Here is a 72,089-nt window from a genome sequence, read left to right as displayed (position 1 = left end):
GGTTCAAATCCCCGCACAGGCATGGAATCCTACGTAATATGTATCATGTTCGCTTCCATCTAGCGATCAATAACCTGAATAACCATTGTGTAATTCAATTCAATGCACAAGCTCATACACATGTGGTTGTTTGATGTCAATCGCATACAATATAACCCGTGATCAATAATGAACGTTGGTCAAAAGACGAGCTTACTGAAGTGAAAAATTATGTACATGCAGATTCATCATTTATGCATATTGCCTTGAAAATCATACAAAGCAACTGCTTGATCAACCCAAATGATTTTATTAGCGTTATTTCTAAACCAAATTTCAAAACCACAAAGTGTTTTACCTGACTTTTGACCCAGAAATGTATGAATTTGATGAGAAATCGTGATGAAAAATAATATTTTACAAGTCAGATTCAGAAAGAGAAAATCTCATTACACACGTTAATTACATCACAATCCAAACAGATGGTTAAGTTCATGGAGAATGTTACAAACTGTTGTATCTTTTGCCATATTGTTTTTCTATAGGGAATAATGTTTTATCGTTAAAATCGGACATGAAAACCTATCAAAAACGCAACAAAAACGTGCATCGCTATTTGTATGCATGAAACAAATTATAAGAATGGTACAGAAGTGACCTAACACTTATGAAGGCTGTATCTTGAGAGAGCGCATGGTCTGATGCTAGAATCTTGGCAAGGACACTCTGGTGAAATAAAGAAAAATATATGTGATTGATTTTGTGTGACTTTTGAGCGTTAAATGTTTCAAAATTTAAAAATGAACAAAATGCGAGTAACTATGATGTTATCAACATGACAATAATATTCATGATAAATAATTATTGCTCCCTAAAAAAGAAATGGTTAACAAATGGTTTGAATACATCACACGACCTTATAGTAACTGTATCTAGAAATTTGTACAAGTTACTTGTCAATTTTCGCCAGAAACGAGCTTTTTCTACGGTTACTGCCCAGCTAATTAGCGCGATATGGGATATTCTTTACCTCGCGTTTACTGCCCTCTGTTGACGACAAGGCTTCGAACTCTTATCAAGGCGATCTAAGAAGTGCAGGGCCGTGGCTATACATTGAATAATTGTTAAATGATTGATTATCGATTATTGATTATCTATAATCGATAATTGATTATCGATAATCAATACCCACTCACCCCCCCAGTATCCACAAGGATATCATCCTTAGCCATTTGAACATGAGAGTCTGTTTCATCATTTGCGTGTTAGGGTTTAGAATTTAACTGAACGTTGATAACTGATTGATCATTGATTATCGGTTATCGACTATCTATAATTATATCTCCTCCCCACCCACACAAACTCAAACACTACTTAACTATGGCATCTACTAGCGTGGTCGGAAATGGTTCTGCATTATGAAATTTTGTTTTGGGGGGGGGGGAATAAATAATGGGCTATTACAGAAATTAACGGCACCTACCCTATAGAAGACTTGGGATTCCCAAAATAATTTTTTTTTGATTTACGAGGTTAGATGTGTCAAATTTGTCTTCTATAGGGTATGTACCTTTTATTTCTGGAAAAGCCCATTAGACAGCTTTATTCAGTAAGCTGTACATGTATAATCCATGTCTTTACTCTGAGTATATGCTTTCAGCTGCTTACATTGTAACAATGAATAAGGTAATACCTGAATTTACTAGTTCAATGACGGGGGATATTATATTACTATCTTTTCGATTTTGTAGGAATTGGAATTATGTGATTTTCGGATAAAGTAATCTTGATTTTAATCTTAAAATCTTAGTCCTCACACACGAATCTGGCAAACTATGAAGATATAAAATTGGAAGCATGATGCAGTCATGTCTACAGTAGAATTCACCTCGACCTTTACAGGACTTAAACCCCATTAAAAGCTATTAAACCAAGATAACACTCATTGAAACAGCTCAACTGATTAAATCGGATCTTCTCTGGCTGTGCACATGTGTCTGTTTTATATGTGCGATATAGCAATGAGCTGCTATAATACAGCTTCAGTTGGGTAACCGATTATAAAGGAAACGCAAGGAAACAATGGTAGTGGACCTTTGTTCACGAAATGAGACAATGGCCTGCTTTTTGTTAACCAGCATTCTTGATAATGAGCATTATAATGATTGTTGACTTAACACGGTTTGGAAATAATTTCTTCATATTTTTGGTGTTATCTGTCGTTTACATATCCTTCCTAAAACACAAAAGTGCGACCCTTTGTCAATCACCTACAGTACCCAATTTCGGCATACTATATAAGAAACTCATCATGATGATTGCCAGAGAATAGTTTAAATGTAGCTTGTACCGTTTTTTTGTGGCATCCTTCAGAAGTGAGCGATCCGATACCAATATTTTCGGTCAAATCTACATTCAATTAACACGGGGAGTTGGCTAGCTATGCCTTGCCCTCACTCATATTTTACAAAAGTGCGACTATTTCTGAACATCTAGCCTAGCTGTAATTTTAGGTCATGTTAGAGAAATATATTTGCTAGAAGTTTGGAGAATAAGTTAAATATTGGCTGGTTATTTTTTACACAGTGATGTTAACTAGGCAAGTGCCCATTCTTCCAACATACATCATTTGTAGAGGTCACGCGTCAATGGTGAGAGCACTGTGTATTGTGTATAGGAAAACGGACAGTAACTGCAGTATGGGCCGCTTTTTCTCTTTTCTTATACATGTAAGCGAAAGATACTTGGTGGATAAACATACATACACGACACATCAGAAAAACATGTGCTGCATGTCAGAGGAGAAATTAATGTTTTCCTAGGAATAGGATATTGATTATTGACCAACTTGTCCTTTGTGAGAGTGGGCTTTGGTTAGAACGCTGTTTGGTCGTTGGCAAGTATTGCTTCTCTTTGTTCAGAACCTTGTGTGGTCATAGAGGTGTCGGTAGACTTGAATATCCATGTTAGTTAAGTGTGGGATGGATTTTTCGGATGGTATCTTGTGTCGTGGAAGAGTGTCAGTGAATATTTGACTATGTTGGGTGGGCATGTAGGCCTATTCTACAATCAAGCATCTAGCTGATCTTTTCAGTCACCGTACTCCCTGTGTTTGTTAGCTTCCCAAGTGGATTTTTTACTCGATCTTACGCGACCAATAAACCGGTAGATCCCGAAATCAGAATTGTTCAGTAAGTGAGCCCTCTCCCAATGTGGAAAGCTGTTATATGGTTACCCTTTTTGCTAATAACCTTTATCCACCCTCCAACTTTTAGGTAAAAAAATTGCAAAATCAAGATATGAGAAGGCAAGACCAAACTACCTTAATAATTCTAAATGTGTTTATTTTCATAACAAAGAATGGGCCATCGACTCTCAACCGTGAAATGGTTTCAGTTGCCTGAATCATTTAAAAAAAAATTTCCACTGGAGGAAAGTAACATGATAAATGAATAACTATTTTTTAAGTAAACGTTATGTTAAACACAGACATGACATCATGCATCAAATAGTTGCGTCAGTGGCGTTGTCCCCCATGCTCATCAATGCCGTCGGTAGATCTGAGGACCGTCGGTAAATCGACAATAATTTTGTGTGAACTGCATGTGCTTGTGAAGAAACGAAGTACATGTTGCCCCCCAAACTAATCTGCCGGTTTGCTCCATAAGTTAATATAAACGTGTGTTGAAATTTTGTTGCTACATTGTACCACCACCTTTGTTTTAGATGTTAGAGCACACTGTGCCAAAAATGTGGTCAACAATTCAAAAAACAAATATTTTCCCGTCGGTACATTAACATGTTTGTGCCCCCGTTCCGAAAATCTGGCTACGTATTGCCTTATATTGATGTTGTCTGTTGCTACTGTTGTTGTTGTTGTTCCTGCTGAGTGCTGTTGTTGTGTTGTTGTTGCTGCTGCTGCTGCTCAGTGCTGCTGTAGGCCTAACTGTTTTTATTATTATCTACTTTTATATTTTAAAATAACCAATGAAATCGATGGATGAAAGCAAATGATACAGTTGACCCTTTCAAAAGATTAGTTCACTTAGTGACGATCGTGATTCGAGGTAGACTATGCCATAGTCGAATTTTATTAAAAATATGTTATTATTAGTCATGATGAACCTATTTCGTTGAACTCAAAATTATACCGATGTTTATTAAAATTAAAGTATTCAATAGTAAAATGGTCATAAAGAGTTAAATAATATCAGATGATTAGTGACAATAAAAGTAATTGAATGCAACATTATCTTGCATAATTATAATGGCTCACTTTAATACTGAACAATTCTGATTTTGGAATCTACCAGTTTATTGATAGCGAACCCCGAAAATCCGACTATGGACTTTGAATTTTAAGCAGAACTTTACCCCGGGACTTTGCTCTCTAAAACACACTGTCAAGCACACTTGTTTATCAGTCCATTAACCACAAGTACTAAGCATGGTATAGTACAAGACGCGCTAGATGTTTGATGAGAGATTAACTTTCGCGTCAACACAAAAGCGCCGTCAACAAAAAATCATGGCCAATTTTAGTTAGGCCAGAAATTGGCCTAACTCTCCATAGAGTCCCGTGTTAAAAATCTTAACCGCAAGGCAAAGTCAGTAGTCCACTTGGGAAGCTAACAAACAGAGGGAGTGCGGTAACTGAAAAGATCAGATACAGATGTGAAAATCTATCAGTTTTGCACACAAATCAATATAAATCAGAGCCAGAGTATGCAAAATGGGCAAGTGGACTACGGAGAAGTCTAGATTCGAGGTGATCTATGCCTATTCAGGAAGAAATATGCAATAACACAGATTATGATGCTTCTTTTGGCCATGAACGTTTGAAATAAATTGTTGCCCGAATGGTGCATGACTTGGCTGCAATGACAATGATTAATAATTACTTCACTTCACTTATATTTAACCGGATACTGTGTCGATCATGGTGTGGCTCATGATATAGACAACTGATTTATTAGTTTACAAAGGAAGCATTTTGCACATTGGCTGTACTTTAATATAAATTGTTTTCCTTTTCAGTTTAATTTATGTGTGGAAAAACTGTCTGTCTAATGGGGTCTTCAATGTTTCAAAATGACTTGCAAAAATCTTCCTCTATAAAGGCGACACAAAAGTTTTGCCTCCGCCCCTATGCACAAACCACTTGCACTATCCACAACATGCTCATCTATCAGGGCACAGTTCTTTAACCCCAATACATTTTCACATTAATTGAATGACCTTTTGAAAATTTGGGTATAAAACTCATACTCTGCAACTTGAGGTCAAATTTGTCACTTTGATTGTTTAATTGAAGTTATTGAACTATGCCACATCGATGAGGCCATTGTGGTCCATTATAGTGTTGGTGAAACCATTATAATCAAACGTTATACATGCATGTAAGAATCGCAGAACGCTCAAACCACCCTTAAAACTATGTTCATTCATCACACAAAAAAACTAGGTAAACAGACAGATCCTACTTATAGAAAAGGTAGAAAACCACCCTGTTCCATTACATTAGCCAATACATTTCCGTAAGTTAATGAAATCGGAACTTTGGGTTTAGGATCGATAACATGGCAATTATGTGTAACATGATAAATGTACTATATTGTACAAAATGACATTTCAATACCTTGTACTCAAAGATAACAAACTTATCACAGTTCTTAAAAGAATATACCTGTTTTGAAAATACATTTCTTACATTTAGTCTAAAATACACAATGACTTGGCTAAACTATATAAGCTGGTAAACCTTTCTCTTGATCTTAGTTTCCAGACTTTTCAATAATTTACAAATAGGCCTAAGTCAACGAGATAAACAAGATAATTCATCAATATGATCCTGTTATGTTTATTTCACCTGTTGTGGTTGATCAAAACATGACATACATGATATGAAGTTTTAATTTTCATATTCAATGTATACTTACTTGAAACGAGTTGATATCATACTTACTATATGGTTTTTGCAATCCTAAGACTTTCGAAAGAATTTATTACCATTTTGGGTTTTTAATCAATTATACGTTGTTTTTACACCAAATCTGTATTTATATTCAGATTCCTTTATGTCTTTTCGTTAAAAAAATGTATAATTTTATACGTCTTGCGTGAATAATTACAAAGTTATGGCACTTTTACTATATGCATGTCTGAGAGTACACAACCACCTTAACGATATTTCATATAAATAACGGGTAAATGTCAAAATATTTCAAGTTTTGGCTATTGAGATGAGACGCAAACTCGATATTTTTTCCAACTTGTTTCAAACAAGAAGAATATCAGTTCTATGCACATGAAATATCTAATATAATTTTTTATTTTGCATGCTTGAAAGTCGAGTGTCTTTACATTACCGTAAAGAAAATGAGTAGTAGATTTTGCACTTCGCGCGTGAGGGGACCTTTCGATCTATAACATGTTTGCATGACCATGCAGAAAGCTTGAAAATGATCCATTGCGCACCCCCATTCCCATAATTCCCAACTGGGGCAATGCAGCTATTTCAAAATTTCCCGAGGCGGTAAAAGTAAGCCAACCATGGCTATCACTTCAGACATCCGAATTGGTCCCTAGATCGAGCCCCCGTCGTCGTTGACCCCAGGTGAGGGGGGCTCCTGGGAAGCAAATAGACATGTGACCCGGATGAGACTTCTGATAAGTTGGCTACGGGTACTTGGAAATCTAGGATTAATGTCATTGCTTAGTTTAAATTACCGACCAATGAAATCAGAGTAGCAGTTAGTTTAACCTAGAATCAAAATCAAACTCCAGGTAAGAAATGGATTAAAATAGATTATTTATAGAGAGGTATAAATTGCGACTGATCATGCTGATTTTTATCTCATCCTTGCGTATGTCACCGGTTCTAAAAATGTTTTGACAAGAAAGTATAGCACGCAACCTCTTCTTTAAAATATGCCTATATCATTAATTCTATGATACATTATGAGTTTTTTCAAACCACTCATAATTTATCAAGATTATAGCCATTGATCAAATAATATTGATATTTTTGCTAATTTCTTTTGTCAGCTGCAGAAGACTAAATATTGTACTCCCTACGAGTGCGTCATTTATTTTCCATTGCACGCGGGCACGCCCCAACTCCAGTGATCAACACACTAGAGAGGTGGCGATTTCTAAACGTACGTATCGTACGCCCGCCCGTGCATCTATTCAAAATCACTCTCGGAGACGGGGTTTTGAATAGATCTACAGGGGGCGTACGATACGTACGTTTGAAAATCGCAACCTCTACTGTATATACTCTTCATATCATGCGTGGATGCATCAGGGCGGGAACTTTTCTTTCCATTACTGTTATATTGTGAAATACCATATAAGCCTATAGCAGTGGTGTTAGGGCAGTAGTATTTTACCTGATGAACCCCATGTTGACATTGGCTAAATAAGCTGTATTTTCACTCAAAAGGGTGGCAATTCTTCTCGGTGTTTGACCTTTTGAGGTCATCTAGTAGACTTTCTTACCAGTCGTGTTGCGAAAATTCTTTCCTCGGCGATCGGTGTTTTGAGAGTTTCTGATCCTGTGGTTCGGCGATGTTTGAACACCGGAGGTGTATGACATGGAGCAGTAGCTTAACTCCCCGCATCAACATTGCATTTTTTTTAGATGCACATCAACTTTGAAACCAAATCATTTTGAAAATGATTGATCTTCAATACCTTTTTGAACTCTTCGTCAAAATCCCTTTAAATTTTTCCTTTCATCATCGTTACTTCTTTTTTATAAATAAAAATAAATGCCAATTTTTCTAAGAATTTCAAAAGGTTGTGTGACTATACCCTTGAATTTCACTCGATATTTGTTTAATGCGCTGCTGATGTTTCACCAACGTAGTTACACACTTTCATACTTGTAATAACATTTTCTAAAGTTTACTAAATTTTGCACCAAATTAACTTTGCACTATATTTCCATTTATAATTATACCACCACGATAGGGTAAACATAATATAACCTGCTTTTATTCCGCTAAAAATAACTGCAAATTTAGTAAGGTGTTGAAAATGTCGTTATCCGGGAAGTCTATCGATCCTAGCGCTGCTGTTTTCTTATTCATACCGTAGGAAAATGTAGTTCAAATCATGACTTCCAAATTGGGAAGCACCCATAGCGTACTAAACTTTGGGTTCTTTTTAATCCACCTTTCAAGCTATTTAAACCCTTCATCACTGTTTTTGGGTGGGTGCGGCGTGCCGCACCCACCCTGTATTCTCTGACTATTGACCTACTTTTTCACATGCCGCAGTGTTGAGAAAATATTCGTGCCGGTTATATCCCAAACACCCAGTTACAAAGTTACAAAATAATATCGAAATATTGTAAAATCAAACATTTCCCCTCATAAGTTGCAATACAACATATTGAGGAAATTGATATGACAGATTTTTAAACTTTGAGATGGAAAGATACCCCAGCCCTGTTATCTCACCAGAGAAGATGAGCAGAAGTCTTTCTATCTGATGATAAAAAAAAACTCTAGGTATGATTACGAAAATGTTTTAAATAACTGTTATCTACAAAAGGTTTATAACCATGTTTTATATAAAATGTTAACATAAAACGTCTTGTGTTATGATGTGAAGGGTTAATATAAAAACAGGGAAAATCTGTTCCAACTGACCAGCAGAGAACAAAGGATAAGCAATAGATCAGATTAAAATCAGGGAAAATATGACACAACCTCCAATGGGGAATAACAAACGTATAAACGTATAAAGTTAAAAACTCTTTTAACTTTGTTTATACGTTTTGTGTTATTCCCCTATTGGAAATCGATGTTGTGTCATATTTTCCCTGTTTTTAATTGTGAACTTGACTTACTCATTCTTTCATTTCTCTTGACAATTTTTCATTTGCCCACCCTATTCCTTTTAAAGGAATTTTTATCTACAATACAGTTCACAAGTTTGCTGTTGCATTTACTATTCCTGCTGACTAAAATTATGGCAAGTTCAAAGATAATAAAAGGTGTAAAATCAGAGTGTAAAATCTATTGTTGATTCTGTCAAGAAGCAATTCAGTAAATAAGCGATGAACTTGACCAAATATGGATTGAAAATATTTGTCACGCAAGGAACCTGTTGTTCTTGGGTGGTTTTTTAATTATCTCTGATTACTATATATATACCAAAGGACACAAACTGTCGTAAGTTATTAAAGAGCACTGATCTTAAGGAATACTTAAATGCTGCATGATGTTGCAATTTAACTTCACGTAATCACGTTTCTCGAATTCTGGTGAATTCTGAAAAGTTCTGATAAACCAACTCACGTGCGTGTACAAGATTAAGGTTTATGTTGAAAACCGGTGATATCTTTTCTTTAAGAATATATCAAGTTACACAATGAGAAATTGTAAAATCATTTCAATAGTGCATGTACTGTTACGGTTCATATTTATTTCATCACCGAACGGATATTATCATAAGTTACAGCATGTCCAAAATATTACTAGTGTATGCAGAAATACAGAGCAGCTGAGCTTAAGTCGTGGGCGGATTTTAATACTGATGACAAATTTCCTTTAAGAATGGGCCATCGACTCTCAACCGTGAAATGGTTTCAGTTGCCTGAATCATTTACTGAAAAAATTTCCACTGGAGGAAAGTAACATGATAAATGAATAACTATTTTTTAAGTAAACGTTATGTTAAACACAGACATGACATCATGCATCAAATAGTTGCGTCAGTGGCGTTGTCCCCATGCTCATCAATGCCGTCGGTAGATCTGAGGACCGTCGGTAAATCGACAATAATTTTGTGTGAACTGCATGTGCTTGTGAAGAAACGAAGTACATGTTGCCCCCCAAACTAATCTGCCGGTTTGCTCCATAAGTTAATATAAACGTGTGTTGAAATTTTGTTGCTACATTGTACCACCACCTTTGTTTTAGATGTTAGAGCACACTGTGCCAAAAATGTGGTCAACAATTCAAAAAACAAATATTTTCCCGTCGGTACATTAACATGTTTGTGCCCCCGTTCCGAAAATCTGGCTACGTATTGCCTTATATTGATGTTGTCTGTTGCTACTGTTGTTGTTGTTGTTCCTGCTGAGTGCTGTTGTTGTGTTGTTGTTGCTGCTGCTGCTGCTCAGTGCTGCTGTAGGCCTAACTGTTTTTATTATTATCTACTTTTATATTTTAAAATAACCAATGAAATCGATGGATGAAAGCAAATGATACAGTTGACCCTTTCAAAAGATTAGTTCACTTAGTGACGATCGTGATTCGAGGTAGACTATGCCATAGTCGAATTTTATTAAAAATATGTTATTATTAGTCATGATGAACCTATTTCGTTGAACTCAAAATTATACCGATGTTTATTAAAATTAAAGTATTCAATAGTAAAATGGTCATAAAGAGTTAAATAATATCAGATGATTAGTGACAATAAAAGTAATTGAATGCAACATTATCTTGCATAATTATAATGGCTCACTTTAATACTGAACAATTCTGATTTTGGAATCTACCAGTTTATTGATAGCGAACCCCGAAAATCCGACTATGGACTTTGAATTTTAAGCAGAACTTTACCCCGGGACTTTGCTCTCTAAAAACACACTGTCAAGCACACTTGTTTATCAGTCCATTAACCACAAGTACTAAGCATGGTATAGTACAAGACGCGCTAGATGTTTGATGAGAGATTAACTTTCGCGTCAACACAAAAGCGCCGTCAACAAAAAATCATGGCCAATTTTAGTTAGGCCAGAAATTGGCCTAACTCTCCATAGAGTCCCGTGTTAAAAATCTTAACCGCAAGGCAAAGTCAGTAGTCCACTTGGGAAGCTAACAAACAGAGGGAGTGCGGTAACTGAAAAGATCAGATACAGATGTGAAAATCTATCAGTTGCACACAAATCAATATAAATCAGAGCCAGAGTATGCAAAATGGGCAAGTGGACTACGGAGAAGTCTAGATTCGAGGTGATCTATGCCTATTCAGGAAGAAATATGCAATAACACAGATTATGATGCTTCTTTTGGCCATGAACGTTTGAAATAAATTGTTGCCCGAATGGTGCATGACTTGGCTGCAATGACAATGATTAATAATTACTTCACTTCACTTATATTTAACCGGATACTGTGTCGATCATGGTGTGGCTCATGATATAGACAACTGATTTATTAGTTTACAAAGGAAGCATTTTGCACATTGGCTGTACTTTAATATAAATTGTTTTCCTTTTCAGTTTAATTTATGTGTGGAAAAACTGTCTGTCTAATGGGGTCTTCAATGTTTCAAAATGACTTGCAAAAATCTTCCTCTATAAAGGCGACACAAAAGTTTTGCCTCCGCCCCTATGCACAAACCACTTGCACTATCCACAACATGCTCATCTATCAGGGCACAGTTCTTTAACCCCAATACATTTTCACATTAATTGAATGACCTTTTGAAAATTTGGGTATAAAACTCATACTCTGCAACTTGAGGTCAAATTTGTCACTTTGATTGTTTAATTGAAGTTATTGAACTATGCCACATCGATGAGGCCATTGTGGTCCATTATAGTGTTGGTGAAACCATTATAATCAAACGTTATACATGCATGTAAGAATCGCAGAACGCTCAAACCACCCTTAAAACTATGTTCATTCATCACACAAAAAAACTAGGTAAACAGACAGATCCTACTTATAGAAAAGGTAGAAAACCACCCTGTTCCATTACATTAGCCAATACATTTCCGTAAGTTAATGAAATCGGAACTTTGGGTTTAGGATCGATAACATGGCAATTATGTGTAACATGATAAATGTACTATATTGTACAAAATGACATTTCAATACCTTGTACTCAAAGATAACAAACTTATCACAGTTCTTAAAAGAATATACCTGTTTTGAAAATACATTTCTTACATTTAGTCTAAAATACACAATGACTTGGCTAAACTATATAAGCTGGTAAACCTTTCTCTTGATCTTAGTTTCCAGACTTTTCAATAATTTACAAATAGGCCTAAGTCAACGAGATAAACAAGATAATTCATCAATATGATCCTGTTATTTTTATTTCACCTGTTGTGGTTGATCAAAACATGACATACATGATATGAAGTTTTAATTTTCATATTCAATGTATACTTACTTGAAACGAGTTGATATCATACTTACTATATGGTTTTTGCAATCCTAAGACTTTCGAAAGAATTTATTACCATTTTGGGTTTTTTAATCAATTATACGTTGTTTTTACACCAAATCTGTATTTATATTCAGATTCCTTGATGTCTTGTCGTTAAAAAAATGTATAATTTTATACGTCTTGCGTGAATAATTACAAAGTTATGGCACTTTTACTATATGCATGTCTGAGAGTACACAACCACCTTAACGATATTTCATATAAATAACGGGTAAATGTCAAAATATTTCAAGTTTTGGCTATTGAGATGAGACGCAAACTCGATATTTTTTCCAACTTGTTTCAAACAAGAAGAATATCAGTTCTATGCACATGAAATATCTAATATAATTTTTTATTTTGCATGCTTGAAAGTCGAGTGTCTTTACATTACCGTAAAGAAAATGAGTAGTAGATTTTGCACTTCGCGCGTGAGGGGACCTTTCGATCTATAACATGTTTGCATGACCATGCAGAAAGCTTGAAAATGATCCATTGCGCACCCCCATTCCCATAATTCCCAACTGGGGCAATGCAGCTATTTCAAAATTTCCCGAGGCGGTAAAAGTAAGCCAACCATGGCTATCACTTCAGACATCCGAATTGGTCCCTAGATCGAGCCCCCGTCGTCGTTGACCCCAGGTGGGGGGGGCTCCTGGGAAGCAAATAGACATGTGACCCGGATGAGACTTCTGATAAGTTGGCTACGGGTACTTGGAAATCTAGGATTAATGTCATTGCTTAGTTTAAATTACCGACCAATGAAATCAGAGTAGCAGTTAGTTTAACCTAGAATCAAAATCAAACTCCAGGTAAGAAATGGATTAAAATAGATTATTTATAGAGAGGTATAAATTGCGACTGATCATGCTGATTTTTATCTCATCCTTGCGTATGTCACCGGTTCTAAAAATGTTTTGACAAGAAAGTATAGCACGCAACCTCTTCTTTAAAATATGCCTATATCATTAATTCTATGATACATTATGAGTGTTTTCAAACCACTCATAATTTATCAAGATTATAGCCATTGATCAAATAATATTGATATTTTTGCTAATTTCTTTTGTCAGCTGCAGAAGACTAAATATTGTACTCCCTACGAGTGCGTCATTTATTTTCCATTGCACGCGGGCACGCCCCAACTCCAGTGATCAACACACTAGAGAGGTGGCGATTTTAAACGTACGTATCGTACGCCCGCCCGTGCATCTATTCAAAATCACTCTCGGAGACGGGGTTTTGAATAGATCTACAGGGGGCGTACGATACGTACGTTTGAAAATCGCAACCTCTACTGTATATACTCTTCATATCATGCGTGGATGCATCAGGGCGGGAACTTTTCTTTCCATTACTGTTATATTGTGAAATACCATATAAGCCTATAGCAGTGGTGTTAGGGCAGTAGTATTTTACCTGATGAACCCCATGTTGACATTGGCTAAATAAGCTGTATTTTCACTCAAAAGGGTGGCAATTCTTCTCGGTGTTTGACCTTTTGAGGTCATCTAGTAGACTTTCTTACCAGTCGTGTTGCGAAAATTCTTTCCTCGGCGATCGGTGTTTTTAGATTTTCTGATCCTGTGGTTCGGCGATGTTTGAACACCGGAGGTGTATGACATGGAGCAGTAGCTTAACTCCCCGCATCAACATTGCATTTTTTTTAGATGCACATCAACTTTGAAACCAAATCATTTTGAAAATGATTGATCTTCAATACCTTTTTGAACTCTTCGTCAAAATCCCTTTAAATTTTTCCTTTCATCATCGTTACTTCTTTTTTTATAAATAAAAATAAATGCCAATTTTTCTAAGAATTTCAAAAGGTTGTGTGACTATACCCTTGAATTTCACTCGATATTTGTTTAATGCGCTGCTGATGTTTCACCAACGTAGTTACACACTTTCATACTTGTAATAACATTTTCTAAAGTTTACTACATTTTGCACCAAATTAACTTTGCACTATATTTCCATTTATAATTATACCACCACGATAGGGTAAACATAATATAACCTGCTTTTATTCCGCTAAAAATAACTGCAAATTTAGTAAGGTGTTGAAAATGTCGTTATCCGGGAAGTCTATCGATCCTAGCGCTGCTGTTTTCTTATTCATACCGTAGGAAAATGTAGTTCAAATCATGACTTCCAAATTGGGAAGCACCCATAGCGTACTAAACTTTGGGTTCTTTTTAATCCACCTTTCAAGCTATTTAAACCCTTCATCACTGTTTTTGGGTGGGTGCCGCACCCACCCTGTATTCTCTGACTATTGACCTACTTTTTCACATGCCGCAGTGTTGAGAAAATATTCGTGCCGGTTATATCCCAAACACCCAGTTACAAAGTTACAAAATAATATCGAAATATTGTAAAATCAAACATTTCCCCTCATAAGTTGCAATACAACATATTGAGGAAATTGATATGACAGATTTTTAAACTTTGAGATGGAAAGATACCCCAGCCCTGTTATCTCACCAGAGAAGATGAGCAGAAGTCTTTCTATCTGAAAAAAAAAAAAACTCTAGGTATGATTACGAAAATGTTTTAAATAACTGTTATCTACAAAGGTTTATAACCATGTTTTATATAAAATGTTAACATAAAACGTCTTGTGTTATGATGTGAAGGGTTAATATAAAAACAGGGAAAATCTGTTCCAACTGACCAGCAGAGAACAAAGGATAAGCAATAGATCAGATTAAAATCAGGGAAAATATGACACAACCTCCAATGGGGGAATAACAAACGTATAAACGTATAAAGTTAAAAACTCTTTTAACTTTGTTTATACGTTTTGTGTTATTCCCTATTGGAAATCGATGTTGTGTCATATTTTCCTGTTTTTAATTGTGAACTTGACTTACTCATTCTTTCATTTCTCTTGACAATTTTTCATTTGCCCACCCTATTCCTTTTAAAGGAATTTTTATCTACAATACAGTTCACAAGTTTGCTGTTGCATTTACTATTCCTGCTGACTAAAATTATGGCAAGTTCAAAGATAATAAAAGGTGTAAAATCAGAGTGTAAAATCTATTGTTGATTCTGTCAAGAAGCAATTCAGTAAATAAGCGATGAACTTGACCAAATATGGATTGAAAATATTTGTCACGCAAGGAACCTGTTGTTCTTGGGTGGTTTTTTAATTATCTCTGATTACTATATATATACCAAAGGACACAAACTGTCGTAAGTTATTAAAGAGCACTGATCTTAAGGAATACTTAAATGCTGCATGATGTTGCAATTTAACTTCACGTAATCACGTTTCTCGAATTCTGGTGAATTCTGAAAAGTTCTGATAAACCAACTCACGTGCGTGTACAAGATTAAGGTTTATGTTGAAAACCGGTGATATCTTTTCTTTAAGAATATATCAAGTTACACAATGAGAAATTGTAAAATCATTTCAATAGTGCATGTACTGTTACGGTTCATATTTATTTCATCACCGAACGGATATTATCATAAGTTACATATGGCACGCGAGGCCGGACAAAAAACGGCGAGACTTAAAAAATGACGTCCAGTTTAAAAAATGACGCCGAGAATAAAAAAATTAACGTCGAGAATGAAATGATAACGTCGAGAATGAAATAATAACGTCGACTTTTAAAATACAACGTTGAGTTTAAAACGATGACGTTGAGATTGTAAAACCAACGCCGAGTTTGTAACGGGCCGAGTTTTTTTCGCGTCCAGATTTTTTCGCGTCCAGATTTTTTCGCGCCGAGAAGCGCCCTCTATAGTTTCTGATTGGCCATGTTGACAGGCGCCAAATAGCTAGTCATTTTCAATATCTGCAATGGCGGAAGTAAAATAATGTATGGTGAGTGTGGCAAATCTTATATTATGAGATTCAGAGGACAGACATTGAATCCGAGGTTAATTTCGACTAGAAAGAATGGTAGAAGAGCATTGTGTAATTAAGTCACGACCTTTCTAGCTGTATAGGCCTACGCGTGGTCACTTCAATGTAATGACTCTTATGTAGTGTGAAATTCAAAATTCCCAGAACGAAAAACACCCTGGTGAATGAATTTGGACAAGTCGAGAAATAGGCATCGGAATTAAAAAATGTAAAAAGCGGCGCGTAGCTCATTGTAACTGCATTATATCATGTATACGCAAATTATATTTGATTCGGTTGACTGATTCAGCACCGCTGTCACCCAAAGACCCCGTATTTTTTAATGATCACATGCTCTGTCACCCAACATGCCCAACATTTTTCCTTTCGATCTGTCACCCAAAGACCCTTATATATCCATTTGAATAGCAACGACTCATCTATCACTGATTTTGTTACTTATTTTAAAATAACAAAGCCATTTGAAGCCATTTAGAACTAGAAATTCAATTTTCGAGGCTCCCACCCAAAGACCCTATTTTTAAAAAGGTCATTCTTACTCAATGCCCCCCCCCCATTTAGATCCAAATGGTCACCCAATGATCCCATATTTTGTACATTTTGCTCTCACCGAATGCCAACATGTATGCTCTCACCTAATGACCCATATTTTTGGCCCCACACATGTGTAGGGCTTATGTTATCATGGTTATCATCCAAATGTACGTCTGTCTGGCTAGCTGGTTGTTTGGCTGATGGCTGGCTGTTTGGCTGGCTGTTTGTCCGGGCGGACTCTGCAATAACCGATCAACTTCAAACTTTGGTTTGGTTTTGGTTTGGTGATAGTATATGGTAGCCTGATGTGCTGTATAGTTTTGTGTCATATTGTTTGCATATTTATATTATTTGTATTTACAAACCTTTGTTATTTACACACCTTTGTGTGGCAGCCCCCTTAATTACGAATCGCGTAATTCTAGTTTATATTTTGCTCTCACCAAATGCCCCTTACTGTGAATTATCCATTTCATATTGAGGTGCCCCCCCCCCCCACCGGTGCAATTCGTTCCAAGTTTGATCAACATGCGCTTTTTCATACTGCTCACCCTTTCCTTATAAAGATCATGAAGATTGTGTATCTCATTAGTCGATTACAATATTTTACCCTATTTGGGCCCAAAAATGGTGCTGAAAAGGAAGATTCACAGGGGAATTATTACTTTTTTTTCTTCTATTATGATTTTTATGGGGACGTCCCCCCTTGCAAGGGGAGGACGTGTCCCCCCCACTTTCCCCGCTTATGATTATAAGAAACTTAACATGGATTCCTGAAATTGGATAGCTATAACATTTTCAGCTTCAATTGTTTAAGCAATATGTTAAGGGGGTACTACACCCATTGATTTTTTTTGTGCATTTTTTTGCATTTTGTGAAGAAATTACAAAAAAAAATTGGACAAAGTGGTATGCAAAATGAAGGGGCAAATCTTCTCGTTTTATTGGTGGTATCGGTATCAATGTAGCTTACATGCTTTTACAGATAGAAGCCAAAAGGAGGTACATCACTGATGATTTAAATTCACTTCATTTTGGAAAGCTTACTATCAACGGATTTCGTTAAAATTTTGGATATGTGTTGCTAACACATTAGGGAAATAAAGTTGATATGTAAAATGGGAATAAGTGGTTCCTGATTTCTTTTATGACTTCATGAACTTGGTGCTCCACAACTATCAAAAAAGGAACTGGTTAAAATGCTTCTATTTTCAATGTTGAGCTATATTTTGTATTTTTAACTTGCGACATTATTGCACTGAAACTTAATTAAGCCATAGGTAACAGGTTACAACAACCATACTACAGCAATGATGAAAAAAATTGTATTTCTTGTCACCTATACAACCATATTGGGTAGTTTTCCGTAAGCTTACCTTTTGTGATTTTGGTAACTTTTTATATTTATTTGTGAAATCCGTCTCAACTAGGCATTCTAAATTGTACTCACCATTTACATCCCAAGGTATATTAGTATATCCACCATGCACTTCTCGATATATATCCAGTTAAAGACAGAATATCAAAATTATGCCTCATATGATATCACAGACTCTCACATGTGTATTCAAAATTGATGCTTAAATTTGACCTGAACCAATTGACCTATAACCTGACATACGGTGACCTAATAGCCTTTTCTTCTTCTCCTAACAACTAATGACTATGCATCTATTGTATAAGTGTGTATTTAATTTATTCAGTGTTATATCATGGTAGGTATTTTGCATGCACCACTATAGATTTTCTATAGAGAGTATAACAAAGGATTTAATGTATTCTATTCATGTACCCTACTTGAACATTTTGAAAAGAATAAATTATGGTTTGTTATGAAACACAGATCTGAGTTACTAGGTTACAGTAAACAAAAAATATATAGGGTTAAAATGACTTACTAAAATGGTTGAAAGTCACTTTATATGTAGATATATTTTATAAGTTAAGGACATGAGGTGATAAACATATATATGTACTTAATAAATTTGCAAGAAAAAAAAGAAGAGGGGTACTGATGAAAATCGGGGTATTATATCGCCTTAAACTTTTCAAGAAACCAAGAAGGACATGATTAAGTGATGAGATTGTAGTGTCTAAATGTTAATACTGTGCAATAGTTTCGCTATAAACTTTTGCATTCATTATTCATTATCATGACAATATTTGAAGCAACATTTTGTCCGAGAAAACTTTGATTTCTGCAATTAGACGCTTCCCATCTTTTATTATTTATTTCTTCCCACCTTTCTGTTTATGCTGTGCAACATGTTAACTTTTTGAAATTCCAAAAAACATAATGTACTTTGCTTTGTATAATTAATGAAACATTTGATATTGGCAACCTTAATGATAATGATAAGTTTATATTCATTATGAGCAATGAGAATGATGCTATCACTGCTCTTGCTAATTATGAGCAATGAGAATGATGCCATCACTGCTCTTGCTAATTTCATTAATTCTGCATTAAAAAAACGTTCTTTAAACATGTTAAATAATGATAGTTAATTTCTTATGTTCTTAAATATGTTGTATTCTCTATGTTCGATCCTGTGCAGTCTTTGTATTTGTCATTTGACTTATACCTGCTTTGTTTGGGTGATTGTCAATAAAATTCTGATTCTGAACTTGAAATGAAGTGATTGATTCATGCGTTATGTACTATCGCAAATTTCTTCGCAATCAATCAACCGATTCAAGTAAAATGGAGATGGGCTATACGCTTTTTTTTTTAAATATTTGGATTTTGATGCCCATTTCTCGACTTAGGTCCAATTTTTTTTTTCTGGGACACCCCGTACACCGTCCCCAGAGCCAAGTGGTAAGGGACGCACCATTTGATACTCAGGGGCAGGGGGGGAGTAGGAAGTTTTTCAGTAGGAAGTTTTTCAAAAAAAAAAAAAACTTCCCCCACCAACATGAGCAAAAAAAAAAAAACTTTCCCCACCAACACTAAAAAAAAAAACAAAAACCTTCCCCCACCTAACTGTGTATAAATGCATGAAATTAAAAAAAAAAACTTGCCGCCTTCGGCGCAAAAAAAAAAAAATTCTTCCCCGACCCCAACTTCCTACCCCCCCCCCGAGTATCTAATGGTGCGTCCCTAAAGCATGAATTATCACTCAAATTATTGTAACAAGTATTATGTTTTGTCTTTCCCCCACACCCAATGTGTCTTGTTAACCCATTTTGACCCTAACTGCTACCCATAGCTAACTTTACGTCACTGACCTTGCCTATTTCCTGTCCTATCCTTGAAATTTGACCTGGTAACCAATGGTAACCCCATCCCATATATGCATACTATGTGCTCCATGTGGGCAGTTCAGCACTGACCTCCACCTTCATGGACTTCATATACACACACTCATAGCAATTTAATATACCTACAATGAAACATGAACAACTATAGGCCTACTGCCAATAATCACAGCTGCTATCTTTATCATTGTTGTTTCTTTCAAATATGAATAATAGTAGCAAATAATCAATATATTGCATGGTTATAATAATATTAAATTATTGAGATATATTCCAGAAAGATTACAAAACTATAGAGGGCGCTTCTCGGCGCGAAAAAATCTGAACGCGAAAAAAATCTGGACGCGAAAAAAACTCGGCCCGTTACAAACTCGGCGTTGGTTTTACAATCTCAACGTCATCGTTTTGAACTCAACGTTGTATTTTAAAACTCGACGTTATTATTTCATTCTCGACGTTATCATTTCATTCTCGACGTTAATTTTTTATTCTCGGCGTCATTTTTTAAACTGGACGTCATTTTTTAAGTCTCGCCGTTTTATGTCCGGCCTCGCGTGCCATAGTTACAGCATGTCCAAAATATTACTAGTGTATGCAGAAATACAGAGCAGCTGAGCTTAAGTCGTGGGCGGATTTTAATACTGATGACAAATTTCCTTTAGGCTGCAGCTTCATTATTTTTTGTGCGTAAGCGTTTGGTGACTCTATGTGACAGACGTGTTTTTCATTTGTGCATCCACAACATTTGTTTTTGAACAATAATACCGGATGAGGCGACATTTGTTTAGATTTGCTGCTGACTTATATGTTATGATGAACTTGTAAACAACAATAATCAAAATAGGTCATTTCATATTTTGCCAAGGAGACGATATGATAAATCAAGGTGGCCTAATCAGGATGCTCGCAAAGCCTTGCTGCAGAAAATTGTCTGCATTTTGACAGGTGATCAGAATTGATAATCGAATGTAGTGAAACTTCTTAAGTGTCTTTAGACGCATTACGAACTCGATAATTGCCTTGGATGGAATGCAGCTTTAGCAGTAATAGCAGTACTATAATGGGAGAAGAAACGCGGTCAAAAATGGAGCTTCGAGCGGAGAAAACAAGTCGTGAATTGCTGGTTAATGTTTCACCTGGAATTAACCGAGTACATAAAGGCGATTCCGCCATCTTCGAATGCAACGTCATCGGTGCAGGAGATATTCCATTAAATTACACATGGAATACACATTATTCTATTTTGAAAGACAAACGATTTCGTCTCGAGAGTAACAGCAAAATTATGCACGTTCTAGATGTGAAAAATGAGGACAATAATCGAACTGTTACTTGCACTGCTACAACGGTGACTAAATATTCCCGGACAGGACATGGGAGAATTGTTCTATTACCTTCCGAAACTTTGCCGACAACAGAAGCTATGACTTCAAATCGGACAACAACTACAACTTCAACTCTAACAACTCCAACTCGAGAATCAAGTCTAATAACTACGACACAACAAATGTCTACTAATGATGGACCTGTCACTTCGGGAGGACACGGAACAGGGAGTTTCCCCGCAATAACAATTGCAGGTATGGCACTATTGTCTGGGGCAGTGATACTTCTGATTATAGCAATTTTGATAATTCTCTGCTTTCTCAAGTTGGTCAGTCAACGTAAAAGGGAATTAATTGTAACAAACAAACCGCGTCCGTCAAATCACCCAACAAACTTTCACACACTATCTTCTCCAACATATGGACGTAAAATAAGCCACCCTCCATTCGTCAAAGCTGCAACATTAGAAGTCGTTTACGACGCTCCGATTCCTAGGTACCCTGATTTGAATAGATATGAGATTCCAGAGCCTCCAAGAACAGTGAGAAATAATCAAGGAATACCAGATGTTGTGTTGAATTCCCAGGACAGGATTTATGCTCCACGATATCAAAATCAAATTGAGCAAAAAATGAACCTCCACAAATCCATGCCTTCTCTAGGCAAAGAGGACACCACTGAACTGTATGAAAATATGCTGCAAGGTGGTGTTACCGAACAAAAGAGGATAAATGGAACATACACATTGCCGAATAGAAATCTGTTACATCTGCAAGATGGGTATGATCATATAGCTAGAAGCAATCCTGGATCACTGAATGAATTTGCCATACCAAGAAGCAGAAGCACTTCATCTCATTGTGGTCATTACTCCAATTTGTCAACGCAACATTCGTATGACAGTCTAAGCATGGTTTCGGCACAAAACAGTTCCGCCGATAAAATCGTCAGCATGGTCAGTGTCGAAAACTCGTACGAAAACAGTAACGCTATGGACAGGCAACCGTTGTTTGAACTTTGCGAAGATCCCAGCTTGAAATATGCTTCAATATATTTAGACGATGACGATGATATTCAGAGCGTATTTACTCCAAAATCGTCGCCGCAGAAGTCGAAAACTTCTTACGCAAAAATCCGTCACATTATCAAAGTGTTAAGGACAAGACGTGGTACAAATGTTGAGATAGTAGATTGTTAACAGATTAAACTTAATCTTAATCTGTGCTTCAGGCTTACCTATACTTACCATGCTTACCCTGGATTCCAATCTTCCGGTAAGAATCACCTTGCAACGTACAGATACTGATGAGTTGACGGTTATCATGTTTATTACTAGGTATTATCTAATCACTTTTGACTTGCATTTTATACCACAGATTTGGTTGCTTCTTTGCAAATTTCCTGGTGACATACCCACCGGATAATGACAATAGATAAAAGTACAATGCGGTTGTTATATTGGATGATACGGATTGTTTTTGGCTACGTGTAGTTAGTCTTACTAAACCAACAGGTAGAAGAACATTATGTTCAGTTATTGATACCTACATTGATTAAATATTTTGAACATTAAATTACTATAGGATTGGTGGTATATGATTAGGAAGATCATCATGTCGACTGTGGATCCTTTAGTCAACTTGCACCATGTCACCGTTAATCCAGAAATAAACTATGTGGAAGTTGGAGATACGGCGACTTTTGACTGTTCCGTAGAACTGTCCGTTACGGACGACCCTATACGGAGCTTTTCTTGGGTGGCTTCGAACCTCATCGCTAAAGAAAATAGGTTTACTTTTGACAACAACCAAAGAATGTTGCACGTAAATGACGTCAAAACATATGACAATAATACGAAGGTGGAATGCATTGTTACGATGGAGAGCGGTGGACGACTAGGTGGTTTTGGACATCTTTTTGTGCTACCTGAAACCATAGACCATGCTGAAACTGAATCTCCTCTTTTTACATCTGGTTCTCCCAATGGCCATGTTAGTGGTGGTATGCCTACAGAGGCCTCTCCGGCTGGACTGTGGACAACAGGGCTCGTTGCGGGAATAATCTCCGGTGTTTTTCTTTTGATAATTGTCGCATTGCTTGCTTATGTGGGTTACCTTAAGCGTGACAAGAAACGGAGGACATGGAGTGCTCTACTGACGCCAACAGTAACATTAAACGAATCGCCACCGGGTAAGCATTTTAAGGACCGGGTAAATTACAATCGCGAATCAGATGTTGTATCTGTAGAGTATGCTAAACCTCACAGACTATATCGCGACCGTAGTAACGACAGTGCCAGCAGTAATAGCTCTATATTCCAATATGACATTCCGCGATCCTCAACTGGACCTATGTCACCAGATGTAGTCCCAAGTCATGTGTCGTCACCACACGCCAAATTATACAAACAGAGGTCGCACCATTCTTCTTCCAACCTTAACAAGTCACTTCATCATCACCAGTCGATGCCATCACTCAGTAGAGCTGGAAGATTGACCAGTCATGATGGATACGAAGACATGGAGTCTGGAAGACTGTCTAAGATCAGTACGCCATCAACATCAATTAGTCGCTTATCTCATCAATATAACAATATATCGCGCAGTCATCTGAATTTGAGTTCATCTCACAACCATCTGGACGTACCACTAGGTACACCAAAATCAACATCTCACTACTCCAATTGGTCCGTTGCTTCTTGTCGATCATATGAGAATGTTGGTGGATCAGGCCATTCCTCTGATCAAAATTCCCAAGACTTTGTCGCTTATCAAAACCAGCCTTTGCAAAGAGCTCCTTCATTTGAGATTATTGATGACGATCACAATGGTAATCGACGTTTGAACTATGCTTCATTACATCTGGATGACGGACACAATTCTCCGGTTCCGAGTCAGGATTCGGTTGAAAAGACTACCTATTCGAAGATACGTGGTATTATAAAAGTGCTACGTACGAAACGTAGTACTCGAGTTAACATTGTTCCACATTAATAAAAAAACATTTAAAACTTGCTTATTTGTAATGATAACCAATATGTACCAAAGTTGTTTGTATCATCATTTTTTTTATTTAATAAAATGTGTTTTATCAGTGGCTTGGTTCAAATTTCTGGTATTACATAACAATGGGTTTTGTAACGGATCTTGCAATTCCTATTGTCATGATTGTTAGGTTCCAGAATTGCTAATGACCCGTTGCACTGTCATCTCAAGAGAAAGGTTCCCGCAAAGTGAGTGTTGTGCGTGCCTGTCAAACGCGTGCTTTAATTACCGCATACACTTTGCAAAAGCCTTCTGGCGCGGTGTTAGAAAAGCGTTTGCAGAGAGTGGCAGGGAGAACCTCGTTTTGGTAGCAAGATGACGGATCCATGCAAAGGGCCAAAAAAAAAAAATACAGGGCACATTGTCATTGCTTGGTTGCTTGAAATATGAAGTAGTCTCAGATTTTTCATTAGGCCTAAATGAGGCAAATAACATTAGCAAAGACTTGAACCGAGCCAGGGGCGCTGATATGTAGTTACTATTTATAAGTATCATTAGGTTGCGAAAGGCAATTCATTACAATGAAAATCAACAGCATTATTTGGAGTGTCGTTGACATGCGCTGTACTTCGGCGGCACTTTGAAGAGTTCAACACCGTTATCACTGGCTATCTGCAAGTTTAACCTTTGAAAGGCAAGCGATTACATTATCTTGAAAAGCTTTTTAGCCTTTAACATATTGACAATGTTCTGATGGTGTCTAAATATCAACGTGATCACGAAAATGGTCAGAGGAAATCGTGTCTTCCCATGGTGCATTACAAATAGGATGGTCAATTATTCATGGCAATAATGCAATTTGCACTGTTATCTCAAACCTCTGTCGTAATTTTAAAAAAAATTATAAATGTGTCGGTGGTCTATGGCACGATGCTTTTGCCAATAATGTAGTAGTAGGCTATACCAGTTTCATATTTGTATAGACCATCGAATCGTTATGCATGTTTCGATGGTCATGATTTGATTGCAGTGTGCTCTGATTTTTATACCATTTTTCATCCTGACTCGCAATTGACGTAATTGCGCATTTCATTGGGCGCAGCTTCAAATCGCTAGTGTTCGCTCAAAAGGCGGCGTAGACACCCATGCACTTAAATTGATACGCGAGCAAAACAGCTACCTGAACGCGTTGGCGTCACTGCCATATCAGGGTGAAAATGGTATAGAAACACTGGAATAAGGCATGATGGGAAGACAAGAATTTCTGCTGTGAGATTACTAATCGATTATAATACGCGGATTTAGGGTTTCTCTACCGGAAGTCAATTTGTGCCGAAATTCCTTCCCACAATGCATTAAGCGTTTTGCATAACAATAGATACTGTTCGGAGGTTAATCAATATTCTTTGTTATGCAATACGCATATTGCATTGTGGGAAGGAATTTCGGCACAAATTGACTTCCGGTAGAGAAACCCTAGCCGCGCGCGACTAGGGCCTGACGGAGTTTGTGAGATATGATGGAACCATTTTTGTTGTGAAATAATTGGCTATATTAAAATGAGTGAAGTATATCTGTTCCACTTGATTATTCTCCATATATTCTGAAGCAATGGTCATCGGGAACCGGTTGTTTGATGGCCTGTAAAACTGAGTCATCTCAGGCCCTGAGTCATCTTAAACATGTTAAAGAAAAGTTGAACAATGATGGCGCTATTTATCTAAAATCTTGCATCTTTCTTTACAAGGGGTAGACACTTGTAAAATGGTATCAGAACATCAGCAAACAGACTAACAAATGACAGGGGAATTTTCAAAAAACTTTTTATCATGAAATGTAAGGTAGAACTCATATTATTTGGATAATTTAAATTTAAAATATATGTAAATAGCGCCCTCAACGTACACGGGGCCACTCAATTTTAGAAGTGACGGTATTATTTTACCTGTCATTAGAGGCCCCCTTTTTTGATGTAGAATAATACTCAACGGCCCCCTTTAAAAAAGTCATACCCGATGACCCTTTTTTAATATTGGCTGCCAATGACCCCATTGTTTTGGAATTTTGTCATCAAAATACCATAAAATAATGCCGAAACTTTCAAACTCTGTTTCAGCAAATTAGTACTGTAAATTTGAAGAAAAAAATACCCTTTCAACATTTTATACCCAAATGACCCCCCCCTTTTCATTTCGTTATACCTGCAATGAGCATCCTTTTCAAAGCAACCTACCGATAGACTACTACTTCCTCGTCGATATGCACGTATACCTATCACTTCAAAAGTTGAGTGCCCCTGTGTCATGGGGATTTTTTTTTGGTATGGGGATGTGCCACGCATACTTTGTAAGTTCTGATTTTCTAGAGGTAAAATTTACGTTAATTAATATCCATACTTTTCACGAAAAGCACAAACTTTTGTCAAACTGGGTGCCCTGCTTTTGAGAAGGAAATGGCCAAAATGCGCACAAGTCAATTCATGTAACTACGGTTAAAACCCAGCAAACACAAAACGTTTTCGACATCATTCGCAAAAGGTTATAAAAGGTTGTCAGAAAACGTTTAAATGTCGGGTTATAAACATGATAAAGGGTACATTAATGGTATAAAACGTTTTCATAACATTAAATAACATTTGTTGGTAATTTACTGCACAGCAAACACACATGTTTTACAGAAAACATTTAAATGTCGGGTTATATAAAGGGTATAAAACGTTTTAAAAACATTCCAAAAACATTTTTGAAAACATCATTCTAAACAGAATGTTATTTTGGGGTTGAAAAATATTTTGCAAAAAATGTTTGCCCAAAATATTTACAATAACGTTTTTAAAATGTTTCCACGACCTTTACATAACCCGACATTTAAATGTTATTAAAACGTTTTGTAAAAAACATTTTAAGAACATTTCTGTATTTGCTGGGTGCAAATATTTTAACATAATGTTATTTAAGTGTTGACAAAATGTTTGGCCAAACATGTTTGCAAAAATAGTTTACAATGACATTTCGAAAACATTTTAAAAATATTGTTGTAGTGTGTTTTCATACAAAACGTTTAAAACGATTTCATGACCTTTATATAACCCGACATTTTAATGTTATTAAAACGTTTGTACCTAAACCAAAACCCAAATTATAACTTATTTAAAACGTTTTAAAAACGTTTTTGTGTTTGCTGGGAATGTCTCTGCTAAAATCTACCAAACTTGAAATCGGACATTGATCAGGCATTGCTTGACCAATAATTAAAAAAGAAAAAAATACACCGCAAAACCGTGGCATACATTCGTATACAATTAAAAAGGAAAGGGGAAACCCCCTCGTTTTATGACTCTTAGATAATGTAATTATAAGGCCTATATTAAGGGCTGGGGTATGAACGTTTGGACAGTATTTATTTTGGGACATTAGAGCACATCAGACATATCGAATTGCATTCTGAATACGAAGAATGTCATTCTGATATCAAATAATTTTGATTTTTGAAATTCGCAATTTAATACACATTTTATGGCAAATCATTAAAATTGATATTTTTGATATTTAACAGTAGGCCTACTTGAAGTAAACTTTATAAATCTGATGATTTATACTTAAAGTGTATGTAGGTGGGATGAGCCGAGCCGACGATCAATTGAAAATTTTGACCTTTCGTATTGAAGATATGGATTTTTTCCCCAAAACACCAAAAAAAAAAGGTCTTTTGGGAAAAAAATCCACATCTTCAATATGAAAGGTCAAAATTTTCAATTGACCGTCGGCATTTCCTCCGTGCTACATACGCGTTAAGAATATATCATTAGATTTATATAATTTACTTCGAGGACTGTTATATATCAACAATTTGTAAAATATCAAATTTTTATAATTTGTCATAAAATTTGTATTATATTGTGATTTTAAAAATGAAAATTATTTGATATCAGAAAGACATGCTTCGTATTCAGAATGCAATTCGATAGGTCTGAGGTGCTCTCATGTCCCACAAAAAATACTGTCGAAACGCAATAAGCGCTCATTTTGGATCCCTTAAAAATAATAATTTTGAAGAAATAACTCTGTCGCTATACAACACGACATAACGACAGAACGTACACCCTGTGTACATGTACAATAGTTAACTTTTCCTAAGAGCATGACTTATAATAAAACACATGATTGGTAAATTAAATTATAAATGTTCTAATTTGATTTCATGTTTTGAGGAAGACCAGTTGTCAGACATAATTTTATTATTGGCAGTATGCCTTCATTGGCACAAACTTCCACAGCTAGATGTGTGTAGCGCCTATAAACACCTACTGGGTGAGTCAAAATGATTTATACAACTTATTAAAATATTAACTCAATCCTATGTTGTGTTGTTGTTTTATTCACCATGGAAATTTTGAATTTCACCAATTGGTTATTTTACCCTTATTTCAATCAGTAGACATTTCAAAGTATAAGGCGTTGCATACGAATAACAATATAACACGTTTTTATATATAGGTTTTAAACATTTAGTAACACTTTTCGTTTTGATATCAACGATATTTTAATAAAACAAACGCCTTTGAAGTGTTAACAAGAAATGCCTTTAAAAAAGACAACGCCATGGATGAAGTTCATAATTCATAATTTTACACTGACAAGTACTTGAAATGCTAAAAAGTTTTAAGTATTATGTGCATCTTAAATCAAAAGAACACTGAAATACCTTCCAGGTGTCAAACAGCCAAAGTAATGAATATTTTGTACTTAGATATGCTGAGGTCATGGAGATCGTGAACATCCGTGTACCCTTTTTTTTTTATCTGTGTGTCTTTTTCAAACGATGTTGTTTTCCAAATTGGTCCAAAGAGGTACGGTATATACATTCATACCATGTATAATTACCATGTATAATTATTAGCTTTACTCAGCTTTACAGCTTATTAAATTTGGAAACATCCCAGAATTTTGTTTTTTGTGAACCCTATTGGCACGTTTGTATGTAAACATCTTATAATGCAGTAACGTAATAGAAAAGTGCCCCGAAAAAAAAATTGAAAGAGAAAGCCGGGAAGGTAAAGGAAAAGAAAAGGGACAAAATTCACCCCGATCATGGACCAAAATAGTGTAACATACAACAAATTTAGGCGCTACTGTTACATTGTCCCAATAAGGCCTAATTGTTGGAGGCTCGGAATACTTTATGGTCCGATTTCTCGAAGCTTGGCTAGTGGTCAGGCTTCTTAAGCCAGCAGGCTATAGCCCTATAGCTAGCTACCAATGTGGATCAATCTTTTATTGGTTTATCTTTTTTGGTGATGAACGATGTGAAATTGTAACCACTGGTAGATAATACCTGGTCTCACCGATGATACGTGGTCAAATGATGCAACCGGGAATTTATGTTTTTGTCTTTGCCCCCGAAATTTGTTTTGCACCCCCCCCCCCCGAAAGCTGGCTATACCCCTAATATAATGGACAACATATTGTCCAGCATTTCATGTAATGATATGATTACTTTAAGATTTTTTGGGTACAGCTCATTTGGACTCGCCCTGTATAGCGCTTGCATTACAGTATGAACATCATGACGAGTAAAAAAGTGCAAGTGGCGAAAAATTAAGTTTTTAGTTTTGATGTGAAGTGTACCTACAAGGCTTAGCTTACCGGAAACATTATGTTAAATTCGGTCCTGTTTGTGTTAATTTTTTTTTTATATCCTAAGCATCTTTTATAATTATGCATCAGGAAAAAAAAGCGATTGGTTTTTCAGAAGTAGGATATGTCTGAAAATGTCTGATGTAGGCCTTTACAGTTTTTTCACAGAGGAATGTGCTGCGGTATTTCAGTTATTTATTTTCTTCAACAGCTTTTGAGAATTGTGATTTCCCCCTGTAGATTTGCACTTCTTTGTCTGGTTGAAGGCCTACTTTATAATTTTCAATTTATATACCGCAGCTTACATACAAACGTGCCAATAGGGTTCACAAAAAAACAAAATTCTGGGATGTATCCAAATTTAATAAGCTGTAAAGCTGAGTAAAGCTAAATAATTATACATGGTAATTATGAGAAGGTCGCGTTTGGATCGGTATATGATAAAAATAAATCACATCAAGTAAAGTGATGAAAGCAGGTTTTATTTATTTTTTATAAGTCAAACTCGGGAATAATCAATAACTTATCAATTAACTTAGACACAATGTATACATACTGCAGTTACTGTCCGTTTTCCTATACACAATACACAGTGCTCTTTCCCATTGACGCGTGACCTCTACAAATAGCCTACGTTAAAAGTATGGGGATATGCCTAGTTAACGTCGCTATGTGAAAATAACCGGCCAATATTAAAAGTACTCTTCTAAAGTTCTAGAAAATATAGTTTTGTAACATGTCCTAAATTTTTAGCTAATTTAGATTTTTTGAAATATGCGTACTTTGGTGTTTTAGTTAATGTTATAGGTAATAGTACATTGCCTAGTTAACGTCGCTGTGTGAAAAATAACCGGCCAATATTAAAAGTCACTCTTCTAAAATTCTAGACAATATAGTTTTGTAACATGTCCTAAATTTTTAGCTAATTTAGATGTTTGGAAATATGCGTACTTTGGTGTTTTAGGAAGGATATGTAAACGACAGATAACACCAAAAATATGAAGAAATTATTTCCAAACCGTGTTAAGTCTGCAAACCACCATGTTTCTCATTTCAAGAACGCTGGTTAACAATAAGCACGTATTGTCTCATTTCGTAAACAAAGCTAAAGACCACACACAATTGTTCTCTAGCGCTCGCTTTATAATCGTTCACCCAACTGAAAGTATAATCCCAGCAAATTGCTCCATTGTACGTGTAAAGCAGACACATATGTTGTGTGTATTTAACCAGAGAAGATATGATTTAATCAGTTGAGCTGTTTTCAATGAGTGTTATCTTGGTTTAATAGCTTTTAATGGGGTTTAAGTCCTGCAAAGGTCGAGTTGAATTCTACTGTAGACATGACTGCATCATGAATGAAAACTATGTTCTTCAATTTCTGAAAAAAAAATGTCATTATAAGTATAGGGAATTTGTGTAGTCGGACTAGCGGCGTGTCGGACTAGAGGCGTGTCGATCGGACTAGCGCGGGGACTAGCGACGTGTCGGACTGAGCGGTGCACCCCAAATGAGCTAGGGTTATTAAACTAGACCCTTCCACTGCAGTCCAAATAACATCACTTCCCATTGCACCAGTTCTTTAACCAGTGACGCCCTCAATTTTTCTCGAATTTCTACTTTCAGCATCATTGTAATGCCCAATGGTAGCTAATGGTGTACTAAAATACCACTTGAAAGACTAAGCCTGAAGTATACTTTAATTACAGTAAAATTTAAATAATCCTGAGATCTCCGGTTTTATTCCGAGTTCACCGATCGAATGATGACTTGTGAATGTGAGCTCATGTGTACATGCAAAATTGAATCACTGACGTATAAACTATGTGCATATCACTTTTCGTCTTACGTCTTATTTATGTTATAAAATGGGGGTTATTGGACTATTCTTTACACCATTTGGCTCATGTGAGGAAACGTCTAGGATACCATAAGTATACCATTTGGTAGATCAGTCAAGTTTAACTTAATTAGTGTTGACTCAGTCAGCACTAATTAAGTGAACTTGACTACAGGGCCAATTAAACGAACTTCTCTGTCAAAACATGTTAGTGTTAATACTTGTATGAGTGAGATTTTTCATGGATTCTTTTAACAGGGAAGGGGAAATATCTGAACAGAATGATGCTTATGATGTTATATCTTGATAAAATTATATCAAACATTATGCAGCGGTTTCTGGCGGTATAAAAAGCTCAACTTTTGTTGTTGTTGAGAAAAGTGGGGATGAGGCTATGGATCACGAAATGTCCCTTCAATGCAGCAGTAAAAAACAATATAGTTACTTGTCCACTCCATCTCTCTTCATTCTTTAGGGATTCTGATTTGGTTTTTACTCTTTACTAATTTCAGGTTTTTTTTAAATAAAAATAAAATGTTTCAGAAGTTAACAAATTGGCAGCTATTCCCTCAGTATTTCGATGATTCGTGGTCAGTTTAATGCTCGAAAAAAAAACCCCAACATTTTCAGCTGTTTTCCAGTGAATATTTAGCATTAGATCGGCTACAATAGTTTTATGAAGGGAATGGGCCAGGGAGGAATAGACTCTCTTATTAAAAAAGGAAAATGTATATTATAAAATAAGCCTACATGTATATTGGATTGCAAACCCGTCACTCAGTCCGTGACACATGTATTTACACCCCCACATCTTTAAATATATTACATTAAATGATTTTTGGATGTTATCCAAAACTGGGCTATTTAAATGCACACAGAAAAACCTGGTCAAATTAACCTTAAACTTAATTTGCGGTTTCAGGTTTTCTTATGCTTATTTCTTGTTATAATGTATTACCTTTATGTGTAATAATAGTAAATAATTTTGATGCTTTAAGATTGTAAAAATTAACGCAATTTGGCTATTTGCCACGATGTTATTTTGAATAAATATGAAATGAAATGAAATGAAATGTACAGTAAACAAGAAAACATCCCTTACAATTTACAGCGCAGACAATCTTGGCAGTTCATCAGAGCTGAGAGAAGTCTCCAGGGCTGTCAGAACTATCACACTTAATTCTTACTTGGCTTTCTGCTTAAATATCGTCTGAAAAAAATCCCCAAACAAACAAACAAGCCAGACATGAGAGGAATGAGAGCAATTTCGGAGTCTTTAGCAGAAATGATCAAATTCAAGGGTCTTTCAGTGCGCTGTTTTGGTAAAATTATGAGCTCCCAAAAAAATGAAGTTTTAGAGCTATGGGTCCAAAAACAGGGGTCTTTCGGGGAAGCATATACCCGGTACCCGGGGGTATATACCCGTATGGTCATTTGTGTCAAGTGCCCCCGTAGACACCGTGGCCGTGCAAGACAAAACCAGTTTGTATTTTTTAAAAAGTGGGCTTTATACCGTAAAGGTTCGCCTATAATGGGAGCTCCCCTAACAAAAGTTTTAGGCACAACCTAAAAGTGCCCTCCGTAAAATTCCCACCAGGAAATAAGGGCATAGAGCCTTAATTTTTACCTTAAATTTAGCCTTAAATTTACCGCAAAGCAAAGGAGCCCAAGTGCGCCATTAGGCGAATCTTTACGGTATCCTTTATTCCTTAATCAAAAATGTGCATATGTCAGATATACATGTATAATAGTCCGCCCCAACCTTAACCCTTTATGGTCATTCATCAAAATGTACATTGCAGAATAAGGTTGTCAATGTTTGGAGTCATCCAGTGGTAGAAATTGTCAATAATATGAATCAAATGCTGGACTCACCAACGATTTTCTATTTACGTTGCGACCGGGGTTGCGACCCGCGTTCACCGGGTCTTCATCAGACTGCGCAGAGACTTGACTGATGATTTTCCACGAGGGTAATCGACGAGGAAGTAGGGTGCGATAACAAGAAAAGAAGAGTTAGACCCCCTTATTATTGAGTACTGGCTGCATGCTCAGCTCTTTCCTGCATGGATTCTTTCAATCCCCTCTCAGACCACCTCTCCTCCTTGTCTAAGATTATTGAATTGGTTGCCAGAGTTGTGAGTGGGTGAAGACTGCGGAGTCCTTTCGTTGGAACTTCCTCTCCGGTGCTGATTAGGGACCGTTCACAAACACTTGTTAGGGGGGCTGATGCAAAAAGGTGGGCCCTGAAATTTTTGACCCTCCTAATGGGGGGCCTGAAAAAATGACCACAAATTTTCCTGGAAAAATTGAGTTTATATGCTTTTCTATGAGGTTGACCCACAGGCTAATGTTCATGTCAAAAAAGGGGGGGCTGAAATTTTGAGGTCTGTAAAGGGGGCCCTGAAAAATTTTCGCGATGAAATTTTTTGCATCAGGCCCCCCCTAACAAGTGTTTGTGAACGGTCCCTTAAAGCGAGCTTTCACTTATGCGCTCTTACACACTTAAAACTACGGGGTCAAAAAATGACCCAAACGGGGTCATTTTTGACCCCAGCATAGTTATCAACTAAACACCATACCACTAACGGGGTCATTTTGACCCCATTGGTCGGGGTCATTGCAATGACTACGTATTTGGGTCAAATAGTAACCCCATTGGGGTCAAAATATTACCACATTTCGGGGTCAAATGAAATGACCCCTTCAAAAGGGTTGCCTTATTGGGTTACTTAATGACCTCATTTCGGGGTCAAATGAAATGACCCATTTGAAAGGTTTTTTTTATAGGGTTACTCAATAACCACATTTAGGGGTTGTTTGGATTTTTTTAGTAGGCCTATGGTCATGCTGGTCCCACCAGGACATAAGTGTGTTTCTGCACAGAGAAAGCATTCTAAATTTTCAGATCTGTCGGAGGCACATGCCTGTCCATATCACGCTACACGCAACTGATTTAAAGGTATGTAAATTTGTAATTTGAAAATTAATTTTGAGTTTTGATGCGTTTGACTATAACTCGAGTAGGCCTAGAGAGGAAGAAAGACAGAGTAGGAGAAAGGGAAAGAAAAACCTAACGTAAGAGATATAGAAAGAAGAAAAAAGACACAGAGAGGGAAAATGAGAAAGAAGTAAAGAAATGATGTGAGCAAAAGTAAAGAGAGATAGAAGGACTGAGAACGAAGGAAAATAAGAAAGAAAGAAATGAAAGGAAAGAAAGGTTTAATGACAAGGAGCCCTGGCGAGAAATAAATAAATAAATGGTGGGAAAGAAAGAAAGAAAGAAAGAAAGAAAGAAAGAAAGAAAGACAGACAGACAGACAGACAGACAGACAGACAGACAGACAGACAGAAAGAAAGAAAGACAAAGAAAGAAAGACAGACAGAAAGAAAGAAAGAAAGAAAGACAAAGAAAGACAGAAAGACAGATAGAAAGAAAGAAAGAAAGAAAGACAACGACAGAAAGACAGACAGAAAGAAAGACAGAAAGAAAGAAAGACAAAGAAAGAAAGACAGACAGACAGAAAGAAAGAAAGAAAAAGAAAGAATGAAAGAAAGAATGAAAGAAAGAATGAAAGAAAGAAAGAAAGCAAGAAAGAGAAAGGGTGAGAGAAACGAACAGAAAGAATGTGAAAGACAAAAAAAGACAGACAGAAAGAAAGAAAGAGCTAGAGAGAGAGAGAGAGACAGACAGAGAGAAAGAAAGAAAGAAAGGGAACAAGCAAGAAAATAAAAAGGAGAGAAATGGAACGAAATAACGGGAAAACAGTGGTGTGCGCAAAGGGGGGGGGGGCAGGCGGGCAATTCCCCCCACTTTTGTTGGTCATTCGGAGGATTCGCGGGAAAAAATTTGCCCCTTCACACTCCTAATCAGACTCCATGCGGGGGAACTGAACAACCTCCCCCCCTTTCAATAATGTGCTGCGCACGCCACTACGGGAAAGCAAGAAATGGAAAGAGATAGAGAGAGAAACTGAAAGAAAAAAGGAAAGACAAAGAAAAAATAAGTCAAAAGGGTGTTTAGTACAAAAATTACGCAAAAGATTATGCTAAAGGAAATCGTTTGCAAAATGGAAGCAACAAATGGTACCACATCACACACTGACCGAGTAGGCCCTAATAATTGAGCTGTTAAATCGATACCAATTGTCATAATTACCATTTTCCATCGTTTATGCTAACCGCTCCCGTTACTAACCGCTCCCGTTTACTCATCTAGCGGGGGCCCGCGCGAAGCGCGGGTACCCGCTAGTCAGAACAAATATGGCGCTGATGTGACCACGTGAGCCGATGCACACCGTGTGTGCAAATAGTTCCGAAATGCAAGTCATTATAAAGTTGACAAATTGGGTAACTTCGGTCAAAAATTAGTTTTATTTATTAATCAACAAACATTAATTGCAGCTCATGTTTAAACTCATTTATGAATTGAGATTTTCAAAGCGGAAGATTGAAACTGATATCAATGCGCGACGGTATCGGCAAAATGACCACTAAGTTTTTGACCACGTTCGTCGTGGCTAAAATGACCTCGTGAATGTGGTCAAATTAAAACAGTACAACCCCTTGAAGGGTCAAAACAACCCCAAACGTGGTCAATTCAAAATGACCACGGAAAATATAACCCCGTAGTTTTTAGTGTGTATGATAGACTGTTTTGTCTCTCTACATAAAAAATAAGACTGGGTACAGCTAGTTTCGGAGCACGTAAGTCCATAAACTAGGTTAGACTATTTGTCTTTTGGAATTTACGGAGCAAACTGGTGCTCGTAGAAGACACAATTTTATATAGCAAGTAAACAATTTTTTTGTTGAAAAATGACCATTTTTAGTTATATATACAGCCTAATATAGGGCCTACATATCGTTATATATATACCCAAAAAACGATCATTTTATGCTGACCTTTGAATTTAAACAGGTCATAGGTCAAAAACCTTTGTTTTTAAGAAGTTGTCATGATTCGCTTTTTTGATGTACACATTCATATCAATACATTGGTATACTTTTTATTCCAAATTTTTTTAATTTTAATTTTTTTCCATGCTTTACCATGTAAAATTCACCTTCTTTGGTCAAAATTACACAAAATCACCGAAATAATGCATTTCCCCTCAAATATTTTGTCAAAATATAGCGATGCAATTTGTTTGTTAACAATGTATTCTCCACAGTAAAATATGAAGTTCATACTTTATTCACTTTCAAAATTATAGCTGTTTTAATATAATTGATATTTTTGGTAAAAAAGGTTTAAAAATCACAAAAACTGCATTTTTCAACTCAAATATCTCAGCCCATCATGTCACTTTTAGAAATGCCAGCGGGGTAAAATGAAAAGATCAGAGTGTGTAGTAGCCTTGTTCAAGCCAAGGCCTTCTAAGTTTCCTCGCTTATGACCAACACTTGAATCCTATCACTACTTCATTGAGCCTCTTTTGGGCTCGCCAAGTCCATGATATGAGGGCCACAGACTGCGGCTGCTTATAATCATGCGTAAGTTGAACGATCGAACTCGGGTATCTGACCCCTGCAACATGTTCAAGAAATGTTCCCTGGTCATGAGGTTTGTTGTCACCGAGTTTGAGTCCCGTACTCCTTACAGATGTCCAGAAAATGCAATTTTAAGATTTGACCCCAGATGACCTTTGCCCTGACCCCTGCAAAATGTTCCAAAAACATTCCCCTGGTCATCAAGTTTGTTGTCACCGAGTTTGACCTCTGCATGACCTTTGATCTGACCCGGCAAAATTTTCCTTACAGATATCCAGAAAATGAAATTATAAGATTTGACCCTAGATAACCTTTGACCTGACCCTTGCAAAGTGTTCCCCAGATCATTAAGGGACGCACCATTAGATATTATCTGGGGGGGGGGCTAGGGAGTTTGGGTCAGGCAGAATTTGTTTGTTTTTTGCTGCCTTTGGAGGCAAATTTGGTCTCGTCCAATATTTTAAAACTCGTAGCTCGACCAATAAATTTGTGTATTGGGTTCAAACCATCCAATTTTATATCAAAGGCGTGTCCCTTTTGAATGGGGCGCATTTAATCTAATTTTGCACCATATTTCACCAATTTCACTTACATGGCAAACTTTTTCGAGTGCTTCGCCCGCATTGGTTCCATAAACATTTTCTGACACTCTTAGAAAAAAAGCTAAAAAAGGTGCAACTTGAACTTGGAACCATTTTTTGTACCGTATACAACACCCTAGCAATGTTTAAGTTCTATAAAGACTGAAAAGTTCTATAAAGAACCTTAAAGATTTAGATAGGCCTAGGAACATTCTAATTCATTAATTCAGTTAAACCATGGAGGTGGTTAAACTAGTGAAAAGGAGTGTGAACCCTTTTTAGTTCTAAGGGACCGTTCATAAATACTTTGGTGGGGGGCTGGGCACTTGGAAATTTTTGGAGTCAAACTTTTTTGCCCCCCCCTCCAGAGAACCTAAAACTTTTTTGCCCCCCCTCTTTCGACATACAAAACTTTTTTTTTACCCCCCCCTTTCCAAGAGGTTAAAAACAGTCTGGGGAGGGGGCCTACTCCATTTGTGCAAATTATAGGCCTACATGTTTGTTCATACATTTATTTATAATAGCCTGTTTCCTAAAAACATGAAAATTGAAGATGTTTTTCACATGCTGTGACTTGTATGAAGTTTAATTTCAATTTATGCATTCTAATTTTTATAACCAATAATTCTTATTTATAACCAATAATTAAATAAATAAAATTTACACAAGAAAGGGAAATTGACAATGGCGTAGCTAGGGCTTGTGGCGCACAGGGCTAAGGATAGGTGTCAATCACGATTCTTGAAATAATTATTGCGAGCGGAGCATATAATTAAATATAATAAAGTTGAATATCGGTCTTAAGGGGGGTACTACACCCCTGGCCAATTTTATGCCTATTTTTGCATTTTTCGCAAAAATTATAGCACATTGGTGACAAGTAAGATATGTATATTATAGGGGCAAGGACTACGACTACTGTACTGAAAAGTCAGCAACTCAAAGCAAGTAATTATTGATTTATTGATCAAATATTGGTTTTCCCTCATTTTGACTGTAACCCCACAACTGTTGAAGCTACATTGATACCGATGCCACCAATAAAACGAGAAGATTTGCCCCTTCATTTTGCATACCACTTTGTCCAATTTTTTTTTTGTAATTTCTTCACAAAATGAAAAAAAAAAAAAAAAAAAAACAATGTGTGTAGTACCCCCTTAAATTGATCTTTCAAATGACTTTGTCCTGATATGCGAGCATTTTGACTTTCATCGATTAGAGGGGCGCAGAATCGATGCTAAATTGGCCAATTCAGCGCCCCCTAAGAGTGGCTCCCAGGGCACATGCCCCCACCTGCCCCGCCCGTCTTTATGCCACTGAAAATTGAGAGCAACATCCGGGCACATACTCAAGATTTTTAATACGTTAAGACTTGTTTATCAGGGGGCGTAGCCAGCTTTCTTGGTCAGGGGGGCAAAATATAAATTTCGTGGCAAAGACAAAAAAAAAATGGTTGCATCATGTTGACCCGGTATTATCAGTGGGATACATACATATACCCTTTTTTGTAGCGACTGTAGAATACATGTAAAGTCTTTGATATTCCAAAAAGGCTTTTATGGGATATCGGTAATGAGCAAAATATGTATTTTACACTATTTTTTGCCATAATCGGGGTAAAAAGAGGCTTTATTGGTACATATGCACGCGTAGCGCGCAAAAAATTTGTATGCTCTTGTTCTTTTGGTATTTTCTTGTTTAAAACTTTTTGACCCCCTCCTTTAGTAATCAAAACTTTTGGTCCCCCTTTGTGCAACTCAAAACTTTTGTGTCCCCCACACTTTGCCCAGTCCCCCCCACCAAAGTATTTATGAACGGTCCCTAAAAATCATTTTCTTGGCTAAAGAACATTTTTTTTTCTAAACTTAACCCTCTCTCAAGTATGTTTTAACATAGGCCTAAAAGGGTCTGAATAAGCTTGAATGGTCCCTTAAAGGTTCTTCAAGCTTAAGGTTCTATAAAGAACCATTTTCTTGGCTAAAGAAAATGGTTTTTAGTACCAAAAAGGGTAGCTAAGGGTTAACACCCCGGGGTTAACACTACTTTTCACTTTTGTTAAGTTGGCCCTGAATTTAATAATTTATCAGAAAGTCACTACGGTATTTTATGAAAATGAAATACAGGAAAAAAAAGTTAAAAAAAAGAAACTTGAATTGATGCTAAATGAGAATATTTGTAATGAAAACAATGTGAAGAGAAAAAAGAACATTAAAAAAAAGGAGAGAGAAACAAAAAGGCACCGCCCGGATTTGAACCGGGGATCTCCTGTTTACTAGACAGGCGCTTTAACCAACTAAGCCACGGCGCCGGTTGTGGAGAAGTGGCAAAAACACAATATATATTGCTACTATAATAGTTATGGAAGAATTGACGAAAAATACTGATTTCAGAGTAATTAATTCCTTCATAGGACATTGCAATCATATATCAAATACTATTATCCATGCTTATATTGTTCCTAGATAAATTATAAACGTGAAAAACAATAAACGGTTGATTTTACACGTTTGCGCGTGCGCAGATCAATTAATTAGTTCGGAAGGTGCTCCAATTATGGGAGGAAAGGCATTTCATGGAAACTTACAGCGAGATGAAATCTAGCGATGATTTGAGTTCGTAAACTTTTTTCACACTTTACAGTTTTGTAAGTATTTGGGATTCTATATCGGGTTCTACCGTGGTGTTCGTAGCTCATGAGCTAGGTAGCAGATATCTTTGTCTTCAAATTTGTGAAATGAAAATTACCAAAAACGATTTGAACGTGATGAAAATGTTGAAAGTGCAGAATTTGGCAACCCACCGCTGTTCGTGCGTATGTAAAAGTGGGCACTTAGTTTTCGTCTCACTTCTGATTTTCAGCTGCACTGAACACGCCGCGAGAGGGCGTGAACAAAGTAAACAAGATGGCGACCCCCATAAGATCAATAAAGAACCAAACAATAATACTGCAAAAGGCACTAAAATCACACATTTATAATAAATGAAACATAAAGCACAATATTAGAGATATTAAACTATCATATAATGTATTTGGTTTATCTGAGGCATGTTTTTTTTTTGCAAAAGTTACGATTGTATTTTGCGCCTATTTCGCTCTCAGTAGTGAATGTATAGGATCGAAATCGAAAAGTTGCGATCGAATCCGGTCAAATTTTTACGTTTTCAGCGGAAACCTTAACATACGATAGGCAGAATAAGTAAGTATAAAGCTTATTTTTACAAATTATGAATTCAGTTTTCCCGTATAAATTTTGTAATTTTTATAATCAGTAATGACAAATCTTAGATCGACGCTATACCGGTACACATTGAAATAATGTACAAGTTTCCGAATTCAACAGTCAATCGTAAATGGGCATGAAAAGTCCACAGCAATGAAATACAAGCACTGAATTTGGTGAAAGTAACAATGTACATCTAGTATTTGAGCCCATCATTTCTGTGTTTTATGACAGAATATTTCTGTATAAAATCCAAGAAACAGATTTTTTACCAATTTAATTTCGATCATTCTCGGTCTCACTGGTGAAGGCCTATAAAACACTGTCATGATTGTAGGCCTACACTACACTGTAGATAATGAGTCTATGCTCAGATCTGATGTTGTATAACCAGGGCAGTGGCGTACCGTGGCCGCCCCTTCCCCGGGGCGATGAAGAAAATCCAATTTTGCCGCCCTTCTTTGCCCGGAAAGGTTGCCCCAATTTTTTTTACGGTCGTTTGAAAAGTGAAGAGCAAAAAAAAAAAAAAGGATAAACGCTACCACCCCAAAAGCAACACGTTTTGATTTTGATGTATGGTACAATTTTTTTCACATTTTCGCCTTTTTTCTTTACTAATTCTTTTTGCCGCCCTTCTTCCACCGCCCTCTTTTTGCCGCCCTTCTTCTTCCCGCCCCTTCGCTTTGGCCGCCCCTGCTTTGATCCCGGGGCTGGTGCCCCAAAGCTCCCCAAAATATGCGCATGCAGGGTGTATTTCCCTAAAACTCTCTTCCAGTGGCGCTACCACATAAACAAGCCTTGAAATAAGTGGGTGCGGCCGGGAGCAAATTTGCTCGTAAAGCCACCAATTGCTCCTGGTCCTTGTTAAATTGTTTAAAACATAAACCCCGGGCATGAACCAGGAGCAATTTTCTGAAACAAATTGCTCCTGGTTCTAATTTTGCACTTGATGCATCAGTGCTGTATTGTATGCAGAAAAGGATTTACTATTTCAAAATTGTTCCCGTTTCTTTAGAAATTGCTCCTGGTTCTTGTAAAATCCCAGTGAACCAGGAGCAATGTTCAAAAACAAATTGCTCCTGGCTCCAGTTTGCTTATTTCAAGGCTTGCACATAAACCCTTTGTATACTCAAGAGTCAAGAATACCCTTTTGCTAGAACTTGGAAGTAAACATTATCATTTACGAAAATATCTAAATTTTTCCAAAAGTTGTGAGCCAATAAGCGCACAATCTGAGTCGGTCTGGCCCATAGGACTTGCTTGGTTTTTTTTTATCACCTTACATGTACCTTTTCCTTTTGTTTTTAGAATTCTACAATGGATCAGCATTCAAATGCTCTGCTAAGCCTATGTCGAGTCTGCGGAGCTAGACGTAAGAAATGGCGGCAGCAGGCAACACACAACTATGACAAATTAAAGCACGCAGACCGGTTGGCTAGGGCATATGGGATTAACGTCAATGACGATGAGAAACTCATCCATCCAGTTTATGTATGTCTTAGTTGCATTGCTGCAAGCGCACTTGGAAAAGATCCGAGAAAAACAGTGATAGTCTGGAATGAACATGGAGAAGGTACCAAAACAAAACCTAAATAATAATTTTATTAGCACCATGCCCTAAAGGGCCTCGTGGATTTACATGTGACAACTGTCTAAGCACCCCCTGCCCCGGTGCCCCTTTTCAATGCACCTGGTAATAAATCCCGGTTTAGGATTATGATGATTTACACTGTAAACATTAAAAAAAAATTGTTTGATTGGCATAACATAAAGTGATTTTTTAAAACTTTAAAAGAGGGGCTCTGTAATTTGCATTTGATAAAGCCCTTTTATTTCCTTTTTTTTTGGTAAATTTTTTTAGGCCTTATAAGTTATAATTAAGTACGGTACCCCAGTGATCCACTTAATAAGCACCGGACACCCTAGGCACTAAGTCAAATATAGAACTGTATCTTTAATGATGTTCACCAGTTTGTTTTGCATCACTTTTTGCATTGTCATATCAACATAATTACTGATGCCAATTTTATTGATTGCTTTTTTTTTTTTTTGGTGATATATGTAAAGCATGCAGCCTTATGGAAAGCACGCTGGGGAGAAAAACACATAAACCAGGCAAGGTAGCAGCAGCAACAAAAGCAGAAAGAAAGAAAGAAGAAGATGAAAGAAGAAAAGAGGAAGATGACAAAATAGCTGTGGACCAGGCATGTAACACAATTCTAGGAACAGTTATTAAGTCACCACTAAGCCTGAAACTGCAACAAGTTGCAACTGTAATTATGAAAGTGCTTCTATCCATGTGTGATCCTCACTCACCAATTGTTGAACTTCCAACTGGTGGGCAGGTGAGTAGGCCTACACAGAAAGTCAAAGATAGTTTCTAAATGTAAAAGACTTTTTAAGTACGTGCCGGGTACTTGAACTTCTTCACCCTTTATCTAGTACAATTACATTAATTAACTCTTGTGAAGACACAATCTGATAGAAGTGAACCTTGAGCAAATATGTAACACCATTTAACCAGGTTGACTGATGGTGTCAAATATTATGTACATGTACATGTACAGCCCTGTTTTTAAAAGCATCAATAAATATCAAGTAAACTATAGGCCCCGTAGCATTTTATCAAATGTTGTGAATCGTCCATTTCAGCTTCCCGTTTTTTGTATTTGTTTTGTTTCTTATTCTAATACTACAGAAATTGGTTTTTTCAAAAATTTCAAAGCCGCGCATACCAAGCAACACTGCATCACGAAGAACCATAAACAGAAGAAGTGAAATAATACAGAAAACAGTAGAAACCATCAGTTGCTCGGAAGAAAGCAAAGATTCTGTGGACCTACAACTGGCTGCTGTTCTTAGGTTGAAATCTACTGCTGACCTTGAAGAATTTCTTCACAAACAAAACCTTCTCAAAATCAGGGTACCCACTGGCCAAGAACTGTTAATGAAAGTGAGACTGGGATGGTCATGGGCCCAAATGAGACTAATGAAAGGGTATGTATTGAGCTACCGGTAAATGTCATGGTTTTGCATACTTTGTACATCAAGAACAATGTGTCACCAAAATGAGGACAATATCGATGTTGTGAAAAGTCCATTTTCCAATATTTGTACAAACTTTAGATTTATAAGGAACATTTTACTCATTTTGCATCTTTAGGTCACATATTTTTTTTGTATCATGTTTAAAAACAATTACTACGAGTACTTTTCCCACAGATGGCTGAAGCAGTACAATATTGTCATGGCTGCGGAATCTGTAACCAGGAAACAAAGAGCTGCAATTCTTGGATCCATCAACACACTGGAAGCAGAGATGCTGCCTTTTTTTTAAAGAAGAGGATGAGTATGTCACCAAATTGGCACCAATCGTTTATGTACCAAATGTCCACGATCATATCATGCAAACACTAGATGACCTGGATAAGTATGTTTACCCTGCTGGATAAGTATGTGTACACATTAAATTCTCCAAAAATACACTCAAATTGTCTTAATTGGGTCACAGATTTCCAAGATCTGATATGACCTGAGCTGGGATGAATGCCATGGGCAGATCTAGAAACAGGTACAACAGGTGGAGGGGGGGGGTTCATGAAAAATTCCTGCTGGCTCACCACAATTATACGACACAATTATGGGGAGAGCCCAAGGAGGTTATCCTTCGTGGAGTAGGATTGTTTGAATTCAAAAATTGCCGCTATAAATTTGTCAAACATTTCCCTCTTTTTTTGGATTATAGTACAAGGGGTTGGTACGGCATGTACCCCCCACTGTGAATGTTTTACATATTATACGTAACCTACAGTTATGTTGTCATACAAAACATTGCTGAATTGATTTTTACTCCCACTGTGAGTTTTTAAGAATTGCACCTATAATCCAACTAATTGCCAACAAATTCATGAATCATGAATGAAAATATTTTTATATTTCCCTGTTTACCTGTGTACAGATATGACATGTTAGAATCCAAGGAACAGATCTGGATTAAAATAGGAGGAGACAAAGGTGGCGGATCTACAAAAGTGTACTACCAAATCCTCAATGTCGCTCACTGCCCGAATTCGATACAACTCCATTGTATTTTATGCATATGAGGCTGATTTAAAATGTGTTAAATCTGCATCTTGCCCTAGACCGTACATTGCTCAAATTAACAGCTTACTGACAGCAAATTGGCAGTAAGTATTAAAACATTAATTCTTAGAAGTAAAAGCGAACAATTTGACATTTTGTTTTTGTTGTTTTGATTGTTTGATTTTGTATTATAAACTCTCATATATTGCCCTCTATTTTATACATTTAAATTACAGAGGAATACCAATCCATGTGTGGTTGTGTGGAGATTTTGCCATGGATTCAAAACTACTGGGACTGCAAGGAGCTTCAGGTATGTGTCAAGTTGACTGTCAGTGTCAACTAAAGATCAAAATGTTTATTGTGTGTCTGTATGTTGTATGAAAAAACTTAACATCAATCTAATAATAGCAAAATATTTTATCTCTAATTTACATAGCTACATACCCATGTATAGCATGTCATGTTACAAAGGGGGATATCAACAACACCGGAGATTTTCCACCCAGAACTCTGACCAACATCAAACAGGACCATGAAAAGGTAGAAGCAGCTAATTACACCAGGACTGCCAAAAGATCAACCACAGTGTGTCGCACCAACCGTTTTTTGACATTCCCTTAGACCAAGTAAGTATAAAATTATAGTTGGTTCTAGTGTCTACCAGGAAACGGACCAAAAAACACTTGAAGTTGTTAACAAATCATGCATATTATTATTATATTATTGTATCTATAGCTAGCTGTATGGTAAGTACGGTATGTTCTGCTTGATCCTTAGAGTTAAGAGCACCAGAGGGTTTAACTTCCAAACTAAATATAATGCAAGTATAGCGAGCATTAAAGTTTGCATCTTTGAATGTTTTTCCTATGCCAATAGCATGAATATTTAAAATGTTCCCCATAAATATGTGCCAAAAATTGCTTTCCCGACCCCCACCCCGGGCCCCCCTCCTCCCAGTTTGGCTTGCCAAAAAATTCCAACCCCATACTACCCCCTCCTCTCCACTATAAACTCCTAATCCTTATTCTTTTCTTTCAGGTGTGCCCACCAGTTCTCCATATTAATTTAGGATTATACAATAAATTCTACAACGAGTTAGTAGAGGATGTGCAGAGACTTGGTGAGGTGATTGCTGATGAACTGGAGAAGGTAATAAAATGCATCTGTACATACTCCAGGATGTCTGTAACTAAAATCAAAGTTCTATTAATTTTGTAATGCTGTAATTTCTTTTTGAATTTTATAGCCAGCAAATGCTGATGACAGCTTCACCACATATGTACAACAGAGACAAACCATCAACGAGAGAGTCAGAAGTCTCCAAAAGATGCTCGTGCAATTCGAAACGAAGCAACTGATATTGAATTTGAGTGCCTTACTCAATCCTTGTTTGGCCCATGTGAGCCCTCATCAGACCAAATGGAGACCATAAATCTGCTCCATGAACAAGCTAACCATTTGGTAAGATACTAAGATGTATACAATGTAATCAGGAAAATGTATGGGAAATGAAATGCATGAATTTTTGGTTAGGAGGGGTGTATTTAAAGGATCAGAAAGTGGACTCATTGGCAGTTATCATCACTATACCAAGTTTCACAAGAAAATAGAATTTGACAGTATAAATTTGGTAAATTCTTAAAGTCCAACTTTCCTGGTTGTACCATAACTAACTAGAGTATTAACAATTTACCTTCAGGACCAACAAGCGTCTGATTTGAGGAACCAATACAAGCTACCAGAGTCAGCGAATCCTCTAGTCACAGAGATGGAAAACTCGTTAAAAGTTTTAAAGTCCCAAGGCAGGCCTACCACAGCAGGACCTTTATAGGGAACCACGTGGACAAGTGTCTCAAGGTGAGAGGTTCATAGTCTAATTCATTAGGACAACAAGTAAAAAAAAACATTAGTTTCTCATCTTTTTTCACACAGGAGGATGAGGGCACCTTTTTTTCCTTTTCCAAAACACCATTTTTTCCCAAAAGACGATAGATTTTTTTTTTTTTTTTGAGAAGACTTCCATTTCGGTATGATGCGGGCGGGCATGAGAAGCTAATGATTTTTTTAACTTGGCCTTATTATTACTAGGCTATTAACCATCAAGAAAGCAGCCAAAATAGTAGAAAATCTATGCAACCAACATGAATACAGAATGTCAATATTTGCATGTACGTATGTAATACATGAAGTGTTCAATCTGATTTATCCTTTTTATAATAATTTTACCTTCTGATTTCATAGGAAGAAAACTACACAGTGCTTCTCCAATCTATAGTTGATGTTACAACTAGATTATGCCCATCTTTGCAAGATGACTCTGTGGCTATTCAGATGAAATATATGGTTCTCTTCCAACAATTCAGTAAATGCTATCAAACGTACACCTCGACCAACAATCTAAGTTCAGAAGAAATAGACGAGCTTGGTAAGTATTTGTCCCAATCCAAGGGAATGATATTTGGTACCGGTACTTCAAGCACATCATATGACAAAAAAGCACAATAAAAAGACACACTCAAAAGGTAAAAATTTGAAATCATAAAGTAATTTTAAGGGGATCTTCAAAAAATGTTTAAGGGATGTGCCATACAGACTTTTGGATGCTGACTTTTTTCTAAACCTAATTTTTGTTGGTTTTTGAAACCCATCAGTAGGGCCTACAATGTATACTACCGTACGTTGTAATTTCCGTCGCGGGCCAATTTCTCTTTTCTCTTTCACTTTTGCCCAAATTACCGGTAGGTGCATTGGTCTCCACAGAAAACTCGCCCATCAATATTCAAAATTGCTGCATGACAATATCCATCTTATTATTGCTTGTATTTTATTTATTTTTATCATTTGACTATATATTATCTATTTCCACAGAGACTGACATCAACCTTCTGGTGACGTTGTATTTACAAAAATGGAGGAAACTTACGCCGAAGTTTCATTATTTGGCCAAACATGTGGTGCCATTTATCAGGAGGGTAGGGATGGGGTTGGGAATATTATCAGAACAGGGTGGGGAACAATTGCATAACATCTTCAACACACTGGCAAGGAGGATGGCAGGTGTACGGAATGTTCAAGGGATGGAACCAGAACTTTACCACCTGAAAAAAACAATGGAGGAACATCTTGTTCTTGTTCATCCATCTATGAGAGTATCTCTTGCAAAAGAGGAATGAAGGTTTTAACAGATGTTACACTATTCTGTGGTACTGGGTTACCTTTAAGCGTGCCAACAAACCAATGAGCTGCCCTTGTATGCATATGTGTGTGCTCTGCTGCGATTAGCTTTACATGCGATTCAATACTTCAAGCAAAATATGCGCCTACATGTATATCACTACCAAACTTGAGGTGAACCATTCAACATGTATACATTATATTTTTCTAACAGTAAAAAACAAAATTCTATATTTGATATTACAATTTATATTTTTATAAGAATAATTGTGTATATATTGTTACCCTCTACTTGTCATGCTTGTAAATAAATATGTAAATAAAATTGTTCAAATCATTTGAAAGGTACAGGATAAGCTTAGCATATTTCGTAAGTGTCTTTTTCGACATATTTTTGTTTGAATTAGGCCCGACCTGCTTGTAATCAATTCCGGTAAACAAATCACTTGTCATGCTTGTTTACAATTTGGCTGGAATACTTTGACTAGAATAAGGCCCTTCGCACTTGATTATTAGTTTCCTGTAATACCGCCCGCGTCCAAAATTGAAAATCTGAAAATAATTAATTATTTTATTTTTATTTCTAATTTTCTCCTTTAAAATAACTTTCATAGTTTCAACAACTTCTACTTGCCATTTTCTGACTTTAATAATATCAACAATAATGATGAATGAACAAGAGTACAACTGCACCTTCATTTATTTATAAAATCAAATATTGTTGTGAAATAATTAAATGCCCGCCCTAGTCAAAATGAGTCAATAGTTGCTTGTAATAGTTCAAACTAAATAAAGAAAATAAAAGATCATTAATAATTAATAACTAAAAGTCACCTTGTCCCTTTTTCAAAATCTTCAACAGGAAACTAATAATCAAGTGCGAGGGCCTAATACAAGAACAATATCTTACCTTCCTCGTTCTGTTAAATTCTGAACCTCTTCATGCTCAGTGTCCTCGGGCATGTCACACTTTAAGTATAACGAGGCATATATATTTATGCATAGGCCGACTCCAACTAGATCTATTCCTTTGATCTTGGCTTCAATCAACCAGGTCTTCAAAAATATTCTAGGAACACAATACTAGCACCACTGGCCATTACCATTGAAGATAATGAAGTGATTCCAATCCATGATCACGGCAGCTGTGTGGTGAAGCTTCATTGATCATTTGAAACTTGAAGTTGAAGTCGTTATAATTTGGCCAAAGCTGCTTGATATATCCATGCTTCATAAGATCAGTAGTACAGGTTATTCCCTGATATTTCCATTTTATTATATCCAAGCTGGTGTGAGGCACATCACGATTATTGCTTCTTCATATTTCCCCTATTTCCTGGTTCATGCATGCAATCCACCTGTTCCAACTCGACTCTGAAGTAGAAGTGATGATCCATGGCAGACACGGAGACCGTTATTATTTCACAGGAGCTCTGAGTTTCGACTCCAATGTAAAAAAAAATCTTGTAAATAATTTTCTCCACGTGCAGAACAAGCGACCGTCTTCAACTATTTTTGAAGTGAAAGTGGCAGAGTACACATACAACATGCAGGAATGCACTTCTATCCAATCACATCTGGCTGCAGGTATGCGTGATTGCAATGTTGCAAACTCTTGTGACTAAAAGTGCGTCAACCCAATCATCCGCTGATTGATGTAAACATATACTTAGACTTTATATGAATTCTTCGATTTATTCAAAAATAAAAATGTGATTCCTTAGCTAATTTCTTGTATAGAACCTTGGGTCAATGAAAACAAATAATGGGTGACAAGATCTTTGACATTTAGCCGTTTTTTTCAAGTTAATTATTTACATGCAGCACATCGATGCATGACTCGGGCTATATAGCCGGTTCAGAGCAGGTCTGGTTCAGATAGCCCATATCGAGCCCATCATGTGCGGTGATTTGGAGTTTGGGATCAGGTCTAGTGACCTTGAACTATGCCTACCTTGAATATTTTAATCCTCGCAAATAAAGATGGGTACCCAGGGGTGGATAGCGAAATTTTATTCTTTTTAAAAGGAAACTAATTAGTTAAATCACTTTTAAGTGACGAATACGAATTAAACTATCATTTTTCACATATTTTTAAGGAGTGGAAATTTCGTTGTACTCTATGAGTTCAAAAAAAAAATTAAAAATTGATACGGGGAATTTTTTTTTTTAAATACAAATTTTGATGTGTAATCTTTAGGTTAAGATCAGTCTCAAGTGTTAATTTGCTTGAGGTTTTGATGTGCTACATGATTCAATTTATGCATTTTTACACAAAATCGACTACATTTTTGGTAATTTTCCCTGGATAAAATTACCATAATTAATTAATCCTTGAGTAATTTGCAACGGAAATGGTGTTTTCAAAGACCCACGAGTTTTCCCTTTAATTAGCATATTACAGATTTCTTGTAAAATATAATCCCACATTTTTATAGCCGTATTACGCAAAAAGACGTATTTAAAAATAACCAGTTTTGAGCTACTTATTTTCGCGCCAAATTGGCGCCCGGCACACACGCACGCGGGAACTAAGTGCCCACGACGAACAGCGGTGAACCGGGACGGTGGCCGGTTTCCAAATTCTGCAGTCGGGCACCCGGCCCTACATCTACATCTATCTACATCTGTACTCAGCATAGTCCTTCTGTCAGGATGTCGTGCCAAGGTGACAAAATGCTTGTGTGCGGTGCCGGAAGTTGCAGTGCGTATTTACAAGGTGCAAGTTAAAACTGGGATCCACTTAAATTGTGCAGGCTGCAACGGCTAAATGTAGGTATGCTAGGTGAATTCAAATTTGCCATCAAACTGCATCATTTTATATATCAAATTAAAGCCTAGTAAACAAAGCCAAAACTGAAAAACTTTTTTCATAGCACTTTCCGTAGCAAAGTTACATCTTGTCAAAGATTGACTTTCATAAAAAAGATTCAGCTAGCAAAATTCCCCAAAACGGCATTTCGGGGTGTTTCTAGATCTTAGTCTCATTGTGATAGCAGCTTTTTTAATGGAACTGCTATCAAAATCCTCTAAAATTCCATGTGCGATTGTCTTATCACCATGAAAAATCATTCATATATTTGGGTCTAAGAAAAAGAAAAGAAAAGTCTAGAAAACATATTTATGTACATTGTAGGTTTCCTTGACCGGCCAGTTCCTCCAAGATGGTAGTTCGCATCTGTTGTATGGCGACGGAGGGATATTTGCATAATGTGACATTTATCTGTGTTGAACTTCATGTTCCAAATGTTTGACCAATGATGGAGAGTATTTAAGTCCAGTTGAAAAGCTATGGATATTGTACGGTAGATGAGACAATCGTCCGCAAACAGGCATATTTTGGATGTTATGTTAGATGGGAGATCATTGATAAAGGAGAGGAATAATAGCGGTCCGAGGACAGTTCCTTGTGGTACTCCTGATGTTACTGGAGCCCACTCTGATGCTGCACCGTCTACTACCACACGCTGAGTTTTCCATCCAAAGTTTTCCCTACCAGAGATGAGAGATGCCAACCCTATTTTAAAATAGGGAGGCTCCCTATTTTTGGAAATTTTTTTGTCCATTTTGACACCCAAATTTGGTACTAGGTATGCCAGGTGCAAGGTCTTAGCCAGCCATGCGTCCACCAGTCTTTACGACGGCCTAATCTAATTTTAGACGGGTGGATTTAATGGATTTTACAGATGTGATAGCTCTAAAACAGATGATTTTAAGGTTATAAATATGAACTTAAGACTAATTCAGAGTGACATGTAAAGGCTAAATCAGGACATATTTGACCCTAGTGACCCTTCCATGGGTATAGACAAATTGTTTTATATTTGAGGGTCAAATTTTGGTGTCTGCTTGGATGGGTGGTCTCTGATTTCTGGCTAAGACTCTGGCCAGGTGAATTCAAATTTGCCATCAAACTGCAACTGCATCTTTTGACTTTGATTTTGAAGAACACTTCGCAAGTCTGAGACTGAGTCTGAGACTGGCAAAAGTAGCCCAATTTTAGGCAAGTAGCGGCAAGCTTTTTTGAGTAGAGGCAACCGGCAAGTGATCGCCAAGTAGCCCAATTGTGCGCCTAGCCTAAGGCGCAGCGTTGGCATCACTGGTTACATCTTGTCAAAGATTGACTTTCATCAAAAAGATACAGCTAACAAAACAGCATTTCGGTGGTGTTTCTAGATCTTAGTCTCATGATGATAGCAGCTTTTCTATGTGGAACTGCTATCAAAATCCCTCTAAAATTCCATGTGTGAGTGTCTCATCCCTATAAAAAATCATATATTTGGGTCAAGTGAAGTATAGACAACATATTTATGTACGTTTCCTTGACCTACCTGTTCTTTTAAATTTCTATGTAAATATGTATTGTGTTCTAGGCGAATTTGGCTGACTAGCAAATGTGTTACATGTAATTTTAAAAACCTCCCTATTTTTTGTTTGAATCCTCCCTATTTTCTGGATGTTAATGTTGGCATCTCTGCCCTACGTGTAGTTGCCAACGTCCAACTTTTTCAAATGATTTCAAAATGTATTGAATTTGAATGCATTTTGAAATCATTAATAGACTATGACATGAATACAAATTATCAATTTTCATATTAAAAATAACAAAATATCTTGAATTTTTTTTTTTTTTTTTTTTTTTTTTTTTTTTTTAGGTCAACCATGAATGATCCTGGCATTTAGGTCTAGGTCCAGAAACACTACAAAACCGAAAAATAAAATCTTAAAAAAAAAAAAAAAAATATTTTTTTTTTAATTTAATTTCGGTACCCGGGAGGGTATTTCCTACCGGGTAATGTAATCTCGGCGGTACCCATTTACCCGACCGAAAATGCCAGCCTTACTTCTCAGGCTTCTGAACCTTCTGAATGTTTAGTCAGCAGCTCAGGGCGGTTTACACAACGAATGAGCCGTAAATGTCCTAAATATGATGACATGGTACGGTGCGTGGATAATAATAGTTACAAATTTATTTAATAATGTCCATTTATTGCAAGAAATTGGCCCTTGACCTATTCATGATATTGCGGCACATAACCTTAATTCTGAACCATAGGTCGTATTTAGAAAAAATTACATATTTGTGATCCTTGGGCCAGAGTGGCACTCGTCAGATTCTGAACCAGTACATGAATCGAATCCATGGGTTCCTTAGCTTCAGTCACCCATTCGATGGATGTACTGTCATGCTGACTCATGCAGACTGTACCATCGGTCTCGGAGATATAGAAAACACCAAAAACATTGTGCAGAGATAGTTCCAAGGAGCTTCGACTGCTACGTGTAATGTGTCGCCGCGATTTAGCGTGCATTCATCACAATATTCACATGCACATAGTCGTGGAGTGGACTTTACGCTGCTCATAAAAATCACTCAAAAATCATCTTTTTAAATATTTCTTTGGACAAAAGCTGATGCATAGAATAAGTTGAGCAATCACAGATGACATACATCAGTGACACAGTACTAGATATACTAATGCAAATTTGCCCAAATAAAACCCTGGAGGCACCCTACGGGAGTATCTACAACTTGAGGACCAGTCCTCAAACATTCGAAATTTGTAGTTACTACAACTAGTGCAGAGATTACTTTTGAGTCAAGCCAAAAATATTCCTATATCAGCACCAGACTACTTCCCCACACACAGACAATTAAGCACTTGAACATTTTTGAGCTCAAAAGGAAGTTGCAGAAATAATAGCAGATTGTTTCTAACTTTCTTTGTTCACTTCAGATAAGGTTTCACTCTACAACCTGTACAGGCATGGATGACCTTGCAGCTGCATTTTCAGGGGCCTTTAATGTAACTAATACACCTAACAACACAGCAGCTGAGCACCCCCGTTTGACTCAGTATAAACTCAAGTCAGACAAAGGCAGCCAGGAAGAGAGAAGGAGAATACATTTAGAAAACCAAAAAAAGTAAGTTTCTTTTATAAATGTGAGACTTGTTGTTTTCCAATGTTTTAGAAAAGAGGAAGTTGTACCATTTCCATTTTCTTTGGTTATTTCCCTGTTGAAAGATGTTTGCCATTATATTTGCTTTATATTTTGTTGTCTGTCCCTGAAGAAGAGCAGTTTATCTGCTCGAAACGTCGGGTTTTTTTTTTGGTTTTTTTGTCTGTTTAGTGTTTGACTGCTATGTACACAGTGATTTTCATCACTTCCAGTGTACTGTTTTCCTGACACTTTTGTGGGCTCTGGAATTGGCAATTTTTGGCCATCGAACTTTGCCTGTTTTGTGCCTACTCTGGATGTTTGGTTTAGCGTGTCTGTAAAATTTATATGCACCTGATTTTCATCACTTGTTCTGGTGCAGTTTTGTATTACCATTGATCCTTGTTGTTTTTGCAGGTTCAGCACTTACTTCTGTGGGCCTTGGAACTGGTAATTTTTGGCTATCGAACTTTGCCTACTTCTTCTGCCTACATTTGCTGTTTTTGTCCCCCTGCATACTGCATTTTACTTGTTTCCCCACATCAAGTTGGTGTACCTTGCTTTTTTTCTTTCCTGTTGTTCTTATTCAAGGTATCCTCTTGTATTATTTATTGATCCTTGATGTGTTTTGTGTCCTCGTCGGTTGGATTCACCATTACCCACTTTTTTAAATTATATTTGCAGTTGATTCAATGATTGCACCTCTTTTTGTAATTGATTTGTACAAGTTGAGCACCATTGTACTGTATGATAGTTCTACACTTTATCAGATTTGGAGCACAAATAGACAAATTAAGTAAATTAAATATTATGCATATTGCATAATTTAGATCATGGGGAATATTGCATGTGGTCTTATGATATGCATGGCGATGAAACTCCCCCTGTGGGAGATTTTGGAAATATCTTCCACAGGTTGAGTATGTTTATTAAATATAATTGGTCATGGTTAAATGATGACTCCGGCAATCACAACATTATGCCTTATATGTTAGAAAATTAATTATCAAGCACGAATCACATGGTTTTATTTAAAACAAACTCATATTGGTCATAAAAACGAATAAAAACAGTTGGCTCTCAACACACGATATTTCAAAACTCCCGCGCCGAAATTTTCTAAGTGCAATGACGTAATGGTTACTTGTGTTCATTTGTTGTCAGCCTTCATTGTTTTACTGGGACGTCATTGCACTGGACAATTTCGGCGCCCGGGAATTTTGAATATCGCGTGTTGAGAGGCGGCTGTATATTAATTTGTTGTTATGGTCAATATGAGTTTGTTTCAAATAAAACCATGTGATTCGTGCTTGATAATTAATTTTCTATCATATATAAGGCATAATGTTGTGATTGCCGGAGTCATCATTTTAATCATTTTGAAACCCATACTCCCCCTGTATGATGGCTTTTAATACCTATATCTTCCACATCTGGAGTTAGTATTTCATATGAAAGTTACCCAACTGTCTATTCTATTTGAAACTCATACTCCATCTGTGGAAGACTTGAGCTAAATCTTCCACAGGGGAGTGTGGATTTCAACTAGAATAGCCCAATACACTCACACTTGTATTTTGGTTATCTTGTAGGAAGAGACAAGATTTTGCCAATCATGCCAGACGTCTTGCAGCAGATGACTGGAAAGGTCTGGAGGATGACGTGGAGGAGGAGAAGGAGGACAAAGATACAACAGAGAAAATGGAGAGTACTACAACTCGACCTAGGTCAAGGAGAAGGCACAGGGATAAGAACTATTACAAAGATCAGGTAATGTCATACTTTACAATTTTGTGGACATCATAGAGATAAATGTGTCATTAGTCTAGAATGGCAAGTTCTAAACAGTCGAATTCCAATTTTTTTTTTGTGTTTTCTAAAAAATCCATAAAATTTACCAACTCTATGGCTATTTGTCAACTTTCTAGAAACACTGGGCCAAAATATAACCAACTAAAATGGTGACTTGTGGGATATTTTTGCATCTTTGGGACAGTCACAGTAGCATAACCAAGTTTTTGTGAGTTGTTGACCCAAATTTCCGAATTTATTTTGTCCAGAGTGCTCTAGAATCAAAAATATGTGTGTGTGGGGGAGGGGGGGGGGTGTTGGCTGTGGGGGGATATCCCGACTAGTTTTGCCTCTGCTTGGAGAGCCATAAAATGGTTAATTTCATTGGATTGTAAGAGTACTATGGGCCCAATTTAAGAGGAATTGAAGACAATATTAGTAAAATATGGGGTTTGCTTGTGCATTTTCCTTTTGCTGAATGTACATTTAAAAAGCTAATATTTTAGGTGAAAATAAAAGCTTTTTTTTAGTTTTCCGTTTTCTACTCTGATTCTATGAAACTTTTCCATTTTCAGTAAAACAGGAAACTTGCCACTTCACATTGGTCCATTACATGTCTACAGGTGGCTCAACTGAAATAATCTTACAATATAATAAAGAACATCATCTGAGAAATGACAAATTCTTGTTTTATCTTTGTTTTATTTCTTGTTTATATACAGTTAATGATGTCAGAATGGCTGGTGGATATTCCTATAGATCTCTCAATGGAATGGGTAATGGTTTTATGTCCTACTGGAAAAAGAACTCTTGTCATTGCTTCACAGGTAGGAGAGTCAGTCTGATATAATATATGTATGGGTGTTTGTGGGTGTCATTTTATAAACACTGTGCATACTGTCAATCAAGGGCACACATAAGACATTTCCTTGTAACAGTGGACACTCAGGAAATGTTGTCATCTATGCTTGATTGAAAATCGAAACTAGATAAAAAATAGCATCAAACTCATTATAAACAACATGCCGAGTTGAAGGTTATAGCTCAGACTACTACTGACTATGTATCAGCAGTCAAAAGTCCCTGTGCATTGTATGCTGTGAATTCTCACATATTCATTAGGGTTGATTGTTCGATCGTGTGTGTCTAACAATCATGTCAGCATTGCATGCCTTCACATATAGCTTTATGCGTGTCTTTGTGTTTATGTGAAAGACCATAAAAATATGCGGTATGTGCATAGCAGTTTCACCTGTCGCATTTCATAGAACAGACTTTGACTGCTTGGACAAGGTCTGTTATCTCTTTCGTCCATGGGTTATAGTCTGTCTGAACGCTCAAGATTTTTTTTTAATGTCTTCACTTTTATCTTTTATTATATGGCCTACTGAAGATTCAAGAAGATTTTGCTTTCCTTGGGAGGAGGATGGATGGCACCCAATATTTTGCTTTTGATCGGTAGAACTGTACGTGAGATCCTTTAAGAATTTTTGGGTTAATTTCAATCATTTATTTCAACATACCCAAAACTGCTAGCATGCTGAAGTATTGCCTAGAGTATGTTGGGGTGCTCTAGTATAACTCTATTGTTTTGGGAAAAAGCAAAATTTGGATCACAAACATGAAATGAGCTAGTCTTTAAACTGACTGTCAACATGGCAGAATTGGGAAAGATAGATCTTACTATTAATATCTAACATTGCCAGCAAAAATCAAATTAATATTTTTTTTGTAGGGCAAGACAGTGGTGTACAACAAAGGTGGTTACTTCATTAATACTTTCCCATCTCATCTACCTGGTGGTGCAAGTAAAGATAGGAGGAGGTCAGTTGATGGTAAGATGCAAGATTAATGTGTTTCTCTCTGTGGTTCACCTAAAGTTTGGTAGTGGCGTAGTAGCTTATTTCGCTGGTTGCAGTATCGAATCGTGCACGTAAAGTTTATTGTGAATAGCGTACATGGTCGCATGTCATAAGTTGGGTACAATTTCCATTACATGGTCAAAAATGACAAAAAATGTATTTTTTGATATGTTGTATATATATTGACAACCTCTAACAATTACCACCACTTTTAATCTTAGCACATGCTTAATTTTTGAGATAATGCTTAATTCCTAATTAATTATTACACAGGCGTCTATGTAAATCTCAATTTTCAAATGCAGTTTTCTCAAATCGGACCTCAATTACAAAAATGACTGTAAAATTTTTATTTTATGCAAGAATGTCATCAGATTTATAGGATATGTTCTCAATACATTAATGCTTGAAATGAACTATTTAAAATAATTTGAGTATGTTAATTACGTTGTGGAGGTCAATGACCTTTTTACGAGTAATTAGCGAGATGGTTATTCTATTATTTGAGGAAATGAATATCAAGAAAATACTGAAATTCAACTATGGTTTCATTAAAAATGAAAAAAATGGAACATATAACCCTTTATAGGTGGTACTACACCCTTGATAAATTTGTGAATATTTTTGCATTTTTCTCAAAAAATAATATCACACTGGTAACAAAAGTTATGTATATTATAGGGGTAAGAAATCCAGTTACTACACTTGAATTGCAGTGACTCAAGACAAGCGATACGTTATTTATGATAAGAAAAGAGGTACCGCTAGAATGTACCTCATTTCTTAACATATAATGAACCCCTTGTCTTGAATCACTGAAATTTCAGTGAAGTAATTGGATTCAGTGCCCCTATATAATATACATATAACTTTTGTTACCAGTGTGTAGTTACTTATTTGAGAAAAATGCAAAATTAGTCACAAAATTTATCAGGGGTGTAGCAGGGCTGCCAACTAGTGCACGGATTTTCCGTGATTTAAATGTACGGAAATTGGTAAAGAATACGGGAGTCGGATTTTTGTCCTAAAATACGCTTTTTCAAAAAGTTCGTTATATGTATTAAAAGTAAGGCCATTTGTTATGTGAAAATAAAATACATTAAAAATTGTTTGTGTTTCGTGTTTCAGTAAAATCAATCTCTTCCCCTGCTATTAAGGTCCTGATGAGGTATCATTTACATTGACCTCGCTTATGTGAGCGTATAATTGTGTTTTGTTGAAGAGGTGATTGATTTATACCACGGGCTATAATATATCACGGACTGTTATTAGGGGGCACACCACTAAATAATCGTCCCATTGAAATACACATGAAAACACAAGAAAGTAAATTTGTTTTTCTACCCTTTTGCCTAAAGATGAGAAAATGTCGTATGGATTTTCTAAAAGTAGAAAGTCTAAAATTTAATAAAAATTTATTTTTTCGGGGGGCATCTAGTCGAACTTTTGAGCTACGGGCCCCTGAACAGCGCCCTCACGAATTTAAGCCGACAATTTCGCCTCATTACCAGATCCGGCCTTGATATCATTCCGACAGCCTGTCACTAATTGACAATCGATTTGAAACATTTTGTGAAAAGATTTTTAATGTTAAGGTTCTACTCTAGTGTTTTCATCAAAAACAAGCACGATTCACTTAAATTTAGTACCCTCGAGAGGTTGATATATTTCGCTCAGGCGCTATTTTTAACCGGAACTATACAAGGTTACACCAAATGCGGAAGGATTTAGTGTTGTGCCCCCATTAGCCATGATTGCCAGACGTACCGCGTGCAAATGAAAACTTTTCGGTGGACTATTTTGCGACAGAAAGATAATTTGAAGTGCAGTTTTCGCCCGATTTTTTTATGTTTGAAATATAAATATGGCATCTATTGGAAAGAAAATTAGCAGCAGCAGTGCCAGGAAGCAAGAATTTAGGCCTGACTACATCAAAAGATGGAACTTCGTGATTCCAAGCGGGAGGGATAAACACCATGCACGGTCACGGTGTACGCTTTTGAAACAAACGAACAGCGATTTCAGCATGGGGCACGGGGGTGCAAATAATATCACATCGCATCTTAAATTGAAGAAACACAAGGGAAGCATGGATGCCAAGTCTAGCCCTCTGCCAATAACAAGTTTTGCACAACCAACGGATTATTCGGTGATAAAAGCCGAGACTCTAATGACTCAGTTTTTCATCGAACATAACATTAGGTATCACAGGGAAACCTTAGTTAACACATTTTTTAGTCAGTCAAAATGGCCTAAACCGGCAATACAAATTTACATTGAAATTAAAAAGAAGCTTTTTAAGAAGGAAACCTGCATAAATATGTTGTCTATACTTCACTTGACCCAAATATATGATTTTTTTGGGTGATGAGAGACTCGCACATGGAATTTCAGAGAGATTTTGATAGCAGTTCCATTATTAAAAAAGGTGCTATCGTCATGAGACTAAGATCTAGAAACACCCCGTAATGCCGCTTTTGGGGAATTTTGCTAGCAGAATCTTTTTGATGAAAGTCAATCTTTGACAAGATGTAACTTTGCTACGGAAAGTGCTATGACAAAAGGTTTTCAGTGTTGGCTTTCTTTACTCAAGGGCTTTAATTTGATATATAAAATGATGCAGTTTGTTGGCAAATTTGAATTCACCTGGCATACCTAATAACATACCCTTAGCCTAGGCTTAGCTTTGCAGCAGCAGATCATTTCACAAATTTGGTGAAACAGATTATCAAAATGCATTGGCTTTTGATATACATGTATCAGCTGTGTTGAATGCAAAAAGCAACAATCAAAGGTAATTCCTTATGTAGTGAGCATCTACGATTATATATATTATTTGTGATAGTAGCCTACTTTAGTTAAAACATTACATTTACCTCTTGAAAATAAGACGTGACTATACACATATTTTAGGCGTCGGCGTCTTTTCAAAATACTGATTTTGTAAGGAAAATACTGATTTTGAGGTCTAAGAATACTGAAAAGTGTTTTTTCAAAGTTGGCAGCCCTGGTGTAGTATCACCTTAAGTAGTCAGTAATTGTTTTAGTTGTACAAATTCAACATTCAGAGCTGTCAATACATCATACCCTCACTAGATTTGAAAAAGTAACCAGTACTTTTGACATGCTGACATGTGAATTTTCACATAGGCCCTATTGCACGCTCCCGCATCCGCCTGCTCCACATCCGCCTGCTCCTCCACCCCTGGCATTTTTCATTGCAACTGATGTGATATTTTTACTGAATGATGTATAATTATATGCTTCAGTAGACTGAAAGTGTATAAAATTAGGCTTAAAATGAGGTATCAGTCACTGCTGTAGGATATGGGGTTACGGAAAGCCAATCAAATTTGTATCGCAATTTTGAGAAAGGTGTAATCCCTCCACCCTTTTTGCATACCCAACTTATGATATGCGACCACATCCACATGTACAATGGCGGTTTGTAGACACGCTTCCAGCGCAAGTGCAAAAAAACATTGATGTCACTACCGAACTTAAGGTGAACCAAAGAATATGTGACGTGTCATGTCAAAAGCAGACTCTTTTGGGCAGCTTATCAATTTTGAGGTTTTACATATCTTAAATATAGAGATATTTTGCTCCACAACACCGTTTTCTCCAATGAAATCGGACATTCCTAAGCAAAGGTATTGAGTGCATAAGTTATGGCATTATAAAGTTGGAAATTGAGATATCGGCCTTTAAAAATATTATTGACAATGTTGAGGGTAGGAATTACCTTGAAAAAATGTCTCAAAAATACAAGATGCCAGTTATATTCCGGTCTCAAACTATCAGACAATATTTTTAACATTAATAATATCACAAATTCAAGCAACAAACCCAAATTGTGAAAAAATCGTCCCCTTGCAGATTTTTGGCTATTTCTCCATTCACGATCCTGCCTAAAAGTGTCTGCTTTTGACGTGACACGTCACATATACATGAATCGAACAAGGACTGTAAAAGAACTCCATCACCATTGTGGCCACTGCCACTGCTGTTGACGTCACCACGGATGCCACCGGTACCGCCATGCCCACCATCAACAGCAACAACATCAACAACAATAGCACCAATACCACTATCGAAACTGATACTACCAAAGCCACTAAATATGTACATTAACAACAATAGTATTGTTTTCCTGGCAACAGTGCTTTTGCTGGTATATGTGTAATTTTGAAACTATTAATATCACTTTAATATCATTTTAAGTTTGTACGTTTAACTGCTCAGTCAAACCCAAAAGGTTAGGACTGTTTGCAAATCTGATAATGATATGTTTTGGTATAGTTGTATTGTTTACATGTTTCTTTCATTTTACTTCATTATTTCGGCTAACAATGGATTGAAACCCCTACTGGCCATTATTACTTAATATTATTGTTCATAATTTTTGTGAAAGAATACAAAAAAAAAATGAAATTTGGCAGAAATCGTATATTATGGCTTTAAACTTGTAACTACTTCAGAGTTCACTATAACAATTTCTTTCAATGAATTGGGCTATTCCATTTAAAATCCACACTACCCCTGTGGAAGATTTTGGAAATGTCCATCACAGGGGGAGTATGAATTTTAAATGGAATGAGCACATTAGGCAGCTCCATTTGAATTTCGTACACCCTCCGAGAAAGATTCAAACTGAATCTTCACCTGAGGGAGAGTGAGTTTCAAATGGAACTGCTAATGTGTTAATTCCATTTGAAATTCATACTCCCTCTGTGGAAGATATTTCCAAAATCTTCCACAGGGGTAGTGTGGATTTTAAATGGAATAACCCATTTACCTTTTGACTTGTTCTTCCAGACAGGTACACCATTCTAGATTGTATATATTCAGAGGTGACTAGGACATTCTTTGTGTTAGATATCATGTGTTGGAATGGACACCCAATCTATGACAGTGAAACTGAGTTCAGATTCTATTGGCTTCATACAAAGTTTAGTGAGGAGCCTAGACTAGCAAGTCAGTCTAAATTAAACCCTGTAAGTATGATCATGAAAATAAGGCCAATTTACTAGCATGGTATAGCGAGTATTCACGATAATAATAATGGACATTTATAGAGCGCACAAAACAAAGGGTCTCTAGGCCATGTTTCCGCGTATGATGAGCCATGTTGCCAGGTCTGAACGCTGTACCAGCGTCAGCTGAAGTAAGCTTAGAGAGCACAGGCATGGAAAATTCCAATATATGTGTTTATTAATCTATTGGAGTGATACTCAGAATGCTTTGACTTGAAAATGGCAATATATACACACACACATGGGAAATAATAATAATAATAATAAAACGGCATTTATCCACGCTTTCTGAATACTTACGATTCCTCAAAGCGCGCCACAGGTCGATATGCTGCCAAGCCCCAAAGGGCAGCGTAAGTTGACCTCAATGCTGAGTGTGAAAGACAACAGGCCCTGGCTGATACCCTGCTCTTTACGAAAAGGCCTGTCCAGATATTGCTCTTCTGGTACATGGGACCACCATTTTACGTGACTCTCCGAACCACGGCATGCTATGCACCCACTGTGGTGTTTGCACGTTTAGGGCCACAATGGGATAGAGGATAAATGAGAAAGCTCATGATCTTACAACCTTCCGACCGATAGCCTAGCACACCAAACTACATGACCACCCTTTACCTCTAGGCTAATACTGTAGCCTTCTACAGGGTGGACTAAGGATGACCACCATTTCCTTCTCCTCTGTTCATCCGCCAGTGGACTGCTGTTGACTTTGGAGGTCGTAACTCATCCGCCTTCACTACCGATGCTAACTGCTGGTGCTAGCTTGCTAGATCCGCCGTTGGTCTTCGCCATGACCCAAGGCAGATACTCTTTGGAATCAACTTATTTTGGCAAGCTGACTGTCTCATTGTCCTGTGACTCAAAAAGAAAAGACACAACAGTGGGGAGTTCTTTGTTAACAGTTGCTTGTCTATGTACCAACCTTGTATTTTATATCACGTACCAGACAAGGGCCTCTTAAAAGGGACTTGCCTAATCCCCCTTTTTAAAAATTTTGATGGTGGATGTGCTGAGGACTGTGTCACCCAGAATTAGGGAGAACAATTTGACTATGTTATCTAGTGGCTATCCAACAAAATAAGATACGGAAACAAAGATATATATATCAATCTTCACAAGAAAGTAAACTTTAATAATTTTTTTTTAAAGTCTTTCTTCCAAACATATACATGTACAAAAAATATACTTGTAATATAGAATTATTAAAATGATGATCTGGATTATTTCAACTCCAAGAGTGATATAACGTTTTTTGTAGAGCTTGACAATTATTAGCAGTATGTTTTAGAACATCCAAAACTGACATACCTGGTATTGATGAACTATATGCTTTATACTATTACCCTTTTTTTTTATATGAATATCAGTAGGTTCAAAGAATCCATTGTGTTTTAAAGTTCATAGTAAAAGTTCTGTCCAAGCTTTGGAGTTCAAAGAGCTGATCTTTCCATTGTGGTTTTATGGATGAAGTACACTCTGTTCTTCAGTTGTAAAACGTAATTCCAAATAAAAAATCCAAACCAAAGAAAAAAGGTGGCACTGTATTGAGGACAAATAGAAATAGAAAAACGACCTAACAATATTTGTCCACAGTCCACAAGCATACAAAGCAAAACAAATTTATTAAACTTGATAAGATGCGATTAATTTCAAAAGCATGAAGACAAATTTTAATTTTAATGACAGAAAATTTTACATGCCCAAACAAACCTAAATTACAAAGCGAAACCATACATCGAAAACACCCATAATTATAAGACTTTACCCATGATACCAAAAGCACAATTCATTCATCATGTTCATGACAAAGATAAAATTTTGGGTGTGGCACATGACTGCAATGCACCAAATTCAAGAAAATATGAAATTGATTTTTTTTTCAATTTACAATCAAACATAAATATTTTGGCCTACTCTAAACACAAATATATACACATTACATTTACCACCTTTAAATAAATCTAACACCAATTTGCAAGGTAATACCAAAATGCCCTATAAAACACTTTAATTTCAAACATGATTTTACAGAAACAAACATTTGAAAGTATTCAAACTTTACAGAAAAATAAATTAATGTTCTTACAATGTGTTGCAAAAACTACATCAAGTCACAGGCGATTCACTTCATCGCAGTGGCAACTGTAGTGGTCGAGGAATCCCTCACCAAAATAACGGATGTCCAGTCCTTCGACATGGACGCCACTGCACTTCCCATGCCATCAGCAATACCAATAGCCAGAGTTATTACAATGTGACTGTAGGTTTTAGTGGAACTTGCATTCTCCAGATTTTGTTTGAATGAATTGTACCCGCTTGTGGACAGATGTACGCCATCCCATCTGTATAATGAATGGCTGTACCGTGGAAAGAGATCAGAATTCATTACCACATATATGCGTACTCCATGCTTTCGCAGATTTGCAGTGCTTTCTTGTTCAATTTTATTCTAACTCTCTCACCTGCTCCTGATTGATTTTCTTTGTAGTAGAACAATCTGGGAACACTCACCAGCTGTTGCCAATGATGACCGCTGCTGTTAGCCTGTACATATGCACCCGCAATGTTGGGCATCCCGCCATGTTTGGTAGGCCTGTCTCTGCATTGTTCAAGCTATAACCCGCCAACTGCCGCTGGCTGCTGACTCTGCCCTGTGCATCCGAAGTCGCCATGTTGGGTCGCCATGTTGGGTCGGCTTGTCACTGGGTTGGTCGAGTTAGTTACCTGCCACTGTGCTTTGCTGTACCGTGGTGGTCATGCCCACCGGTTGACGTGGATTGATACTCCGGCCTTTGGTTATTGTTCGCTGTTCCAATTGATGCTAGTGCGACCGCTGAGTCATTCTGCAAATTTGACGATGCTGCTACCTCCATTTGTCTTTTTCTAGTCTGTGATCTGGTTGATATTCCCTGTTCCTAAGGTTGATTAGCTCTACTAGAGCCTCTACGGTGACCCATCTTACAGTGTTACAATGTTATTTGAGTCACAGATGTCGAAAATTATAATTTTTATTATAACGATGACACCGCATGTCCTCTTAGGTTGGTAACAAGACAAGCAGTGTCTACATGTATTTCAAACATGCCTCCCATGCCCGACTTTGCTGGGCAAGCCTGCGCAAACTTGTTGACTAGCTTAGAGACACAAGAATAAAGAAAATGCAAATCCAGTAACGATTTCTATTGAATGGATACAAAGGACGCAAGCTCAGCTCATCAATACAGACCACTCAAAGGATAATACCAGCTAACCAGGTGGCCTTGCAATTCCTTGAGCGAGCTCATAGATTTGGGGATATATTCAAAACATATTTACCATTCTGATTTAATTCATAAATACTTTGATGGGGTGGGGGTGACAATTTTGGAGTCAAAACTTTTTGACCCCCACCCTCCAGAGAACCTGAAACTTCCAAGAAGTTGAAAACAACTTACTCAACATTTTTAATGCTTAAGACTTGTTTATCAGGGGTGCAGCCAGCTTTCTTGGTCAGGGGGTAAACTATAAATTTTGGGGCAAATACGGAAAACAAAATGCCGGTTGCATCATTTTGACCCGGTATTATCGATGAGATACATACATATACCCTTTTCTTATAAAGACTACAACTACATGTAAAGTATTTGAGGTTTCAAAAAGGCTTTATTAAAAAATTGGTTAATTTTACACTATTTTTTGGCCATGATCTGGGTGAAAAGGGCTTTAGTGGTACAGTATGCGAAAATTTTGTACGATCCTGTTCTTTTAGAATGTTCTTGTTCCCTAAACAATGTAGGCCTATATATTCAAAGTATTGAAAACTTTATGTGCACTCACCACTCACTCCTATTTCCTCCTTTATATTGTTTAAAGCGATTGTTCTCTTTTTTTCTTATCATGTTAAGCTGAGTGCCCCACGTTCCAAAGAACTTTGTGTTCCTCGTACAAGTCGAGGAATTGTTTGGCCATAGGTGTTGCTTTGGGCATGTTTTATTTGACTAGCAAGAATTTGACAGCAACAACCCAGGGGTAACAACAGCATAGGCCTACAATGTAGCATACCATGTGCACATTTCCCAAATGAATTCAGCGACCAGCTGGTGTTCACTCAGCTGATTGGCTGAAGGAGGTTAGATTGCATGCAACAACCTTGAAAGTAGAGCATGTCTCTACCTTTTTGCCTGTTGCTTGGGGGATTCATTTGCCTGATGCCTGGGGGATTAATTCCTTGCAAATCCAAAATACACAGAGCAATCTTTTTCCAAGGTCTGTGCAACAGGCAATTGCTTGGAAAATTTCCTCGTGTATGTCAGCCTTAAGAGGCAACATAATGGCTTCCACTTGCTCTGCAGACGACATACTATAAAGTATGCAACTTAATGGGGACATATTAAATAGTACTGAATTATTGTGTGTGTGTTCTTTACAGTTTATGTTTGTACCCTTACCAAGCTGTCCATGTGATGCTTCATCTTTAGCTGAAACAATGAGCAAGCCACTTCCATTTCAGGTAAGTATATGCCATTAAGACTGGGAGAACTTTGAATCTGACATATTTACATGTTGCTCATGAAATGGTATGTACATTGTAGGCCAACCTCCTGATTCTTTTGCCACATACCAGGCAAACTTTGATTGTATATTAGTGCTTGTTTAAGACTAGCATGTAGTGTCTTGTGCCAAAAAAGTAAGCGAGTTGCTGCATATGCAAACCTTTTGTAATATTTATGCATTAAAAGTTCAATGATCACTCAGTTTTCAGACCTAAAACTAGGTGACGTACACTGTTTTGGATTTTTTGTCTCAATGTGTGACAATTCAATATGGCGGATTTCTCATAATGATACACAGTACACACCTAGCTATACAGAATCCACATTCTCCAAGTCTAAATTTCTTTGGGCTGACTAATTTCTCTTGTTGTATAATGTTGGCATCACTTTGTTCAGATGTTCTCATCTATAGTTGTTATTTCATGTGAACGAACACAGCTGGCAACAGTGTGATGATTGTTGGCGTACACTGTGTGATGAATGATCAACTCACTCGTGATTGGTTAGTATTTTCAACATTGTGCATTTGTGTTGTATTTTGAAATAAGATCATGGTCAGATCGCGTACAGCTGTTGTGAGCTGTGTTAATTCAAATGACATTTTAACTATAGCTATAGGCAGTGCTGTACGGTGCAAAAACTGATTGAGGAGCCAATGGCTCCTAACTTTATCAATTTAGGCGCCCAAATTTTGCTCCCAATTAAACAAACAATTTTAAGTTTTTTTATGCTTACTTCCATTTCCGGTTCCAGTTTCTACTAGGTTCATTAAAAGTATCAACTGCTGTTGGATTCCCTGATTTAATTGTTTCATCGTCATCCTTCTTGTTTCCCAAAAGCTCCATCAAATTCAAAGTTTTTTTTTGATTCTGATGCCATCTTGAGTGCATAAAACAATCAAAACTTTTGACCTATACTATATTATCATCCATATGTACATGTTTTGCATTTGCTGGCGATTAAAAGCTTCAACAGTTGGTCGCCATTGGCGCCATGGATTGAAGGTTTAGTCGCATTCAGAAAAAATCTAGTCGCCAATGCGCCTAAAATGGTCGCACCGTACAGCACTGGCTATAGGTAACCTACAAAATTGATGTTTTGTACAGAAACATTTTATTTTGTACAAGAAAATTGGATGTGTGTCTCCTGTCTATGTGTGTGAGAGGAAGACAGAAGTATTTTTAAGATATTTATGTATCTACATGTATCTGTATTTTAGTAATTTTGCCATTGTGTTTCCTTTATATCTCAATGTCAGGTTCCTCTTGATGGTGTCCTATTTTATCATAAACGTACTCACTACACCTTAGGCAGCACTCCCCTAGTAGGCTGGTTAAAACCATGGATGTTACCAGACATGCTAGGAGTACCTGTACCAGAATCCATCATAGCCAATAAGCCACCTGGAGCAAAACTACGTCCTCCATCCCCAAACGATATGGACACTGATAATGCTGGTAAAAAGACACAGGGCAATAAGAAAGACAAGCCAAACAGGACTAAACAGCATAGCGGTGGAAAGAAAGGTGGTAAGGGGGACAGGAAATCTGGCCGGCATAGTATGGACACGGAGGAGCCGGTCGATCAGGTGAAGAGTCCGGTGTTCAAATTTGATCCAAGTAGTAGCAAGCAACAAAATGGCAACTCATTGAAAGAAGATAAGAAAGAAGTTATGGATGGTGTAGGGTGATAAGTATATTGCATTATACATTAATGTTGAGGAACATGTCCCTGGTTTTAAGAAGACTTTCATGGGCTGTAACCTTACTTCTTCATGATCAGTCGCAGAACAATGCCAAATATGGACAGTAAGACCTTTGACCTTGGCTATACAGCAGCAAGTGGTGAACTATGGGAAACTTTTTTTTTAATAATTCAATATAATTTGGATTCACATTTAGAACCTAAGTCATACAATTGGGCAGAAGAGCACTTGAATATAAAATGTCCCTGATACTTCTGGACTAGGTCACAAAACCTATTGTTATTGAAATTTTGAACTTCAGAGACACAAAACCATATATAAAAAGAAAATACATCAAAATTACTGTCACGACCTGCCTCGCAAAAGTAAGCAAATTTTTAGAAAGTATCAGGTTTTTTAAAAAGTTTATTTCAATGTGGTAGTTCACAGTGTGTGGAATGAAGTTAGTGATGCAAACAATATTTATTAAAATCATGTCTGAAGTCACATAATCATGATAACTGTGATGTGATCAAGTATATTGAATCAGTTGTATTATATTGCTTGTGGGCCATGGAAGGCCAAACAAATGTCAAAGATCTGGGTTTGAGGGCCAAATATATCTTGCTATGTTTACAGTATATTTTAGAGCTGCTCCAGGGCCAACTACCATTGGTCTGGATCTGCTGGCCCCTTTTGAGAACCCCTGTTCTAGCGAGTGTCACCTTTAGAGCAACTACAGTCAGTCTTCTCTGAAGTACAAAGTACTGATGCGGGCGCACCCATTGTGCCGACTTTGAAGGCACGCATGCATGCAGCAGGGACGCAGTACTGCGCACTGTTTCCGCGCTGTATACGCTCGAGTTGTCACTTTGTACTTCAGAGTGGACAAACTGTAAGAGATATTGAACCTTGCATACAATGAGAGTGCTGTCGAATGGCATGTCAGCCCTGTACTCTGATATCTCTAATAGAAAGATCATATCCTGCTCAGAGTTTTGAGATATGGTCAAAAGAATTGTTGATCTTCTATCCAATTTCATTATTTTGGGCACTGTAAAGCTGAATTTACACTCCACCACTGATCCAATGAGCGAGTGTTCTTTGACCAATTAGGTAGCATGCTTTTCTCAACACAGCAAAAAACGCTCTACGGCATTTGTTGTAAACTAATCACTCATCGCCCAGCGATGGAGTTTAAATGCAGCTCAAGTCCAAATTTGATAAAGAGTTTCAGTGAAATTGTTTAAGGGGGTACTACACCCCTGGCCAATTTTGTGCCTATTTTTGCATTTTTCTCAAAAATTATAGTGCATTGGTGACAAATAAAATATGTATATTATAGGGGCAAGGGCTATAACTACTGCACTGAAAATTCAGCAACTCAAGGCAAGTGGTTATTGATTTATTGATCAAATAGTGGTTTTCCCTCTTTTTTGACTGTAACTCCACAACTGTTGTCTGTGCTGAAATAAAATTGTCAGTGCAGTAGTTGTAGTCCTTGCCCCTATAATATACATATCTTACTTGTCATCAATGCGCTATAACTTTTGAGAAAAATGCAAAAATAGGCACAAAATTGGGCAGGGTGTAGTACCCCCTTAACTGTACAAGAATATAAGATGGAAAGACAGAATATGACAGACACTTATTGTCAGTGTTCGAATTTAGGAAAAATAAATGGTTGTCCCACGGACAACCAGATTACAATTTCTGGTTATCTGTCTTTTTGGTTGTCCGTAGGCCTACAAATGTGACTTTTGGCTAGATTTATGGTTGTCCGGCGGACAACCGAATCAATATTTTTGGTTGTCCGGCGACTTTTTAGTTGTCCCGGGCGGCGGACAACAAAATTTCGAACGCTGCTTATTGTGCTCAGTGGCATGCTCAGACTGCAATAGGTTGGGAATTTCAAAGTTGGACAAGTAAAATTGGACAAAAATGGAACTACTAATAAAATTGCTGTGCATCTTCTTTTGACCCATTTTACACCAGAATTAAACTTAATTGGGCCAAAATAATGTAAACTTTTTTGAGCACTTTGCACACAATTATCTGATTGTAAAAACACAGGTCTTCAACAGGATATGCAATGCATGCATAGTGGTAGGCAAAGAACTGCTAACCAACTGATTGGTTTCTCATCATAGGTCCCCTCATCTTTATGAAATTTTAAAATGTTAAGGAAGAGAACTAATCAGGGAATCATAGAAATGAGTGCCTGAACACTTACAGCATGCTGTACAAAAAGTAGAAAGAATTTTTTGCTAGGGCCCAAAAGTGATCAAAAAGTGAATTTATAGGGTCCTCAACTGCCACTATCTCTACAGATAAGCACTTAACCACCTTTATACGAAAAGCATCTTGATTAGTTCATGAAAATTGTGTTTTCATGTTTTGGGTACTTCATTCAATAATTCAATGTCAATTCTCTGAAGTATATATGTGACATGATCAAGGGAAATGAGTCGGATGTCGCTAATATTGATTTTGAGATATTGCCAAAGAAAGTGTTACAATTCTTTTGTTTGATATTGTTTTTAGCGATTGATAAATTGACGTAACTTCACAAAGAAAAGTTGTATCAACATGGGGTTTTCAGTTTCTGAAAGCTCTAAATGTCCTCTTTAGAAATATGATGTAAAACTCATTTTCGACCAGGGCCGACATGTGACTCATTCCCCTTGATCATGTCACATATGTCTGCTCAGTAGCAAAAGTGAAAGCAGAGATGGCGTATGTGATCCACAACTTAAAAGTTCCCTCTAAAACTAAAAACCATTTTTTTACAAAATGTTAAAATGTATGTGTTGACTTATTTTGTTTTACACATCTAGACAAATTTCTAGCATCACACATTGTACTGTATTGTAACATTTAGAATGGCCTATTTTTTTACATAATGAAACATTGTGACTGACGGCAATGATGTGTGACGCTGTAAATTGATCCAGATGTGTAAAACACATAAGGCTACACATACATAACCTTTTTACATTTTGTAAAATATTTGTTCGATTTATTTAAAAAAGTGTTAGGGGGACTTATAAGTTGGTGGA

At 36.9% G+C, this 72,089-nt stretch overlaps 1 protein-coding gene and 1 non-coding gene across 3 annotated transcripts; one reads left to right on the top strand and one right to left on the bottom strand.

Annotated features, from left to right (window-relative positions):
• Positions 1-39,934: 39,934 nt before the first annotated feature.
• Trnat-agu (transfer RNA threonine (anticodon AGU)) lies at positions 39,935-40,008 on the bottom strand. Its single transcript has one exon. It is a non-coding gene; the product is annotated as a tRNA-Thr (tRNA).
• Positions 40,009-40,244: 236 nt separating this feature from the next.
• LOC140158915 (snurportin-1-like) lies at positions 40,245-70,274 on the top strand. 2 transcript variants are annotated; one of them, XM_072182183.1, is made up of 8 exons: positions 40,245-40,344; positions 53,920-54,107; positions 55,715-55,892; positions 56,636-56,740; positions 57,649-57,748; positions 62,594-62,772; positions 67,223-67,303; positions 68,605-70,274. In XM_072182183.1, the coding sequence occupies exons 2-8, from the start codon at positions 53,950-53,952 to the stop codon at positions 69,034-69,036; spliced, it is 1,233 nt and encodes a 410-aa protein (XP_072038284.1). In that variant the 5' UTR covers positions 40,245-40,344; positions 53,920-53,949; the 3' UTR covers positions 69,037-70,274. The 2 variants fall into 2 exon arrangements, with proteins under 2 accessions (XP_072038284.1, XP_072038285.1); XM_072182184.1 differs by lacking the exon at positions 40,245-40,344 and adding an exon at positions 50,936-50,953.
• Positions 70,275-72,089: the final 1,815 nt, after the last annotated feature.

This window comes from Amphiura filiformis, chromosome 8 (assembly GCF_039555335.1).
Source record: "Amphiura filiformis chromosome 8, Afil_fr2py, whole genome shotgun sequence".
In the NCBI taxonomy this organism is placed as follows: Eukaryota; Metazoa; Echinodermata; class Ophiuroidea; order Amphilepidida; family Amphiuridae; genus Amphiura; species Amphiura filiformis.
The sequence above is the reverse complement of the archived record's forward strand: the minus strand, read 5'-3'. Positions and strand labels throughout refer to the sequence as shown.

What these genes read in the sequence shown, in the direction of transcription:
- LOC140158915 (XM_072182183.1), top strand. Translation starts at nt 53,950, where the DNA reads ATGGATGACCTTGCAGCTGCATTTTCAGGGGCCTTTAATGTAACTAAT. An exon ending in CATTTAGAAAACCAAAAAAA is followed by an intron (nt 54,108 to 55,714) that starts GTAAGTTTCTTT and finishes GTTATCTTGTAG; the next exon opens with GAAGAGACAAGATTTTGCCA. An exon ending in AGAACTATTACAAAGATCAG is followed by an intron (nt 55,893 to 56,635) that starts GTAATGTCATAC and finishes GTTTATATACAG; the next exon opens with TTAATGATGTCAGAATGGCT.